This window comes from Dermacentor andersoni, chromosome 6 (genome assembly GCF_023375885.2).
Source record: "Dermacentor andersoni chromosome 6, qqDerAnde1_hic_scaffold, whole genome shotgun sequence".
NCBI lineage: Eukaryota > Metazoa > Arthropoda > Arachnida > Ixodida > Ixodidae > Dermacentor > Dermacentor andersoni.
In genome coordinates this window covers 142,886,838-142,958,926 of record NC_092819.1, presented here as the reverse complement: position 1 = coordinate 142,958,926, position 72,089 = coordinate 142,886,838, and the positions used below count along the sequence as shown (strand labels likewise).

At 45.2% G+C, this 72,089-nt stretch overlaps 1 long non-coding RNA gene across 1 annotated transcript; it reads right to left on the bottom strand.

The window, feature by feature from the left end:
* Nucleotides 1-24,467: 24,467 nt before the first annotated feature.
* Nucleotides 24,468-57,534, bottom strand: LOC129382759 (uncharacterized). Its single transcript, XR_008610817.1, has 4 exons — nucleotides 57,449-57,534; nucleotides 29,971-30,082; nucleotides 26,040-26,107; nucleotides 24,468-24,653 (listed from the first exon to the last, which is right to left on the bottom strand). It is a non-coding gene; the product is annotated as an uncharacterized lncRNA (long non-coding RNA).
* Nucleotides 57,535-72,089: the final 14,555 nt, after the last annotated feature.

Genomic DNA, 72,089 nt, shown 5'->3' with positions numbered 1-72,089 from the left:
AGCAGGATGTTCTCGACGAAAAATTTCGCCACTTCGGCTGCGCTAGCATTTGGCAGAGGCTTAGTTTTCCGCGAAGCGGGTGACGTAGCCCATCGACACGACGATCCAAATATTTCCGAATGTTGACGTTGAAAATGGTCCCAACAAATCCATTCCGATCTGCTGAAAAGGTCGGCAAGGAGGCTTGATCGGCTGTAGTATTCCCGCTGGCATTGTCAGTGGTGTCTTGCGTCGCTGACAGTCTCTGCATATCTTGACATAACGGGCGAACTCCGCGGTGAGGCGTGACAAGTAATACCTTTCCTGTGTCTTCGATAGCGTCCGCGAGAAGCCGAGTAGCACAGGGATCGGGTCTTCATGTAGGGCATGCAGTATTTCTGGACGCAGCTCCGACGGAACAAGGTAGCTAGCGCGGACTGGTGAGAAGTTATTGTTCACGAGTAGGTTATGTTGAATAGTGAAGGAACGCAATCCGCCCTTATGTGACCCAGGGACAACGTCGATATTTCCTTCTAAATATTCGACGAGGCCTTTTAACTCCGGGTCTGCTCGTTTCTAATCAATGAAGTCTTCTGCGCTCACTATTCCAAGGAGAGCGTCGTCATCCTCGTCGTCCTGCGGCGGCGGGCCGATGGGCGCGTGATTGGCAATCGGCATCACCATGTTTTCGTCGGACTTGTAGATTGCAGTACTGTCATATTTTCGCACTCTGAGGCTCTCAGGCGCCAGCCGTCCAGAAGGATCCTTTATTTAGCTAGCAAACACAACGAGGAATGGTCGCTGACGCCTTTGAATGGCCTGCCATATAGGTAAGGGTGCAATTTAGCTGTAGCCGAAATGATGGCGAGGCATTCCTTTTAAGACGTAGAATTATCGCATTCCGTGTTTGACAGAGACGGCCTAGCGTAAGCTATCCCACGTTCAAGTTCGCTTTTCCTCTGTACTAGGACGGCGCTGAGGCGTAGGCTACTGCTGTCAGTGTGGATTTCGCTATCGGCATCCTCGCCGAAGTGCGCAAGTACCGGTGGCAACTGCATGTGTCTTTTAATTTCATGAAATGCGTCAGCCTATGGCGTTTCCAACTTGAACTCAACATCACATTTGGTTAGATGTGTCAACGGCTCAGAGATAACTGAAAAGTCCTTGACAAAGCGCCTGCAGTAGGCACACATGCCAAGGAATCTACGCACTGCCTTCTTGTCGATGGGCTGCGCGAACTTTGCGATGGCAGCTGTTTTCTGCGGGTCGAGGCGGACACCAGATTTGCCGATGACGTCGCCTAGAAACAGAGGCTCATCGTAAGCGAAGCGGGACTTTTCCGGCTACAGAGTGAACCCTGATGACTGCATAGCCTCTGGTACTGTCGCAAGCCGCCTAAGAAGTTCGTCAAAATTTACGGCGAAGACGACGACGTCAAGACAGGTCTGCCACTTCAATCCTGCTAAATCCATTCCCATCACGCGCTGTAACGTTGCAGCTCATAGAGGACGACACACTGGATCGTCTCGGCAACGCTAAATATTTCTCGCCGATTGACGTCAAGTCTGGCTGCTGGCAAATAGAAGCCGACGAGAGAGATCGAGGAGAGACTGCCTTCATCACGACCGACGTCCTGGCGGCGTCTTGCAATGCAGAAAAAAAAACATCTCGCAGTTTCTCGTTGCTGTTCCAGCTGCGAGAAGCCACCTTATCGACGTGGGACCTGTTCCAAAGCGGCTTCCTGCAGACATTCACAAGCGTAGTACGAAGACAGCGAGTCCAAGCGCTACTAAAAAGCCGGGCTCAGCTGGCTAATGAGACTATCGTGATCTTCACTTAGGAGATGAGCCGTTTACTCCACCGCGCCGACCCGGACATGCCTGAGGAGAAGAAAGTCAGCCTGCTCATGCGTGGTGTCAAGGAGGAAGCTTTTGCCGGCATGATACGAAGCCCACAAAAGACCTTCGACGAGTTTCTTCGCAAGGCCACCAGCAATGAGAAGACATTTGAAATGTGGAACCACCAATTCAACAGCCGCACGAACGCAACAAGCGGCGCCGGAGTTCAATCATTTGCCACTGACGACCTGCGCGACACTATCAGAGCGGTCGTGCGGTTGGAGCTTCAGAAGCTGTTCCCTTCAACACAACCTCAAAAGGCTTCGATTGCCAACGTCGTACGAGAAGAGCTCCTTCAATCACTTAGAGTGCCTCAATCGCCTCAGCCTTAGCCAGAAGGGTTGACGTACGCCGCTGCAGCCCACCGTCATGTTACCCCTCCGCGCCTGCGCCAGGGCGCTGTAACAACGGAGTTCCGCCGTCCGCCACTGGCGCCAGCTCGCCCACCCATCGCCCAGCGCAGCCACATGAGGACGAAGGGTATTTGGCTCACCCCCGACCACCGCACACCCGGTTATCACTCCGGGAAAGCCGGACATGTCTACCGCCGAAGCCTATACCGCGGAATGAAACCACAAGGGTTCGCCTTGAACGTTCCGCGCCCGCAGCAAGGTAAACGTCCTCGTGATATCACCGACTACCTCACCGCTACTTAGTGAAGCCCTTGGCGAACGTCCCATTTGCTGTCACTAGGCCACCACCTGTCGTCGAAGCGCCGTCGATACATTGGTCCAGCCCCTGCCCGGTCCGTCAGCCGATGCCCTCCAAACTGACGAAGATCCTTCGCCGGCGAGGAAGGCGCCGAAGAATCTATCTCGACGACATAACAGCGACACGGCGTCATTCCCGAGAAGCCAAGAAGCAAAGGACGCAGCGGCCAAAAAACTGACGACGCTACGTACCAGCCACACGTCAACACGAAGCAACCGCGATCCGACGTCAGGATTTAACTGCAAGGCAAGTCAAAGAACAACTTACCTCGACGTGCTTCTCGATGGCCACGCAGTCACCGCCTTAGTGGACACACGAGCCGACTACACCGACATCAGTGAATTATTCGCCGCCAAGCTGAAAAAAGTCAACACTGGATGGGATGGCCCTGAAATTCGGACTGCTGGAGGGCACCTCATCACGCACGCGGGAATCTGCACGGCAAGATTTACAGTTCATGACAGGACCTACCCTGCACCTCTCGTTGTCATCTAACAGCGTTCGTGAGATGTATTTCTCGGCATGGACTTCCTGAACCAATACGGCGCCATCATCAGCCTGAGGTCGAAGTTGATAACGCTGTCCACAGGACAAGCGATAGCGATGGACGGGCCTTGAAGGTAGCGCGCCTTGAGTGTACTGAGGACCAAGTCAGCATAGCGTCTCGCTCGAGCATTGTCAGTTCCATCGACAGTGAAACACCTGCAGACGTAAAAGGCGTCATGGAGGGCGACCAATGCCAACTACTCGACGGTGAAATTTGCGTCGACTGCAAAGAGGGAAAGCGAAAGTATTGCTAACAAACTTCATCCAAGAGTTCAGTGACATTATCAAGGGCACGACGATCACATACAGCAAGGGAATCTTGGAAAAAGCAATCCGTTTGTCCTCTGGGATTCTGCCGCATCTAATCCGACAGCCACTGTTCTCGAACAATACTTCGACAAAAATCTATGTCTCCCCCTGAGTAAACAGCAACAGCTCAGAAGTCTTCTCCGACGATACGACTGCTTTTCAAGGTCATTGAGGATTCCACAAACACCAGCTACAAAGCATCGCATGATCACTGAAGAGTGCGCTCGACGCCTTCGCCAGAGCCCTTATCGAGTTTCAACGCGAGAACGTGAAACTGTTAAGGAAGAAGTCGACGAAATGCTCCACGGCTACATAATCCAGCCTTCGAAAAGCCCGTGGGCATCTCCTGTAGTGTTGGTGAAGAAAAAGTAGGGAACACTACGTTTCTGCGTCGATAATAGTCGAATAATAGTCACGATGAAGGATGCATACCACTTCCCGCGGATAGACGACGCACTGGATCGTCTCGGCAACGCTAAATACTTCTCGCCGATTCATTTCAAGTCTGGCTGCTGGCAAATAGAAGTCGACGAGAGAGATCGAGAAGAGACTGCCTTGATCACGCCAGACGGCCTCTATGAGCTGCAACGTTACAGTGCGTGATGGGAATGGCTTTAGCAGGATTGAAGTGACAGACCTGTCTTGACGTCGTCGTCTTCGCCGTAAATTTTGACGATCTTCTTAGGCGGCTTTCGACTGTACCAGAGGCTATGCAGTCATCGGGCTCACTCTGTAGCCGGAAAATTCCCGCTTCGCTTACGATGAGCCTCTGTTTCTAGGTGACGTCACCGGCAAATCTGGTGTCCGCCTCGACCCACAGAAGACTGCTGCCATCGCAAAGTTCCCGCAGCCCAACGACAACGAGGCACTTCGTAGATCCATTGGCATGCGTTCCTACTACAGGCGTTTTGTCAAGGATTTTTCAGTTATCTCTGAGCCGTTGACACATCTCACCAAGTGTGACGTCGAGTTCAAGTTGGAAACGCCATAGGCTGACGCATTTCGAGAAATTAAAAGACACGTGCAGTTGCCACTGGTACTTTCGCACTTCGACGAGGATGCCGATACCGAAATTCACACTGACAGCAGTAGCCTAGGCCTCAGCGCCGTCCTAGTACAGAGGAAAAACGAATTTGAACGCAGGATAGCTTACGCTAGGCCGTCTCTGTCAAACACGGAAGGCGATAATTCTACGACTTAAAAGGAATGCCTCGCCATCATTTCGGCTACAGCAAAATTGCACCCTTAGCTATATGGCAGGCCATTCAAAGGCGTCAGCGACCATTCCTCGTTGTGTTTGCTAGCTAAATTAAAGGACCCTTCTGGACGGCTGGCGCGGTAGAGCCTCACAGTGCGAAAATATGACATCACTGTAATCTACAAGTCCGACGAAAACACGGTGATGCCGATTGCCAATCGCGCGCCCATCGGCCCACCGCCGCAGGACGACGAGGATGACGACGCCCTCCTTGGAATAATGAGCGCCGAAGACTTCATTGATTAGAAACGAGCAGACCCGGAGTTAAAAAGCCTCGTCGAATATTTAAAAGGAAATATCGACGTTGTCCCTGGGTCACATAAGGGCGGATTGTGTTCCTTCACTATTCAACATACCCTACTCGTGAACAATAACTTCTCACCAGTCCGCGCTAACTACCTTGTTCCGTCGGAGTTGCGTCCAGAAATACTGCATGCCCTAGATGAAGATCCGATCCCTGTGCTACTCGGCTTCTCGCGGACGCTATCGAAGACACAGGAAAGGTATAATTGTCACGCCTCACCGCCGAGTTCGCCCGTTATGTCAAGATATGCAGAGACTGTCAGTGACGCAAGACACCACTGACAATGCCAGCGGGAATACTACAGCCGATCAAGCCTCCTTGCCAACCTTTTCAGCAGATCGGAATGGATTTGTTGGGACCATTTTCAACGTCAACATTCGGAAATATGTGGATCGTCGTGTCGATGGGCTACGCCACCCGCTTCGCGGAAAACTAAGCCTCTGACAAATGGTAGCGCAGCCGAAGTGGCGAAATTTTTCGTCGAGAACATCCTGCTGCGACATGGCTCCCCAGAAATCCTCATCACCGACAGAGGAACAGCCTTTCCAGCAGAGCTAACCCAAACCATTCTGCAATACAGCCAGAAAAGCCACAGGACGACAACTGCCTACCACCCGCAGACGAATGATCTCACGGAGCGCCTGAACAAAACCCTCGCTGACATGGTAGCAATGTACTTCGACGTCAAGCCCAAGACCTGGGATGCTGTTCTGCCGTACGTAGCCTTCGCTTACAACAGGACGCTGAAAGAAACAACACAGATCACGCCGTTCACGCTGGTTTAAGGCAGAAATCTGACCACGGCTCTCGACGCCGTGCTGCTGCACGGTCCCGACGAAGATAATCGTCACGCCGCCACCTACTTCCAGCACGCCGAAGAAGACCGACCGCTCGCTTGCCTGCGGATCAAGAACCAACACTCTTCACAATCAACACTGTTAACTGTGAACCTGTTAACCTCGTCTATGATATACGGGGTGATGATTTTTCAGTTTTACAAATGTTTAAGCAATGTCCATTAAAATTACAAAATTATATTCCGTGAGTTCGATTGTTTAGAGAGACGAGCATTCAATCGATGCACATTAAAAATATTGAAACAGACTCAGATGATTCACAAAATATTTACTAATTCGTTTCTCAATTAATTACTATATGGCAGATATTGAAATTCGCGGATTGCAGCCGGTGAGTTTGTCAGGCGCACCGACTTGGAATGAATTTCCAGAATGGTACAAGTTTGGGGATATGCGCCATCAAACTCGCAGTAAAAGATGGACCGTTGGTCACCGTAATATATAAAAAACACCATTTCATGTATTGAAGCACAAATTACTGTAATGCCTTGTATTTCGTCCTGCACTCTTCAAAATAGTATCTCGAAGAGGGTCACTATAAAAATTATATTTCAAGTGGATGCGTATTGCAAACTCACTGGCTGCATTTCATAAATTGCAACATGGGCCATAATGTAATGAAACGCGATGTTGATAGGCGAATTTTCGTTAAACACTTGAGCATGCGTTTCGATTTCACGGGCTAGTAATGTGCATCTCGTCGAATAAGCCAGCTACAGAACAAGAATTATGCTGTCTGCTGAAAGAGATTTTTAAAATTGCGTAAAGCCTAAAAATGATCAACCTCTGTGTTCTATGTAGGTCAGACGGCTGTCAGAAGGCATGACTAGAAGAGGATGCAGCTGGACTGTCAACTGAGTTTTTTATTGAAATTCCCGATCTTATTTATTTCCTCGCCATATCTCCTCTCTTATCTATCTGAGGCTGTCTGAAAAAAGTAGCTGCCTTTCTTGTCAAGGCCATTGAGGGGGTGCTTACCCATCGCACTCCTGGTTTACTTATCTCAAATGCCGCAACAATCTGCCGCGTTAGGCAATCGTTGTTCCTTACAGGACTTGCACTTCATAAAATTTGGGAGCGCCCACGCGTACTTGGCTATCCTGTCCCTTCTTGTTCTTTTCGCATAGTTTGCAGACCAGAATACTGCTGGAGGTCTATTAAAGTGATTATGCGTGCTCTCTTGTTGGATAATCAAGACATCTTCCTGTTTGCCCTGTGCATTGTTTTCCACAGGAGAGGGGGATGGTGCACACTACTCCTTTGACGCAATCGCAGTATCGGTTCTGTTGCGCGATCTGGCATTGAAGTTTCTTCTTTTACTTATTCACTCGTGCGCACATGCGTTTTGCCTTCTTTCGCGCTAAGCACACTACTCGGACACCGTGTCTTTTACCAAGCTTGATGAGATTGTGGGTCAGTCCATGCACATATGGAATTCTTGCACAATTATTTTTTTTTGCATTCGCAGCTTCAGGTCCGCTTTCGCTTTCTTGATTCCTTTAACCTTCTCGACGAGGTCTTCAGCTGTGCTGCATAGTATCGACGCGGGGCACCTTGCATTTTTCAGCCTACTTATCTGCCACTGAAAACTTTTTTCAGCTTGATGTTGGCAAAAGAAAAAGAAAAAAATAAATAAGAGCGGGAGTTTTAATGCCTTCACAGAGTCTTTACATTCGCTTCTTTTTCTTTTTCGCTTGCTCGCATACAGTATATATTTATGGGAGTGGTTATGTGCGCATATGCGTTTATATATTTATGTATGCCCATACATGTGTATATATGTATACGTGTACAGATGTTCGTTTTTCTTTGTTTTTCCTTTTTGCTTTGGAGATAGTTATGCTGCCCGCACTGCATTATTCGTCACTGTGTTTTCTGTTGTGAAACCCCAAATACCACTGTTTTACATTTGTATTGTTTCACCCCCACTGTTGTGCTCCTTGAGCGAATATGGGGCTGTATAATAAATAAGTAATAAATAAATAAAGAATAAAATCAGCTGACCGTGCAGCTGCGTCCTCTTCTAGTCGTTCCTTCTGTGTCCTTGTTCCTTAAGTCCTGCTGCTACAATCTTCGAAGAACGAACCACCTAGCCCGATTAAACACCCTTTTGAGGTCAGACGGGACGCAGTGCAGTGAGAAGATGAGGATAGCAGACCACCATTGTAAAAAAAAAGATATCATGACTCTTTGCTGAATTTGCGTGGTGGCACGTGCATCCGCCAGTCGTTTCAGGAATGGTTCTTTATGCCGAGATACACAGATTAACTTATGAAGCCGCATATTGAAGCAACAAATGTGTGGGCATGTCTTCGCTTGCTTTGTCAAGCAGGCATTTAGATTTTCTCAAAGTGATCTAGCGCGTTCACGGAGTCTTTACTTCCCGCGTTAATGTGGTATGCATGCGTGCAAATATGTGTGCCTCTTTCTAATAATGCCTTTAAAGAAGTTAGCTTTCGTGTGTTTCCATCTTCTTGTCATCTCAGTGAATGCGCCTGAGCAATGCTAAGTACACTCCTCAATCGAAAAAAAAAACAAGCAGTTCTGTCCTGCAAAGATGAGATCTTGGAAGTTCTTTCCCCGTTTAGGAAAGTGAGTGTCAGTTTTCAGGACTTGTGCATGCCTTTATACAGCTCTTTTTCCACGCTGCAAAGTAAGGCAGCGCAACTTCAACTCATACATTTGCACGCTGCAGCTTGGACTGTTATGCCTTGAGCAAAGAGTTTAACTCTCTAAACAAGCTTTCTAATAGGATATGACCACATACGGCACTCAATGTGAGATCAAAAGCGGAGCCTACGCCAGTGAAAAAAAGGACGCAGTTCTTTAAATGGCCTTACAGCTTAAACCTATCCACGAATTTGCGTCTGTTTCTCTACATTACGTGTCGTATCACCCAGACGTTCCAGGGAGCCTTCACACAGCGAGCCGTCTGCAGGAAATCTGTGACAGTTGACTGCTAGCTGCATCGAAAAAAAGTGCTCGAGAAATTGACCTTGTGGAAGTTTAGGTCAGTGTACGAACTATCACTTTGTAAGAAGAGCTTCGGGAACAGTTGTCATTGAGTATAATAGGCCTTTTTCTAATTACGGAGAAATATTAGAACAAATGACACCTGTGTTAATTGTGTACGAGGTCGACATTCCGGTGTAACGTGCGAGAAGTGTACATATAGAACTTCGTCGTAATCGTCGTTTACGTTCAGTAGTGTTTCGCTAGCCCACCACCGTATCACTACCGTTAGTCGTTGGTCAGTGGTTTGTTATATACATATATATATATATAGGGAGAGAGAGTGCGTAAAGTGGCTGTGCAATGACCAGAGGCATATATATCTATATATATATATGTATTTATGTATATATATTATTACGATATCAGTGGGCGATGCTCCAGAGACGAGGCGCCGCGAGAACGATGAAGTTGGTCGGTGCCCTCGGCACGAGCGAGTGTCAGCCTGGCTGCCTGGCTCCAGTGTAAATAGCGTGTAAATAGCATCTCTCGTCTGTGTCTTTCCACACGTAACAATATATATAAGAAAAAGAAGAGGCCCCAGAACAGATCCTTGCGGGACGCCTGATGTGACCGCAAGATAATCTGAATTAGTACCATTTAGGACCACACGTTGACGGCGACTTGACAAATCGTTCTAAAAACACTAGAATCTATACTTAACATTCGAAGTTTATGAAGTAGTAAAGAATGGTAAACAGTATCAAATGCTTTGCGGAAGTCCAAAAATATGCAGTCTATTTGTCCACCCAAATCAACTACAGACGCTAGGTCATCATAAAATTCAATCAATTGTGACGCACATGAAAACCCCTCGCGAAATCCGTGTTGTCTGTTTGTAAGCAATGTGTTGTCCGTTAGACGTTCCATGATAGCCTTATATATTATGTGTTCCATGATCTTGCACGAAATCGAAGTAAGTGAGATAGGTCTATAATTAGTAACTTCTATTTTAGAGCCCGCTTTGTGAATAGGGACTACATTTGCAATTTTGCAGTCCTGCGGCATCTGGCCGGTAGTTAATTACTTGTGAAATATTAAATAAAGGTAAAGCGAGATGGCGTGAGAACACTGTTTCAAAATTCTCGGAGAGATACCGTCAGGACCGATAGCCTTACTTTCACCAAGGTTTTTTAGCAGATATTCAATGCCGCTAACACTGAGTTCGATTGGTTTCATCAGAGGAACGTTGCTATTGGATGATTTTGGGCTGCATGCAGATTGAGAAAGAAAGACTGATTGGAAATATCTGTTTAGGCATGTCGCTTTTTCTGCATCGTCAGAAAGAATGCGTTCATTGTAAATAATTTCATTTATTCCAACAGGATCAGACCCACATCCCTTCAAATATTGCCAGAACGGTTTAGGATTTGTTTTCATTTTGTCATTTAATCGTTTAAGGTACTGTTCTTTTGCTTTTTTCGACAGGCCTTTGTATTCGCGTGTTAATTCTTGTAGCCTTTTTAAAGCACGCGTGTGTTTTTGTTCTTTTATATCTTTGAAACACATGCCTTCGTTTTTTTAATTATCCTCAATACACGAAACGTGATCCATGGTTTTTTACGCTTTTGGAGTCTAGCCGATCCAATACTTGGTACGAATTTGTCTGTAAGATCAAACAGCTTTTGTTTATATGTGCGCAATAAAAATTCTACTTCATGTTCCTCCGCAAAACATTCGAAAACAGGAACAAAATCAAGAAGTTTATCAGAAATTGATGAATAATCGCCCTTTTCAAAGAAGAAAACTCTTGTGCTGTGTCTTTCCACACGTAACATTTCTGGTGGAGGTCAGCGATCCTTGTCCTCACCACGGAACTCCGAAGTGGTCGGCACACCGAGCTTGTCACCATGCCTCCCGGTGACGAGCCCGCCTCTGCAATGGCTTCCGCTTGTCCGACTGCTCCAATCGTCACGGTTGCCCCACATCGTGACCCAGGTGTGTTCTCTGGCCTGGAGGGACAGGATGTCGACGACTGGATCAAGCTCTATGAACATGCCAGCGCTTATAACAGGTGGGACCCAACGATTATGCTCGCCAATGTCATGTTTTATCTCGGCGGCCACCCACGCGTGTGGCACCAAACGCATGACGACGAGATAACCAGTTGGGACAGTTTTAAAAAGAAGCTACGGGAACTGTTCGGCGACCCCATTGGGCGCAAGGCTGCCGCGAGAAAGGCTCTTGCGTCTCGTGTTCAGTCATCTACAGAGCCATACGTTTCCTACATCCTCGACGTCTTGGCTCTATGCCGTAAAGCTGACTATCATACATCCAAAGCAGATAAAGTGGCACAAAAGGCATCGCCGATGACGCTTTCAATTCGCTTGTTTTCGGAAACGTCTCGACTATCGACACCATTATAAAGCAATGCCGTCGCCTTGAACAGGCTAACAGCCGCCGTATCTCACACCACATTCCGCGGCTACCCAACACTGCTGCTACGTCGACATGTGAGGGTCGACCGCGTCAGACCACCACCTGTGACGACGTCACCCGTATTGTTCACCGCGAACTCGAGGCCGCCTGTTCGCCAACCTTCTCCACGACGCCTCCCGATCCGCCAGCAACCACCATTGCGATGATTCAGGCCGTCGTCAGACAGGAATTTGCAAAAATGGGTCTGAACATGGTGTGTTCCACGTCTCGACCCTGCGTTCCCCAGTTATCTAGCGGCCCTCCTCGTCCCCGGCAGTCCTTTTCTGCCACATCTCACCGCAACCCGTCCGAATGGCGTACCCCTGATGACAGGCCGATCTGCTTCCACTGCTGCTAACTTTGGATTGGCAAAGCAAATTCTACCGCAAGGTATTTGCCTTGCCACCATTGATTGTCTCGACGACCAATACGTGGCAGCGTTATCGACAGATGGTTCTTGCGAGCTTAGCATGCCCCTCGCACCAGCGTCGGGCGTCGATCCCAACATAAAGAAAATGGTTGCGACGGACCTGTCCTCTACGCAATCTGAAAACCTTTGCGAAGTATTATCGTCCTACCGCGATACTTTCGACTTCGACGATCGCCCTTTAGGCCAGACGCATCGCATTCTTACTGGCGATGCTGCGCCTATTCACCGACGACCGTATCGAGTTTACTGCCTGCTTCGCTCATACCTGCGCAATATGGAGCCGCACAGGCAGGCCGGCATTGATTGTTATTTATGTCCTGAGGAGCAACTTCGAAACCCCCTTACGGGGGAGGAGCTGCTGCGGGGCGTTCCCATGTCGGGACATGCAGGTCATGCCCGACCGCCGCGCCACGGGCACTCTGGACGGCCCATAGATAAGCGGCGAGGTTGGAGCTTTTGAGTGCCTCCTCCCAATCCTCCGTGGTGAGATGATTGTGGTTTCTTAAAGATGGATACCGCCAGAGCATGTGTTCTAAAGCGCAGATGGGATCTTCAAAATCCGGACAATCAGGCTCGAACAAGTCCGCTTACCTGCTGACCCTGACTAGGCTGGGACAGGACCAGATCTGCAAAATGCGAAGGGTGGAAGACTGAGGCTTCGAGAGCTTGGCGTGGGACGGGGGATAGACCCTCCTGCTGAGCTGATCGTGCTTTGTAATCTCATTGAAAGTTTGGAGACAGTCCTTCTGGTGCCCTGCGTCCACGTCCGCGCCCGCGAGTGGCGTTTCCCCAGCGCGGTGGGTCATTTCGCGCGCACAGGCGCCGGCCAGTTCGTTGGCGTTGGGAATGACGGGGGAGACCCGAAGCCCCGTGAGGGGCGGGAACTAAGTGATGACGTCGGGGGGACGCGCCTGCCGCAAAGCAGGGCGGCCGCTTCCCTCGAGACCGAACTAATGGCGAAGGCTCTGACCGCCGACCGAGAGTCCGTGTAGGCCTGCTGTCTGCTCCCCTCCAGGAGTGCGAGTGCCACCGTGACCTGTTCCGCTAGTGTCGAGGACAAGCTCCGCACCGACGCGGCGTTTAGGAGGTTGCCCCTGTGATCTACCCCGGCCGCCACGAACTGGTAGGACAAACCGTACTTGGCGGCGTCAACGAACGCGACCGACCGTGGATCGCCGGTGACGGATCCGAGAAGCGTGGCCGCCCTGGCCCGGCGTCTGCCTACATTGTGTGGCGGGTGCACGTAGCGCGGGAACGCCGAGACCGTCACGGCCTCCCGCGTCCCCGCGTCTAGCGCCCACCGCCTTTCCCTTATGGCAGTGGGGTTGCAATCCAGCGCCTCCAGGATCCGCCTCCCCGCAGGCGAGGAAGAGAGCCTGACAACCTGGGTCGTCTGCTGTGCCTCCAACGCCTTGTCGATGGTGTTGTGGAGATTCAACGTGCTCGCGCCCAGGGGGATGCCGAGCATCTTTATGGTGCTCTTGTACATCAGCGCTTCCAGCTTTGCCATTTCGTATCCGTGCAAGCGATGCACGTCGACAACGTATGTGATGTGACTCATTAGGAAGGCGTAATACAACCTAAGGAGGTTGTCCTCCCCCAGCCCTCCACGACTGTTGGAGACCGGAGTGATAAGCCTGACCATGTTGTTCATTTTGGTGGCGATACGAGCGATTGTTTGTCCGCTACAACCGTTTGCCTGGATCAGCATACCGAGGATGTGGATGACCTCTACCCTGGGAATGACCTGCCCGATGGCCGTGCGAATGCAGATGTCGACTTTGCCGAGAGACCTGCCCTCTGGGAAGGCGCGTCCTCCTTCTCGTTCGAAACAAAGGAAGTTAGGACTTGGACGGGGAGAGCTGGAGCCCTAGGCCCGCCAAGAATTTCTCCGTGCAGCTCAAGGCCGCCTCTAGTGATTCCTCGACTCTGCCTTCACTGCCGCCGTCGCACCACACCATGATGTTGTCGGTGTAGAGAGCGTGATTAACGCCATCCACCTTGGAGAGACGCGCCGAGAGGCTGCGCATGGCGACGTTGAAGAGAAGCGGCGAGATGACCGACCCCTGAGGGGTGCGCCTCGCCCCCAGCTCGAAGGGATCAGACTTTGCCTCACCCACATTGAGAATGGCGCGCCTGCCCCGAAGGAACGAACTGACTAACCCGTGGAACCTAAACTCAAGGCCCATGTCCGAAACTGAATCGAGGACATGCCTATGCGAAATTTTATTGAATGCCTTTTCGAGTTCCAGCGCTAGGGTACCCCTGACGTCTCGGGTGTCCCTATCGATGATGTGGTGTTTGATGAGTTTTATGACGTTCTGAGTTGACACGGAGGGGCGAAATATCACCATGTTGTAGGGAAAGAGTTCGCGGTCCTCGATGTACCAAGATATCCGGTAATGAATGAGATTTTCCGCAACCTTTCCCACGCACGACGTGAGCGAGGTTGGTCGGAGGTTGTTTAGGCTCGGGGTCGGACCTGGCTTTGTAATGAGAACTACCGAAGCGAGCTTCCAATCGTCCGGAACATCACCCGAATCACACATGCGATTGATCTCATCCGTTAACGTCGCGATAGACTCTTCGTCCAGATTGCGAAGTAGCCTCTTCTAAATGCCGTACGGCCTCGGGGCTAATCGGCTCTTAAGGTTAGAAAGGGCTTCCCTTAACTCGTTGTTAGAGAAAGCAGCGTCCAGGTCCGCCCTCTCGAGGCCCCGGTAGCAGTTGTAATCCACGTCACCTGATGGTCCCGTGAGTAGATAAATCTCGGCCAACGACGGTATAATGTCCTCCACCGGGGTGCCCTCCCGTTTGTGTTCCCGCAATACCCTATCCATAGCTAATCTCTGGTAGGACTTGGATATCGGCTCGTCTAGGAGCTGCTTCAGGAGGTTCCGTTTAACTCCAGTGCGCATTTGCCCGTCAACCGAATTAAAATCTCGTCCCACTGTTGCTTATTGATCGCACGACAGTGTTCCTCAATGGTGTGATTGAGTTGACCTATCCTCGTACGGAGTCATGGATTAAGCCGTTGCCCCTTCCACCTGCCCAGGAGAGCAGCCTTGGCCTCGAGGAGGTGGGCGAGACAACTGTCCATCCTTTGCACCTTGAGGTCCGTGGGGACCGTTTTGGTGGACGACTCGACGTCCCTTTTCAATTGCGACAGTCATTCATTAAAGTCTGTGTGATCCGCCGTCTTTCGCTTCCTTATTTTGCGAAAGAGGTCCCAATCCATGACCCTAATTTCGCGGGGGGGGGGGGGGGGGGGGGGCTGTTCGACACGTCAAAGGAAGGTGGCCAGGGTGAAGTGATCGCTACGTAAGTTCACGTCCAGGTTATTTCACGAGGTCGGCCCCACCTACTTGCCGAAGCTGAGATCCAGTGTGAAGTCCTCAGTGATCGAGGTGCCCATTCTGTTGGGGATGGACGGGTCTGTCAAGAGTACGAGCGCGTGACTGGCGGCCGTTTGCAAGATGTCGTGGGGTGTGGAAGTAGCCCTCGACCGCGAGTGGAGAGTGCGCCGCCAGCCCCGCTGCCTTCGTCATAAGGGACGCGAAGCGGGGACTTTGGTCCCTGGGAGAACTGTATATGTTGAGAATAAAGATGTTGGATTTTAGCCAGTCGTTGGCAATTATTTGCATTAGCGAATGCTCGATCTCGCTGTGGTTCATGCGCATGGAGTGTGCGACAAAAGAACACCGTTTGGACGGCAGGAAGCAAATGCCCCTCCTGTCCGCGCCAAAAACTGAATGAGACCTGTAACCTTGCAGCAAAACTGTCTCATTGACAGTTTAGCTGCAAGAGAGTTCACGAGAGCGTTAACTGTAAGTGCAGTTAACGCTCTCGTGAACGAAAGAACTACTGTAGGACCGCCCTTTTTTGGCAAGAACCCGGCGCAATTCCATCGCCAAATTAGGAGTCAGTCGTCCTGACCTGCCATGTTTGGAGCTTTTGATTGCCCTTGCATATGGGGAACCAAGTTTGAAACCCTCCGCCTTTGAGGGTAGACCATTACTAACGGCGCCCAAGGAACTGGGAGTTGACTCGCCGAGACCGACCCTAGTTTCGAGGCTGTTGACCCTACTCGTGAGAGCAGCCACCGCTTCTAATAAGCTCACGACTGAGCCTTGGAGGCTGTGTACTAACTCACTAACCTCCTCTATACAGTTCCTAATCTCGCTTTTAAATCCCTTGACATCCCCTCCTCCCTCACCGGGGGCTATAAGGGCCCGCTTCTTGGCGGAGCGCGCAAGCGCCGGCGCCTCTGCGGGGAGCTCCTTGGGAGCCGGCGCCAGCGGCGCGGACGAAAATGACTCACGAAAGGACTCGAACTCGTCCCTGAGCTGCTGTAACGCGCCTCTGAGCTGCGCGTTCTCTTGCTCTAAGTGAACGGCTCTAGGATTGCTCTGACCTGGCGGCGAACCCTTCGTTAACATTGAAGGCTTCCGCTCGAGGGAGGAGCACAGCAAATAAAAATTAAATTCTCTGCTTTTATGGGCACCAACAACCATACGAATATGAAGCACACCGTAGTGGGGGACTCCGAATCAAAGTGCTTCCAATTCACGCCACGCGGGCGTATCCGCATTTAGCCCCCATCGATATGGCACCGCCGCGACCAGGGTTTGACAGCTGCCCTCCGTCTGCACGCGCAACGCCAAAGCTCCTACGGCACCACGGCGGCTAGGAAATCAGTGAGAACGCTTTAGTGGGCTACGTGCGCGGTAATCTGGTGCCAGTGGCGAAAAGCATAGCGTTGTAGCATTTGCATGCGGTAGCAGTAACATGGGCACTCTTAGAGAATTGGTGCCGTCGTCGCCAACGCGAGGTGCCGTACGAATTCAGGTATATGTATGCTATATGCATTGCCATGATTTGAGACATGCAGGATACGCGTGTTATATTGCCATGCCGTTCTATCACAGAAAGTTGCTCATTCCAAGTCTTCAATTCCTGACAATATTATTCCTCAGAATATTCAGAATGGCAGCCCACAAACAATTGTTATGAAACAAGACTCTAATACTGCATTCGTTTTATCTTAACTTCTCAGGCAGAAACAATAATAGTCTCCGCCCCAGCACCAATTACCTTCGCCCCAATTAACGATGTAGTTCATGCATTCGAATGCCTTGAGATTCGTGATACGTACCTCAGGATTCATCAACTTCGCCCAGCGTCAACCAGCGAAGATGAGACGTGTGGCCCCGGGGTGTATGAGTGGGTTAATCTCGACGGTGCATTAAAGGATGGTTCGTGAGGCAGCCTGATCCTCGGTACGTTGTTCCTTCTTGCGCTCGGCTGCACTAGCCTGTTATTGGGCGCGACCTGCAGCATCGGCACGGCGTAGACGAGCTCGTTCCCGATTCTGCTCGCGGCGTTTCTGATCAAAATCTGCCTGTTCCTCAAGAGTACGTTTTACACGTGATCTATCCATTTCGGAGCCGGTAGAGCTTGCTGCACGCGTCATCGGCTGCAACGGAGAGCAGCGGAGTCACTGCGCGAACGCGCATGTGGAACCGCCAGATGAGTTTTGGGCGTACTTGTGACAGACTGATGGACGGAGAAATCGGCTAGCCGTTTACAACTTCGCTATAAAATTTGACGAATACTGCAAAAAAATTACAGGGTTTCCTAAGTTCCCTGAAGAGGTAAACGCCGAGCTCCTACTTTTTCTCCTCCTATCATTCGCCTGTTTCACTTTTCCTCTTCTCGTTTTCTGCTTTGTTTTCGTCATTGCGGCTCACTACTAAGCATTTTTATTCATTACATGCCGTGATTAGGTATGTTCCTATTATAGGCATTAGTAGTCATGACACATCATTTCAGTCATTATTAGTCATTACTGGTCATTACTAAGCATTTTTGAAAATTAAATTATGGGGTTTTACGTGCCAAAAGCACTTTCTGATTATGAGGCACACCGTAGTGGAGGACTCCGGAAATTTCGACCACCTGGGGTTCTTTAACGTGCACCTAAATTTAAGCACACGGGTGTCCTCGCATTTCCCCCCATCGAAGTGCTGCCGCCGTGGCCGGGATTCGATCCCGCGACCTCGTGCTCAGCAGCCCAACACCATAGCCACTGAGCAACCACGGCGGGTACTAAGCATTTTTAGTAATTTCTAATGAATTGCAGTCGTTACATGTTGTCTTTAGACATATATCTGGGCACGGTGGAACCGTCGACATGCGGTTCACAAATTGCCCGTTCGTCTACATTTTGCTGTTCGTCTTCGGCGTGCTGCTCGACGCTGGCGATGTGCGCCTCGGAACAACCGGGACCGCTGCGACTGCGCTGGACCGGCATGCAAGGAATGACTACGCACCGGCGCTGCCAGCACGGAGCTTCGACTATCAGCTGCATCAGCTTACCGGCACATGCGCCTGCCGATCTGCTGTAGAGTGCTACCCAGAGTCCGCAGAATCCGCGGCTATATATGAGTTCCACAAGGGACCCCCTGTCACTGGGCATGGTGGCACCGTCGACATGCGGTTCACAAATTGTCCGTTCGTGTATATATTGCAGGTGAGCGGGCGGCTAGAACATGCATCCGTTCAAGTGACCGTTTCTTTCTGGTGAAACGGTTACCCCTACTTTGACCTTGAGGAAATAGCCAAACAACTTACCGAAATTGCTTCCGACATTCAGATATAAAAAAAGCGACTAGCGGATATAGATAGCAAGCTTGAAGACATTAGGAAACGAAGCTGAAATCATTGCATGTCATACAGAAATGGCTTGTGTGAATAAGGTGATTGAGAGTCTTGAAGAAAAAGTAGACGACCTAGAAAACCGCAGCAGGAGGTCTAACCTAATTGTGGATGGCCTACCACAAATAGAAGAAGAAACAAGCGAACCGCTAGAAGAGGCCGAAAACGAGGAAATAATCGCAAAAATCCTTGAATTCGAGCCTGTGGCCATTGAGCGCATACATCGCTTAGGAAGAAGAGGACCGAAAAAGACGAGACCAGTCATATTTAAATTACTGGACGCAAGAGATAAAAGTACCATACTAAAAAACGGCTTTAAACTAAAGAACTCAGATTTCTCGATAGGGGAATGTTTTTCGCGAAAACTTAGAGAGACCCGAAATAAGCTCTGTGACAGTGCTAAGCCAAACCACGAAAATAAAGACAAGGTGTCGTTAGCGTACAACAAACTAATTATTAACAACGTGTTTTCATCTGGGATGACGAAAAGAAGGACAGGGTAGAAATAAAGAAGCAGGATAAAATATAGCAAAAACAGAGCGGGAACGTGGAAAAAAGAAAAGAAAACGAAGTAAACCGCCCGGCAACACGCCAATGCGAGCGCAAGAAAATATAACGTTGTTAAACGTAAACGCTCGAAGCATCGTAAATAAAGTACAGCCATTTGAAAAGTTATTGCTCGATTACGAACCAGATATAGTAGCAATCATGAAAACATGGTTATCATCGTCTGTCTCAAGGCATGAAGTCACTCCCCAAAATTACGTACTGGTTCGTAAAGATAGGCAATCACGTGGTGGAGGCGTGGTGTTAGCAATAAAGAAATCAATCCCACTGGTCATTCTTCCAGAAGTAGCTGAAGCTGAGGCAATCTTTTGTAAGATTAACACTAAAGGCACAAGTATAGTTGTTGGCTGCCTATATCGAAGCCCCGTATGTGGACACGAATGCATAATTGCCATACAAGAATATGTGCAGCAACATCTTCAAAATTGTCGTGTTATTCTTATGGGTGATTTTCACTTTCGCGGCTTTAACTGGTCTACCACGCAGAACGCAACAAAGGCTTCAGAAGCTCCTCTCGATATGGTGTTACATTTTAACTTTTGCCAAACTGTGGAATGTCCCACAAGAGTGCAATACGATTTTCGGGGTATACATGACCTGATCTTGCTAAGTAGTAACTTTCCCTTAGAAGAAGTGACGGTAGAAGTAAAAGAAGGAACATCCGATCACAATATTCCGATGTGTAATAACCTCTAGATTACAAAATATCAGCTCAAACCGCAGCGCAAACTATACTTAATTTCGGCAAAGCAGACGACACCTACATACAAACCTATTTAGCTCATGAATTCCAACAGTTTTAGGCATCGGCCTCCGATCCTCTGACTGATGTAAATGTTGTCTGAATGCATTTTAAAGACATAGTGTCGCACTGTGTAACAAATTTTATTCCCGTTATATTGAAAAAAAAAACATTGAAAAATAACCCGTGGATTACTCGGGAAGTTATACATGCAAAACGCCAACTCAAAAGGTTTCGCAAACTTAGCAACGCAATAGGCAATACCCCATCTAAGACCCCTAGAATAGCGCTTGCAGCAAACAATTTTAAACAGAAATCCAATAAGCGAAACACCACTACTTCAACACTGTACTACTCAGCTTTATAAAGAACAACCCACGTAGAAAGGTAATAAAGCTAATAGATATAATCAAATCTTTCGTTCGGTCTTCACAAAAGATAATGGCGTCATGCCGGACTTAGTTCCACAGACTGTTTCCACTATCGACCCACTCGTTATCACAGGCGCTGGTGTTGTTAATCTTCTTGCCCTAGACACTGAAAAAGCATGTGGTCCGGACAAGACACCCAACCAATTTCTTAAAAGGTACGCACAGTGGGGCAGCAGATACCTTAGCCTTATTTTCCGTATATCCCTTTCAACATGAAATCTACCTAAAGATTCGAAAATAGATAAAATTATTCCGATCTACAAATCGGAAGATAAATACGCTTAATCAAATTTCACACGAATATCTTAAAAGAGCACGGCATGCAAACTACTCGAACATATAATTCTAAAATATATAACAATTTTTTTTTGAAACTGAAGGCATCCTGTCCCCTAAACAGCATGGTTTTCGCAGGGGCTTATCGACTATACCTCAATTAACGAAGTAATACACGATCTCGCGCTGGGTATTGACAATAAACCCAAACGGACATTATCCTTCTTGATCTTTCTGAAGCGTTTGATTGTGTTTGTCGCACCAAGCTAACAACTAAACTAAAAAACATTATCGGAGACGGAGAAATTGTTCCTTGGGTTCGCGCGTTTTTGTTTAATAGGTGTCAGTTCGTTATTTTCGAACATACATCACATATAGTACCAGTTACGTCAGGAGTGCCCGAGGGCTCCGTGTTCGGGCCCTTGTTATTTCTCGTGTATAATAATGATATAACCACTAACGTAGACTGTAAAATAGGGTTATTCGCGGATGACTGTATCATTTATAGAGAAATTAAAAATGATGTATATACTCCTTTAACAAATCACTTAGTATTATTACAGAATGGTGCTCGTACTGGCAGATGATAATAAATGCAAAAAAAAGCTGCATGTATGACTATAACGAGGAAAAATACCATCAGACCTTTGCTAAATAGTACAGCTTTGACTAAAGTACAGAAATATAAATATCTATGCTTAACAATAACGTCCGACCTAAGGTGGGACGAGCATATTCACCGCATTACTTCGTCTGTCATGCAAAAGTTATTTTTTCTTCAGAGATCACTTCAGCTGGCACCCTTGTCAACAAAACTCCGAGCATACAAAACATTCGTTAGGCCTATCCTCGAATAGGGAAACACTTTATTGTTTCCTCATACCCAGACCAACATAAAGAAAATAGAAACAGTACAAAGGAAGGCCATTCGATTTATCTATAAAAAATGTAGACGGGAAGACTCTCACTCTAACCTTCTAGCTACTTCTGGGCTTCTTACGCTCGAAGCACGAACGAAACAGGCAAGTTTGAGAGTTCTTTATCAACTCCTGCATAATTATTTCAAAATCTACATTTCAAATTACATTTCTTATTCACAAACACGACCTACCAGGCACAAGCACACAGAAACCTTAGTAGAGTAAAAATGTAATAATGGTGTGTTTAAATATTTCTTTTTTCCGATTTCCATCCGTGAATGGAATATGTTAACGCCTCTCACCCCTAACGCTGAGTCACTGTCTCGGTTTGAATTAAAAACTGAAAAAAATTCCTAGCAGGTTAAAATTGCTAGTGCTATTATTAGATGATGCAAACCAGCATGCACTTGTACCCTGTGTGAGTAGTCGTGTATGCAGCATAGAATGCCTAAATTGCCATTTTATTTTATTCTATTTTTGAAATTAGCATGTACTTGTATTTAGTGCATACATTATGTAGTGTAAATTGTCTATGTATAAAGTGCAAAGCTGATGTCATACATGTATTGTTTGATCCATAACATAACGATCGTTCTTTGTATATTTACATATGTGTAGTGCCCACCTGCTATGGCCTCAGTAGAGACTGGCAGTATTGTAAATAAAAAAAATCATTTCGTAGTCATTACAAGTCATTCTGAACTATTACTAGTCGTTACTGGTCATTATTAAGCATATTGAGTCATCTGTAATCCATTGTGGTCATTATAAGCAGTCGTTAGACATATTGCTCGATTCGCAGTCATTAGTAGTCATTACAAGTCATTAGTAGTAATTTTAGTCATTACTACTCTTTACTAGGAATTTACAGTCATTTATCATCAGTTGTGGTCCTTACAAGCCGTCCTTAGACATAATGGTCATTTGGAGTCATTAGTAGTCATTACAAATCATTATTAGTCGTTATCAACCTCTACCAATCTATATTATAACGTTATAATTCACAAACTGTGACTATCAATCATTTTTCATTCTTTATTCTGTCTTTAATCTGTAATATATGGTTGGATGACGCTTAGACGGACACTCCGGCGGTCAGGTCTGCTGACACAAATTTCACCATGAGCCTAGAAAGCCTTTCGCCTTAAAAATCTATTAGAAAATCGTGAAGGAATAGCAAGAGTGGACGCACTCTTGATACACGAATGACGGCACACACCTCACACATCACACATCTACACTGGAATTCAACTTGCTTCACCAACGCCCGCTTGTACTCTCCCAACCCTTAATTGCGACTTCGCCTGCCGCCTGCATTAGGATCTAGAAAAAGTGTGTCCGAGAGGTTGACAAAAACAATGCGCTGGAGCGATGAAAGCTGGTGTCCAAGCGCTAGTCTATGCCGGTGCATGTGAAAACGTCATTGTATATGCATGAATAAAAAATAAAAAGTAAAAAATACAGAAAATAAAAACGGTGTCAGTGTTTGTTGGCTTCCGACGATATGACTAATAAAAATTGGGCCCATAGGTTAACCCCCTTTCTTCTTGTTTATTACATAAAAACGCTGGCGAATCGGGCAACGTGGATGCCTTGAACTAGCACGTGTTGGATTATTGACCGATTGCCTTCACCCAAAAAGATCACGTTCTCGTGATACTTGCAGCAGAAAGGATGCTCCACATCCGCCGCCAAGGCTTGTGAGTGGTGGCGCTGGCTAGCACTCCCAGGGTTCTACTAAGGAACACAAATACCCACGAAAGAGGAGGGGGAATCGGTGCCGTGGTAGCTCAATTGGTAGAGCATCGCACGCGTAATGCGAAGCATGTGGGATCGTTCCTCACCTGCGGCAAATTGTTTCTTCGTCCACCTTCATTTCCATTAAGTTATCGTTTATTTATTTTCATTTATTAAGCACAAGTAATTTCCCCTATGTTGTTCTTGGTGTCAGTGTTCGTTGGCTTCCTATGATATGACTAATTAAAATCGGGCCCATAGGTTAGCCCCCTTTCTTCGTGTTTATTAAATAAGGAGGCTGAGGTATTCGTTGAGGTACTTATTTGAGAACCCACTTGAAGTAGCTTGTGTCGGCTTATTGACCGGTTGCCTTCACCCAAAAAGATCACGTTCTCTTCAAGCCTACCGTAGACAGAATGCTCCACATCCGCCGCCAAGGCTTGTGAGTGGTGGCGCTGGCTAGCACTCCCAGGGTTCTACTAAGAAACACAAATACCGATGGAAGTTGATGGGAAAACGGTGCCATGGTAGCTCAATTGGTTGAGCATAGCACGCGCAAAGCGAAGGTTCTTCCTCCACCTTCATTTCCATTATTTTATTGTTTCTTTATTTTTCATTTCTTAAGCAGAATTTCCCCTATGATGTCCTCAGTGTCAGTGTCTGTTGGATTCCTATGACTAATAAAAATCGGGCCCATCGGTTAACCCCCTTCCTTCTTGTTTATTTCATAACAAGGGGATTGAATCCGGCAAAGTTGATGCCTACAGGTATAGCATGTGTTGGTTTATTGACCGGTTACCTTCACGCACAACGATCACGTTACCGTGACGCCAGCGGCAGAAAGGATGTTCCACATCCGCCGCCAAGGTTTGTAAGTGGTGTCGCTGTCTAACACTCCCAGAGTTCTACTAGGAAACATAAATACCCCAAAAAGTGCCGGGCAGTTCAATCCTTAGAGCATCGCACGCGGAATGCGAAGGTTTTGGGATCGTATCCCACCTGCGGAAGTTGCTTTTACATCCAACTTCATTTCGAATAATTTATCGTTTGTTTATATTTATTTATTAAGCACAAGTAATTTGCCCTACGTTGTCCTTGGTGTCAGTGTTTTTTGGATTCCTATGATATAATTAATAAAATCGGGCGCCTCCTTTACCCCCTTTCTTCTCGTTTAACACGAAATATTGTAAGGAAGGCTCATTTAGCATGGGACTGTGGAACAGAATGAGAAATATAGGCACAGCAGCGCTTAAAGGCGATTACACTAAACAAAATAAAAAAGAATGTGTACTCTGCACAAAACAGAGTTTGTCTCCAATAATGTGCAGTGGTTTTGCATTCCAGGGTATATTTTGCTTCATTCATTTTATTCAGTTATGAAGCAGGTGTCCTGAATGGAACGCAAGCCAGCCGCACTGTGTCAGGAAGACTGATGCTTCGTCACTCGACGTTGTCTTCTATTCGTCCCTTGGCCTTTTCAATAGTTTCATATACACTGAGTGGAAATGCCCCAGCTTCATTTGGGGCCATAATCAGCGCAGCTGCAAAATGGCAAGTCAAAGATAGTGGTTCGCTTGTATGATCCAAAAGGGGAGGAGAAATAAAGAGCAAATACTGGAATATATATTTCTTGGTGTTTATAGCCATCAATTTTCAACTCTGGCAACTTAACTATATAACAGAGACATTTATTCTCGAATATTAGAAGAAAAGGCACTGATTCAGTGTCAGTTTAATTTCTGTAGTTGTACCAAGACAAGAAAACATCTTGTAAAGGCAAATCCTACAGCTTGTCACTTTTTTCGCGGGTGTCATAGGCTCCGAAAGACAGATACACTGATTGACAAATCGCAGTCAAGAAAGAAGGCGCAAGCGGTTAGTAAAGGGACAACTAAAACATACGTTCTTTTATTCTTATGTGCTGGCGTTCTCTGCCACTTGAGGATTCCGGTGTTGCACGATCGCCAATATGAAGAAATAAAAATGCTGCGCTAAACCGAACGCTGATAGACACAGTCACTAAGTATTGACTGCTCGAACATAACAAATAACTTTTATACATATACGTATAGCGGGGCGCACCTTCGTGGACCCCAAGCGCGTTGGGCTGCCGACCCTCATCGCTGTCGCAGCATTCAGGCCGCACGAGTGAGCGCATACAAGTAAAGACCTGTGTGCCTCAACGAGAATATTACTGTTGCGCAGGTGGCTATGCGCAGCTCGCGATATCTAAGCAAAACAGTCTGCGATCTACGTGTGCCTGATGTGTCCTCCTTGACGCTACTGATGAATACGTAATCAAGAGCGTTAGTGTCTAGGTACAACCTTTGAGTAGCACATAAGTAAGGGTTCATATATGCTATGCGTATTGAATAGCGTATGTTTGATTAGACATTGCATAATGATTACTTATCGTTGTAGCAAACCAATGTAGCCAAAGTTGAATATTTTCACATTACACTAACAACGTCGCTTTACTGAACTGCGAAAAAATGTACATGGAGCAACACTTCGAGCTCTTGCGACTTCATCATGCGAAACATCTAGCGCGAAGGCTATTCCATTGCCAAAAGAACAAATGTGTCTCCATTTCAATAAAAGTGCCACAATAATATTCGCTCAGGTAGTTGTTTGAGAACCCATCAAATGTTCTAAACACATTACATCGGTGACAAATTGCAGTAAAAGACAGTGATGATCTCGCCTGTGCATTGCAATCAAAGCAATATGAAACCGGGAAGCCCTATTCTTCTTGGGAATTTTAGGCGATCCTAAGTTTTCTGCTGTTTGTTCCTATATCAAAGCGAACAGAAAAATAATGAAGCTTTTCTACAACAAATTGCGCAAACGCTTTCGCCATCTCCTTTCCAGTGGGTCCCCACCCCCGTCAAGTTGAAGTAATACCTCCATTGCCTGCGTAATCTTACCGAATGCGGCCGCAACCACCACGAAGACGTATTTCCCAAGCAAGCAGTCCATGTCTTCAACTAGAAAGCTGCACATAAAAAACAACATATATATTCCTAAATATTATTCGTGCAACAGTAATGGAATGATGTCTTTTCACTACATTCATCTACTCCCCTGCTTTCGCATTTGAATTTAGGTCGTAAAATGTATGGGTGAACTGTAATTATTTCGAAGATGCTAATAATTAATCTTGTTGGTATTTGTGCATTTGCAACAGAAAATTGATAACTCTTCACGAAGAGTTCTACATGTTTTACCAAGAAGCTTAATTGAATACAAGAATGCTACGTTTACAATGTGACAACGCTGTGGGAGTGATTCGGCCGCGTATTCGAAGTATCTTCAAAGTGTTCATAGTAATAGAAGAGATATAATTACAATTATAGGTTATCAGGTGAATACATTCCCATAGCTTAACTGAAGTGGATCTCTAACATACAACATGAGCGTTGGGCACTTAGTCCTAAAAGTATCTGCATTATTTGTGCATTTTGCCCCATAGGCTTCTAACGTTTTCAGCGTCTAACTAGAATCGGGCTAAAGAGTTATCTATTGCGTTTCAACTTCTCCTTTGTAGAACGCTAACGCCATTTATCTTTATTAAAGACCAAATCAAATTATCCCATGGTAATATCTTGTAAAGGGTGACCTGTGAAATGATGCGTAGAACACAGTCCTATTTCCGAATGGCAATACAAGGAAAAGGAAGATTCAACGCAGAAACCTGACCAAATCATAACAGTGAAACATGGCGCTCTTTTTTCCCTAGTTTTCTCGCCATGTGAGCTTCAGCCTATTCTAAAAGTAAGTTAAGTTTTTATTATTTCATCTTTTTTGAACATGATTATCATTCTTTTTCATTCATCAAACAGCTGTGCCTGCTTTATCCTAATCATCTTAAGTGCTGTTGCCGAATCTAATACTCAACAGTATTATCTAATCATAGTGCGGGTGCAAAAAAAATACTGTTGTAAATGACAAGTGATTCCGGATATATCTATACTAAAGACATCGTACTCATTTATGGGTAGTGCTTGGTATATAATACTAGTAACTTATTTACGCACGGCACATGTTTTTGCCGAGTTCTGAAGCTTATAGAGACGGGACAAGCATGTACTGGGTTTTTATGGATGCTTCTTCAACGCTAGCCGCGCCGGGCGACGGTGAACCTGCGAAAATACAGCCGCTTGTCCCGCATTTCAGGCGCATGTTGAACTCACCGGCGGATATTCTTCTGAAGTATTGAGGCCGTAACGCTATTTGTTAGTGGTTTCCGTGTTATGGCCTGTTGTCGCTTCATACCCGGTGTTCTGTCGCAGTGCGTGTCAATCAACGAATGAACGGGCGAACCACCCCTTCGTTCTGAAGTAGTTGCTTTTGTGACTCACAGCCTGATTAGTTGCACGAACTACCGACCCCAAAGGGATTTAAGGCGCAGGCAGCCCATTGTTAGTAGAGATAGTTGCTGCCAGCTGCCCCGCAGGTGTGGCGCTCTTTTCAGAACCACTACCTTTATGTCATTTTTTGCTACATCTGTTACATAGTGTAGTGTACTCGTAGCGATAGGTCCCGGTACTGCTCATCGGCGATGTTAGTGACGGTTATACAAAGAGAAAATGTCGTTGGCGGTACTAGTGCCAGCGTCTACACGCTCGTCGACCGGGTAACGAGAAAGGCAATCAGCGCCCTTGTGGGCAAGGCCAGATTTGCAGATGACAAATAACGAATATTACGAGGAGTGTAACACCAAGCGACCAAGCCTTCCTGTAGGATCTTTCAGTGTGTGCAACCAGGAAAGCGCGTGATGGTCCATGACGACTGACGAGGGTGGGCCATATAAGTATGGGTGGAACTTCGCAGCCGCCCAATCTGGGGTTAGACACTCACGCTCTGTGATGGAATAGTTGCGCTCAGCGGATGAGAGGGGCCTTCCGGCGTTAGCGATAACACGGTCGTTGCTGCGCTCGCATTGTGCTAGTACTCAGCCAATTCCGTAGCAACTGGCATCTGTACCGACACGGGTATGCGCAGAGGGATGTAAATTGGCGAGAACGGGTTGAGTTGTGAGAATGTTGATGAGCTGCGAGGACAGGGATGCTTCGTTATCGTCCCTTATTCTTGAAAAGTTTGGTCAGTGGTGGTGCTATTGTCCCGAATATTTTTCATGATGCGGCGGACATAAGAGGAAAGACCGATGAAGCTGAGAACATTCTTGATACATTTCTGAACAGGGAAATGCCTAAATCCATGAATATCGCCTGGGTCCGGTTGTACTCCGTGAGCATCTACGAGATATCCAAGAACGTCCAATTTGACACTTTGATGTGTTGTGTAGCAGACCGGCTTGACGAAAAACGTCCGGGACTGGTGAGAGGCTCTCGAGGTGCGTAGCGAATGTTGGGGAGAATACTATAACGTCGTTCAAGTAGCATAGGCATGTCCACCATTTGTAACCGTTAAGAAGGGACTGTATCTACATAGACCAAACGGCATGTCTCTGAATTGGAAAAGAGCGTCGGGTGTTACAAAGGCAGTCTGCTCACGGTCTAGATCATTCATCACGATCTGCCAGTAGCCGGATCGAAGCTCAACGGATGAGAACTAGGGAGCACGATGGAGGCAGTCAAGGGCGTCACGAATGCGAGTTAGAGGACACACGTCCTTTCTTGTAACCCATTTAAGATGCCGATGATCTGCGCAAAATCGTCCTCAGCCGTCTTTTAGTTTCAGCACTACAAGAGGTGACGTACATGTTCTACACGAGGGTTCAATAATGCTCTTGGCAAGCATGTTGCAAACTTTTGAGAGAAGAACTCAACGCTCAGCCAGCGACACTGAATACGGGCGGAGATGAACAGGAGGGGCATCGTAGGTACTTATGCGATGTTTAACAGCTGTAGTATGAGCTAAAAAACTATCGTTCTAGTCAAATATGTCGCGGTAAGAAAACAGCAGGCGGTAAAGCTGATGGCATGCTTAGACAGCATGGCCGGTTGAATTGTTGTCTATTGAAACAGATGCCACTGAGGGATTCTGCAATGAGAAAAGCTGGGCCAGAGACATTCTGCGTAGCAGCACTTCTGTCATCATGCCAAAGTTGACCACTGGCAGGCAGACGCTATTCGCCGTATCAGATAACACTGTATGAGGTACTGTGGTACCGTGTGTACGGAGGAAGTCGCGCATAGGAGCCGCGATCTTGTGAAAGTCGGGCACCAGTGGGGATTACAAAGCGTCAACGTAAGTCAGTGCCGAATGTGGCTAGCGAACCAAGTCTACGGAACTGAGTGTCTGGGAGTTGGTTCGGCAGGATTGAGAATAAGCAGGTCAGGGCGAAGAGTATTGGCTGAACAGCATATGAGAGCCGTATGTGGGGTGAGGAAGTCCAGGCCGAGGATGTGTGGATACATACGGGCAACAGTGCACCGCAACTGGCCGCTCGACACACTTTGTGCGTATCCGCAGGCATCTTTCATGCTCTTAAAAACCCTTTTACATGGCACGTATTGAGCAACAGAAAGGTGTATGGGGAATTTTTCATGTTGCTCTGCAGTTGTGTTATTAACACTTTGCATATCATTTTAGGAATTGAAAATTTGAGTAAACTTATAATAATTATCCAATTCGGGGGAGCGAAAAAAATAATCTGCGTATTTTGAAGCCACGGCAAGCAACATTACTTTCGTTATGTCTGGCTATGTAGCATTTGCACAGTTTTAAATTTTACCTCAAGTGAAGCGCCCTATAGACTAATAATGCAAGACGGATTAAAATTTCATATTTGTTGAAACAGTGAGCCATATATGGCTATTCTTTAAATATTCTAAAGACTCAGAATATCAAGGCTCAGTCATATAGCAAACTGTATATCTATGCTTCTCTCACCTCTAGGATGGATGCAAAGAAAGGAGATGCGACGAAGACGGCCAGAGTCCTGTGGTGGTCAACGCTTTTACCACCGCTTTATATATCCACTCTCAGACGTCCCGTGCTCAATCTAGTGGCATAATGAAATAAGTATGATGCCCATTTTTTTCCTGGAGAACTGAACCAAAAATAGTTTAATGTTGATTACAATTTAAAGTTGTCATTTCCATAAAGCAATTTCCACGTCCGCTTCAACATTCCTCTAAACGGCTGTCCATTGCACTCATGAGCTGCTTGACAGACACATTTATTAAAAATTCCTTTTCTGATATTGGTCTGACGGATGGCGGCACATTGGTCTGTCAGTGGAATACTGTGACCTCGCCCACTAGCATGCGTGCATACATCAAAGTGTCATATCGCATGCCGCCGTAATCACTTTATTGGCTCGGTATTTTGTTTTCTTGTTCATTACTACCATCTGAACGCTTTTCACGCACATACATATTCAGCTCCAAGTATGCGTAGGTTTAGAGGACTACCTATTTAACAAACAATATATATTTAAATGCGGTGTTATTCCGAGACATTTCTCTACAAAGGGCCACCCAAATGCTATAACGAGTTGGCTATGGGGATGACACTTGAGGAACGTCTTCAATTCTTCACGTAAACGGTTACTTCTGAGTCAGAGTTTGTAAAGAACGCAAAGATCTTGCACCAGAAATACTAATTTTGGGAACTGTCAAGTAAAGTTATCAATAACATGTATTAAAACAAGAAAGCCCATCAAAAATCCAGGAGTGATCAGACGACCATGCCAGTGCTGCCCCCCCTCCCATACATAAATTGTTCCCGCTTATTCAGGTGTGTTGCAATCCAAGAATAAAACAGCGCGTAATGACCAAGTTTTCTTGGCTTTATAATTACTTTTTGCTGCAGGACCTTATCGAATGGTTTGCTAAGTTTTAAAGCATGAAAATCAATTTTAGCATTATTGCCACAAATGAATGAGCGAACCAACGCAAATTCATCATTAAAACAAGCTGAGTACATGTAGAAAACGCCTTTTTGATGCCATGCCGCAAACTCCTTCTAGTCAAGCTCTGCTCAAGGATTTCAGTATTGCCTTTCGAAATTTGTATGCTTAGTCTGTTTATTATATATAAATTTGAAATAAATTGGCGTGTTTCTTTCTCATGACGTCCCATTGTTTCTTTTGAATTTTACCGCGACTCGGCGGCCCTTAAACTGTAAGGCAAATTTGCAGATAAAAGTGAAGCACGAACTATAAATACTGGAAACAGTGCAAGATACCTACCGTATCCCCGTAGAAAGGCATTCAGTCTCTTATAATTCAGAACCAAACGGTGCTTTAGTTGAAGTGTATGGATCATAGGGACAACGCTATTAAAGTTTATTGATCTCCCATCCCAAGCACTACAATCTACAGTGCCTATCCTGCAGGAATGGCAGCGGTAAATAGACTAATAACACAATGTACACATCAATATCTGTTTGATCTGTGATTATGGTTCCGTAAGTTAAAACTTCCTAAACATACCTTCGTTTTTCGCTGAGATAGCCCCTGAACTTGGTCTGGGATGTTTTGGCGAAGTTGGGTGGCACATCTCTGTAAGGTGCCTTGTGGATGTCTCGTGCTGACGATGCCCTCTCGGTGAGCGCATATTTCCCCCCTCATCTTTTAAGAGGTTCAATACATACAAGCATTTGTCTCGCAAACCAGATTTTTTTTCAAGGGAATTTTCCACGTCTCAGTAATTTCTCTCGTCGTATTCGAGTGCTGATTGCCGTGTTATAGTTTGTTAATGAAGCTTTCCCCTCAAGTCTAAATATTTTAAGGCAGTTTGTCGTGTGCGTATCATGGCCACGCACGCTTATATCGCCTTCCGTTTCTCTGCCACGGTTGCGCTTTAAAACCACGACGCTGCAAGTTTGCTTCAGAGACTTTCCTTTCCTTCCCACTTTTCCGCCCTTAAACTGGCTCTCTCAACTACTACACGCAGAGACAAAGCAACAGCGCGCGCATTAGATCCCATAGATGAGATGAATATTTACAATTATTATTAGGGTTATAATTATATTCGAGTGCTGATTGCCGCGCTATCGTTTGCTAACGAAGCTTTCCCTCAAGTCTAAATATTTTAAGGCAGTTTGTCGTGTGCGTATCATGGCCACGCACGCTTATATCGCCTTCCGTTTCTCTACCACGGGATGCGCTTTAAAACCACGGCGCTGTAATTTTGCTTCAGAGACTTTCCTTCCCTCCCTTCTTCTCCGCCCTTAAACTGGCTCTCTTAACTACTACACACAGAACAAAGCAACAGCGCGCGCATTAGATCCCATAGATGAGATGAATATTTACAATTAGTATTAGGGTTATAATTATATTCGAGTGCTGATTGCTGTGCTATCGTTTGTTACCGAAGCTTTCCCTCAAGTCTAAATATTTTAAGGCAGTTTGTCGTGTGCGTATCATGGCTACGCACGCTTATATCGCATTCCGTTTCTCTACCACGGGTGCGCTTTAAAACCACGGCGCTGCAGTTTTTGCTTTTCTTTTCTTTCTTCTTCTCCGCCCTTAAACTGGCTCCCTTAATTATACTACACGCAGAGACAAAGCAACAGCGCACGCATGCGATCCCATAGATGAGATGAATATATATATATATATATATATATATATATATATATATATATATATATATATATATATATATATATATATGTATATATATAGAAAACTATCAGTCATAGCTCTTGTAGTATATATAGCCCTCTGGGCCGTTTCCTTTTTTTTCGAAAGTAGTCCTATTAGGGTTATTATAATCACACGAAGGTATTTCGCCCTCATCAGCAGCAGTCCTTGGTATAGTTATTCTGGCGGCTAGCTTCCCACGCTATGCGTGCCGCCATCGCACCTGGTTAAGCTTTTCCTAGACGCTAGAGTTATGCTTTGTCCGCGCAACCTTGAGCGATCGGAAAGCGCGTTTCCCCCTCTTCGCCGGCGGAGAAGGGAGGCTTCGTTCCGGCCGCGAAGCTCTCCACATCTCTGTAAGGTGCCTTGTGGATGTCTCGTGCTGACGATGCCCTCTCGGTGAGCGCATATTTCCCCCCTCATCTTTTAAGAGGTTCAATACATACAAGCATTTGTCTCGCAAACCAGATTTTTTTTCAAGGGAATTTTCCACGTCTCAGTAATTTCTCTCGTCGTATTTGAGTGCTGATTGCCGTGTTATAGTTTGTTAACGAAGCTTTCCCCTCAAGTCTAAATATTTTAAGGCAGTTTGTCGTGTGCGTATCATGGCCACGCACGCTTATATCGCCTTCCGTTTCTCTACCACGGTTGCGCTTTAAAACCACGACGCTGTAATTTTGCTTCAGAGACTTTCCTTCCCTCCCTTCTTCTCCGCCCTTAAACTGGCTCTCTTAACTACTACACACAGAACAAAGCAACAGCGCGCGCATTAGATCCCATAGATGAGATGAATATTTACAATTATTATTAGGGTTATAATTATATTCGAGTGCTGATTGCCGCGCTATCGTTTGCTAACGAAGCTTTCCCTCAAGTCTAAATATTTTAAGGCAGTTTGTCGTGTGCGTATCATGGCCACGCACGCTTATATCGCGTTCCGTTTCTCTACCACGGGATGCGCTTTAAAACCACGGCGCTGTAATTTTGCTTCAGAGACTTTCCTTCCCTCCCTTCTTCTCCGCCCTTAAACTGGCTCTCTTAACTACTACACACAGAACAAAGCAACAGCGCGCGCATTAGATCCCATAGATGAGATGAATATTTACAATTATTATTAGGGTTATAATTATATTCGAGTGCTGATTGCCGCGCTATCGTTTGCTAACGAAGCTTTCCCTCAAGTCTAAATATTTTAAGGCAGTTTGTCGTGTGCGTATCATGGCCACGCACGCTTATATCGCCTTCCGTTTCTCTACCACGGGATGCGCTTTAAAACCACGGCGCTGTAATTTTGCTTCAGAGACTTTCCTTCCCTCCCTTCTTCTCCGCCCTTAAACTGGCTCTCTTAACTACTACGCACAGAACAAAGCAACTGCACGCGCATTAGATCCCATAGATGAGATGAATATTTACAATTAGTATTAGGGTTATAATTATATTCGAGTGCTGATTGCTGTGCTATCGTTTGTTACCGAAGCTTTCCCTCAAGTCTAAATATTTTAAGGCAGTTTGTCGTGTGCGTATCATGGCTACGCACGCTTATATCGCATTCCGTTTCTCTACCACGGGTGCGCTTTAAAACCACGGCGCTGCAGTTTTTGCTTTTCTTTTCTTTCTTCTTCTCCGCCCTTAAACTGGCTCTCTTAACTATACTACACGCAGAGACAAAGCAACAGCGCACGCATGCGATCCCATAGATGAGATGAATATATATATATATATATAGAAAACTATCAGTCATAGCTCTCGTAGTATAGCCCTCTGGGCCGTTTCCTTTTTTTTCTCGAAAGTAGTCCTATTAGGGTTATTATAATTACACGAAGGTATTTCGCCCTCATCAGCAGCAGTCCTTGGTATAGTTATTCTGGCGGCTAGCTTCCTACGCTATGCGTGCCGCCATCGCACCTGGTTAAGCTTTTCGTAGACGCTAGAGTTATGCTTTGTCCGCGCAACCTTGAGCGATCGGAAAGCGCGTTTTCCCCTCTTGGCCGGCGGAGAAGGGAGGCTTCGTTCCGGCCGCGAAGCTCTCCACATCTCTGTAAGGTGCCTTGTGGGGGTCTCGTGCTGACGATGCCCTCTCGGTGAGCGCATATTTCCCATCTCATCTTTTAAGTGGTTCAATACATACAAGCATTTGTCTCGCAAACCAGATTTTTTTCAAGGGAATTTTCCACGTCTCAGTAATTCTCTCGTCGTATTCGAGTGCTGATTGCCGTGTTATAGTTTGTTAACGAAGCTTTCCCCTCAAGTCTAAATATTTTAAGGCAGTTTGTCGTGTGCGTATCATGGCCACGCACGCTTATATCGCCTTCCGTTTCTCTACCACGGTTGCGCTTTAAAACCACGACGCTGCAAGTTTGCTTCAGAGACTTTCCTTTCCTTCCCACTTCTCCGCCCTTAAACTGGCTCTCTCAACTATTACACGCAGAGACAAAGCAACAGCGCGCGCCTTAGATCCCATAGATGAGATGAATATTTACAATTATTATTAGGGTTATAATTATATTCGAGTGCTGATTGCCGTGCTATCGTTTGCTAACGAAGCTTTCCCTCAAGTCTAAATATTTTAAGGCAGTTTGTCGTGTGCGTATCATGGCCACGCACGCTTATATCGCCTTCCGTTTCTCTACCACGGGATGCGCTTTAAAACCACGGCGCTGTAATTTTGCTCAGAGACTTTCCTTCCCTCCCTTCTTCTCCGCCCTTAAACTGGCTCTCTCAACTACTACACGCAGAGACAAAGCAACAGCGCGCGCATTAGATCCCATAGATGAGATGAATATTTACAATTATTATTAGGGTTATAATTATATTCGAGTGCTGATTGCCGCGCTATCGTTTGCTAACGAAGCTTTCCCTCAAGTCTAAATATTTTAAGGCAGTTTGTCGTGTGCGTATCATGGCCACGCACGCTTATATCGCGTTCCGTTTCTCTACCACGGGATGCGCTTTAAAACCACGGCGCTGTAATTTTGCTTCAGAGACTTTCCTTCCCTCCCTTCTTCTCCGCCCTTAAACTGGCTCTCTTAACTACTACACACAGAACAAAGCAACAGCGCGCGCATTAGATCCCATAGATGAGATGAATATTTACAATTATTATTAGGGTTATAATTATATTCGAGTGCTGATTGCCGCGCTATCGTTTGCTAACGAAGCTTTCCCTCAAGTCTAAATATTTTAAGGCAGTTTGTCGTGTGCGTATCATGGCCACGCACGCTTATATCGCCTTCCGTTTCTCTACCACGGGATGCGCTTTAAAACCACGGCGCTGTAATTTTGCTTCAGAGACTTTCCTTCCCTCCCTTCTTCTCCGCCCTTAAACTGGCTCTCTTAACTACTACGCACAGAACAAAGCAACAGCACGCGCATTAGATCCCATAGATGAGATGAATATTTACAATTAGTATTAGGGTTATAATTATATTCGAGTGCTGATTGCTGTGCTATCGTTTGTTACCGAAGCTTTCCCTCAAGTCTAAATATTTTAAGGCAGTTTGTCGTGTGCGTATCATGGCTACGCACGCTTATATCGCATTCCGTTTCTCTACCACGGGTGCGCTTTAAAACCACGGCGCTGCAGTTTTTGCTTTTCTTTTCTTTCTTCTTCTCCGCCCTTAAACTGGCTCTCTTAACTATACTACACGCACAGACAAAGCAACAGCGCACGCATGCGATCCCATAGATGAGAGGAATATATATATATATATATATATATATATATATATATATATATCTATATATATATATTTATGTATAGAAAACTATCACTCATAGCTCTCGTAGTATAGCCCTCTGGGCCGTTTCCTTTTTTTTCGAAAGTAGTCCTATTAGGGTTATTATAATTACACGAAGGTATTTCGCCCTCATCAGCAGCAGTCCTTGGTATAGTTATTCTGGCGGCTAGCTTCCCACGCTATGCGTGCCGCCATCGCACCTGGTTAAGCTTTTCCTAGACGCTAGAGTTATGCTTTGTCCGCGCAACCTTGAGCGATCGGAAAGCGCGTTTTCCCCTCTTGGCCGGCGGAGAAGGGAGGCTTCGTTCCGGCCGCGAAGCTCTCCACATCTCTGTAAGGTGCCTTGTGGAGGTCTCGTGCTGACGATGGCCTCTCGGTGAGTGCATATTTCCCCCCTCATCTTTTAAGAGGTTCAATACATACAAGCATTTGTCTCGCAAACCAGAATTTTTTCAAGGGAATTTTCCACGTCTCAGTAATTTCTCTCGTCGTATTATAGTTTGTTATAGTTTGTTATAGTTTGTTAACGAAGCTTTCCCTCAAGTCTAAATATTTTAAGGCAGTTTTCCTAGCCTCTAAAGCCGCTCGAGTTCGCTCTTCTCCTCGAGCGGCCATTTTTCCTAGAAAGTATGCCTTCCAACTTCGCGGACAACATGAGTCTTGTCTTCGCGGACAACATGAGTCTGGGGCCTGACGAACCAACCGACTGAGCTATCTTTCCGGGCAACATCGAAGGGTCACGAGTTCGAATCACCTGTTATGTTCCTTTTTTTTCGCCCCTTTTTCTTTCTTTTTTTTTTCTTTCTTTTAATGTCTTTTCCTTTATTTTATCACTGTACGGGAACCCTCCTAAAAAAAATAAAGATATATATCTTCAAATATGTATGGCCTCACACTCACATGTGCAGGTCATAAATACCAGGTTTTCTAGCCGAGTGCCATCCATGCGGTATAACCGAGCTCAGATTGGTCCACCTTGACTGACCAAATAGGGCACCACTGTAGGTTAATTGAGGCGTACAACTCCTGCGGGACCCGCCGTGGTTGCTCAGTGGTTATGGTGTTAGACTGCTGAGCACGAGGTCGCGGGATCGGACCCCGACCACGGCGGCCGCATTTCGATGGGGGCGAAGTGCGAAAACACCCGTGTACTTAGAATTAGGTCCACGTTAAAGAACCCCAGGTGGTCGAAATTTTCGGAGTCCTCCACTACGGCGTGCATAATCAGAAAGTGGTTTTGTCACGTAAAACCCCATAAATTAATTTTTAATTTAACTCCTACGGGGACGGTAGAGTATCCGTCTCCAGTGCAAGAGGACCGTGATTCAAATCCCGGTGCCGCGCTATTCTCCACCGGAAAATACAAAAAAAAACGTGTGCTGAGAAAATTGCACAAACAGGCCTGGAGTGCGGCCTGATCCCGGTGACCAGAACCGGTAACGCACTCTCTCACCAGAGCAGGATTGGCCACCCTGGTGCAGTACTTGGCCACAACCTCCTATATGAATACAACAATCGAACCCCGGCCCTCAGTCCCCAGCAGCCGCGAAGCAACTGACCACGGCGGCGGTCAGATCTGTGACGCTGCAGAGGGTGCTAAGAATACCTGGCTCCGGACAGGCCGCCATTGGAATCTGAACCTGGAAACGTTTAACGTTAGAACGCTATCTAGTGAGGCGAGTCTAGCAGTGTTATTGGAGGAATTAGAGGGTAGTAAATGGGATATAATAGGGCTCAGTGAGGTTAGGAGGACAAAAGAAGCATATACAGTGCTAAAAAGCGGGCATGTACTGTGTTACCGGGGCTTAGCGGAGAGACGAGAACTAGGAGTCGGATTCCTGATTAATAAGGAAATAGCTGGTAACATACAGGAATTCTATAGCATTAACGAGAGGGTGGCATGTCTTGTTGTGAAACTTAATAAGAGGTACAAAATGAAGGTTGTACAGGTCTACGCTCCTACATCTAGTCATGATGACCAGGAAGTCGAAAGCTTTTATGAAGACGTAGAATCGGCGATGGGTAAAGTCAAAACAAAGTACACTATACTGATGGGCGACTTCAATGCCAGGGTAGGCAAGAAGCAGGCTGGAGACAAGTCAGTGGGGGAATATGGCATAGGCTCTAGGAATAGCAGAGGAGAATTATTAGTAGAGTTTGCAGAACAGAATAATATGCGGATAATGAATACCTTTTTCCGTAAGCGGGTTAGCCGAAAGTGGACGTGGAGGAGCCCGAATGGTGAGACTAGAAATGAAATCGACTTCATACTCTGCGCGAACCCTGGCATCATTCAAGATGTAGACGTGCTCGGCAAGGTACGCTGCAGTGACCACAGGATGGTAAGAACTCGAATTAGCCTAGACTTGAGGAGGGAACGAAAGAAACTGGTACACAAGAAGCCAATCAATGAGTTAGCGGTAAGAGGGAAACTAGAGGAATTCCGGATCAAACTACAGAACAGGTATTCGGCTTTAACTCAGGAAGAGGACCTTAGTGTTGAAGCAATGAACGACAATCTCATGGGCATCATTAAGGAGTGCGCAATAGAAGTCGGTGGTAACGCCGTTAGACAGGAAACCAGTAAGCAATCGCAGGAGACGAAAGATCTGATCAAGAAACGCCAATGTATGAAAGCCTCTAATCCTACAACTAGAATAGAACTGGCAGAACTTTCTAAGTTAATCAACAAGCGTAAGACAGCGGACATCGGGAACTATAATATGGATAGAATTGAACAGGCTCTCAGGAAAGGAGGAAGCCTAAAAACAGTGAAGAAGAAACTAGGAATAGGCAAGAATCAGATGTGTGCGTTAAGAGACAAAGCCGGCAATATCGTTACTAATATGGATGAGATAGTTCAAGTGGCTGAGGAGTTCTATAGAGATTTATACAGTACCAGTGGCACCCACGACGATAGTGGAAGAGAGAATAGCTTAGAGGAATTCGAAATCCCACAGGTAACGCCAGAAGAAGTAAAGAAAGCCTTAGGAGCTATGCAAAGGAGGAAGGCAGCTGGGGAGGATCAGGTAACAGCAGATTTGTTGAAGGATGGTGGTCAGATTGTTCTAGAGAAACTGGCCACCCTGTATACGCAATGCCTCATAAACTCGAGCGTACCGGAATCTTGGAAGAACGCTAACATAATCCTAATCCATAAGAAAGGGGACGCCAAAGACTTGAAAAATATAGACCGATCAGCTTACTGTCCGTTGCCTACAAAGTATTTACTAAGGTAATCGCAAATAGAATCAGGAACACCTTAGACTTCTGTCAACCAAAGGACCAGGCAGGATTCCGTAAAGGCTACTCAACAATAGACCATATTCACACTATCAATCAAGTGATAGAGAAATGTGCAGAATATAACCAACCCTTATATATAGCTTTCATTGATTACGAGAAAGCGTTTGATTCAGTCGAAACCTCAGCAGTCATGGAGGCATTACGGAATCAGGGTGTAGATGAGCCATATGTAAAAATACTGGAAGATATCTATAGCGGCTCCACAGCCACCGTAGTCCTCCACAAAGAAAGCAACAAAATCCCTATAAAGAAAGGCGTCAGACAGGGAGATACGATATCTCCAATGCTATTCATAGCATGTTTACAGGAGGTATTCAGAGGCCTGGAGTGGGAAGAATTGGGGATAAAAGTTGATGGAGAATACCTTAGCAACTTGCGATTCGCTGATGATATTGCCTTGCTTAGTAACTCAGGAGACCAATTGCAATGCATGCTCACTGACCTGGAGAGGCAAAGCAGAAGGATGGGTCTGAAAATTAATCTGCAGAAAACTAAAGTACTGTTTAACAGTCTCGGAAGAGAACAGCAGTTTACGATAGGTAGCGAAACACTGGAAGTGGTAAGGGAATACATCTACTTAGGGCAGGTAGTGACCACGGATCCGGATCATGAGACTGAAATAACCAGAAGAATAAGAATGGGTTGGGGTGCGTTTGGCAGGCATTCTCAAATCATGAACAGTAGGTTGCCACTATCCCTCAAAAGGAAAGTGTACAACAGCTGTGTGTTACCAGTACTCACATATGGGGCAGAAACCTGGAGGCTTACGAAAAGGGTTCTGCTGAAATTGAGGACGACGCAACGAGCTATGGAAAGAAGAATTATGGGTGTAACGTTAAGGGATAAGAAAAGAGCAGATTGGGTGAGGCAACAAACGCGGGTAAACGACATCTTAGTTGAAATCAAGAAAAAGAAATGGGCATGGGCCGGACATGTAATGAGGAGGAAAGATAACCGATGGTCACTAAGAGCTACTGACTGGATTCCAAGGAAAGGGAAGCGTAGCAGGGGGCGGCAGAAAGTTAGGTGGGCAGATGACATTAAGACGTTTGCAGGGACAACATGGCCACAATTAGTACATGACCGGGGTAGTTGGAGAAGTATGGGAGAGGCCTTTGCCCTGCAGTGGGCGTAACTAGGCTGATGATGATGATTATGATGATGATGATGATGATGATGATGACTCTAAAGTAAAGTGCTTCGACCGACGAAGGTTGCGCGCAAGGCTGCTTTGTTCTTCGCCTATTACTACAGGCCATGCTTATTTGAGTTTAAATATAGCAATTTTGCGCTTGAGATGAACAATATCCGGGTTCATACAAGGCATATGTTTGCGGAGTTTCTTTTCCTCATAAGATTGATAATTCCCGAGAGCACAACAGCGCAAGTTCTTAAGGTGGTTTCAAAAAGAAAATATACTAATGCCACAAATGTCGCCTGTACAGGGCTCCTGCTACTCAATTATGGAATCGTCATGGACACGCGAATGATATGTAGGACAATTTACCAGGATGTTCGGTATGTGGGCATTGTACGGCCCAATATAAAAGAACACAGAATTTAGCGAATCAAGATTCGAACATTAGCACAAACCGAATAATAAATAAAGGGGGCAAGAATAAACAATATAGCTTGGACAAAACTAGAGCAGCCTTAACCTACTTTAATCTTACAGAGCAACCTTTAGTGTTTGAATATGTTCAGATGGCGATATAATAATATAAATACAATTTGCATCGACGCTTGTTTACTGTGCAGATTGTTTCGTTACAGTGGAGCCTCCGTAATACAATCGTGAAATAAAATCGCTTTACTATTCCCGCGCCGATGCATGTGTGCTTGTAAACTAAATAATTGTGCGACGCATATGGTGGTTTGTACGTCACATATAACACGTCTTTGACCCCGATATGCGCTGTAGAGGAAAAAGCGAGGCTTCGGCGCACCACCTGCCTTTTCGTCGCGCATTTGAAAATGAGCTCTCTATAAATAATAGGGGATTATTAGAGTTCACAAGGCTCTGTGGTATAAAAACAACGGGGTTCCCATCCGGCAAAAGATGCCGCCGATATATACGCCAAGATTGGCATCTATTGCTCGCTTGATACGCATCATCTCGCGAAAGGTTGAAAACGTAATCGTCCTCAGTCTGGTAAATACGACACTCAAGCATTTCATGTGTCAACAGGAGGCCAAACTTTCGTTCCCCGATGTTCGTGCCTTTCCGAAGGCGGCACACCAGGGTTCACTGGTACACAAGAGAGTTTTCTTAATTCAGAGAAAATGTTTTTGAAAGAGAACTCATGTAATAAAGCTGGTTTGGTTAGGAAGATGTGTTATGAAGAAAAAACAACAACGCTCGCTTCATATAAAGACAAAATGGCCAAATAGTTGTTAGAAATCCCGAAAAGAGTTCTCCCCTCTGCATAGCAAAAAAGCAAGATCTACTCGAGCTATCGCGAACACCACACTCAATCTAGAAACTGGCGAGTATTTAATATAAAGAGGTAGGAGTCCGCATGGGAAGCCTGGACTTATCAATTTTAGTTAATTCACTATATATAAGGAGACAGCAAAATCTTAGCGACATGCTGCAAGTTTTACTCAACCACCTTTCTTTGTCGTAAATTCGACTTTCGAATTACACGAACATATTCGTTCTAAATTCCTTTCTTCTTTGATTGCAATTGTTCAGTACATTTCATTTAGAGAAGGCGGAAAAAGGTTGTGGTGGAAGGAGGGAAGGTTTTTTCCAAAATCTGTGAAAATTTTCAAGACATCTTAGTAACAATACGTACGTTATCCTACACTCTAAAAACTAAGGGAGTGCCGGGCAGTCTCTTTGAGGGAGTAGGTGCTTGTCCCATATTTCACTCTCTTTTCGAGAGTAGATCGACCCTCTTATAGAGAGAGTAGGTCAACTCCTCCTGACAGAGTTTTGTTACTCCACCGCGAGGGATTGCTAGTACTCTTCCGCAGAGTGATAATACTCTTCCCACAGGGAGTGCTAGTACTCTTCCGAAGAGTGCTAATACTCTCCCCGCAGGGTTAATAGTACACCGCCAGACCGAGTACTTTTACTCCCCCAAACAGAGTGCTTGTACTACTTCAGAACAGAGTGCTAGTGCTCTTCCCAATACCCTCTTAGCCAAGTCCTGGTCACGCATGCAGGCAGGAAATCAGATCAAATTAGGGCCGCTGATATACTGTTCCCTAGGCGGCTTCTCAGAGACACTGGCCCGATTCCAAGCGGCCTTCAGAATAGGCGTGAGCCAAGTTATGCAGGATTTTAAAGTTATTTTTTCCTGGCTATTTGCTGCCTACCGTGAGGCGTGACTGCTCTGAAGCGGCCTATGCGTATGCGTCACGAACGTCACTGAGGAGAAAAAAAGCGAATTAACACTTAATCTGCAAATATCTTCGCAAATTTCACAATGAGGAGTCACACAATCTAATTAGAACACAATTGTGAAGGGAATCACATGCTTATCAAGAATCACAATGCTCGATACATCATGTGAATTCGAACCCGCGTATACTCGCATTTGTACAATTCAAAACACACATCATAACCATTACACCACAGCGCCGCCCGCCCAGTCGTGTTCTTTTAGAGGTTATATATATACCAAACGTATTTGATGAATCGGCTGTGGTGGGTGTGGTTTCTCTGCAGTGTGCTGTGCTGTTGTGTACTGGAATACGTGTGCGTTTGCATCATTTCCATTCCTTGCTACGACTAACGAAGGAAGACAACGTAGACGACAACGTGAGAACTATTCACGGCTTGTCGTCACCGCAGGAAAATAACAAATGTGCCGTTCAGCTCATGATCGAGTGCTTCTCCAGTCCATGTTCTCCAAAATACGCGGATACAAAGTATTGCGCCAACCATCCACGTATGTGAATTTAATTCGCGCGTATACTGGTGAGCAACTGCGACGCCAGTACCAGGCATTTCGACGTGCCTCACGCTGCCGTGTAGGCGTTCTTTTCAAGTGCATTAGTTTAGAGTTTGGTTCAGTCCGCTGTGAGCTGTTGTCCTGCATTAGCAACGGATCATTAGCGTTTTGAAGCGCATGCATTCCAGCATTTGGAGACTGCTTATGCCGATAGCCGCGTCAAATGCATTGGCACGCATGTTTAAATGACTAATGTGTCCACTTGTTACGCGTGCACTGCTCGTATCCTGTGGCAGTGCTCGTTCTAAAAGCATCGAAGACCATCTACACTCATGCGTGTGTTCAATTTATATATGCACAGGATGGACTTGCCGGCTAGTTGGTTGAGCATTTTAGAAGAAACAGCGCAACACAAGGACGACGCAAAAACATGCCACACCACGAAGCGCTGGTGTGGTTGATGCTTTTTTTCGTCCTTGTGTTTGCGCTGTTTCTTCTTCCACGATACACGCACACCACAGGTACGCGAAAGTTTAGGAGCATAAGTGGTTAACTCTGTTTTCCCCGTTTTCTCTCAGTGTCAATGGCACAGTGCGTTGCCCAGAATTGTGCACGCTTACCTCCATATGCAGAAATGCATCATAACTTGAAGCCCATGCTTTACTTGATCTAAACGACGCAAGTCGTGAACGCACCAAAAGAAAGGCAGTGAGCGTCTTGGGGGACGTTCGCACCAGGCGTCGTTTACATCAAGTCAAGCATGAGCTTTGTATTAAGATACATTTCTGAATACGGGGGCTAGACATCTGCTTCTTCCAGAAAATGTCGAAGAAACGCCCGCCAAAACCAGGCACATTCTTAAACTTAACTAGGCAATACGAAGCTCCATAGAAAAAAAGAAGAGTGGTATTAAAAGCTTTCAGTATTTTTCTTTACTCCAAAATAGTTGCGCTCTCGTGGCTTCACTGTACAGAGATAGTGCAGCGTTAGCTAGAAAGCATGAATTTCCTAACTCCATGCCAAAATAAGTTTGTAAAATTATTTAGGTGCTAGAATCCAGGGTTTGTAGCGATCCTTGAAAATCCTTTATTTCTAAAATGCCATTTTCAAGGCATTGAAAACCCTTGAATTTTTAGAAGTACTGGAAAGTCCTTAAACTTGTACACTTGGCTAGACTTAGCAGACATTGCCAAGTGCTTTTTTTCCCTTCTGTGACACTCTTTCGCATGTCACAGAAAATTGTCTCTGGAGGTAATAGAAGGAAAGCGACATCCTTAAAGTTGAAATTACAAAGAAGCTGCAGATACCAGTTTTATGCACATGGAACCAGCGACAAATGTGCTTGGAGGAGCAGAAGCAGGAAGCTCAACAGTTGAGGCATTCGAAGAGAAGCCGTGAAGAGTAAATTGAGAGCGACAGACACAATAAAAAGAAATTAGAAATGACTATTGCTTATTTGATGGTGAAAAAAGCTGAGGCAACAGATGACATCACATACACTGTCAAACCAAACAGTATTCAAAACCTGCAAATGTTGCAGGTCCAAGTAGTTAATTTGCTATTGCAGAAAAACTTTGAGCGCTTTCTTGAAATGCTTCCTTGTGTGCGTTTAGTGGTGGGCGGTGAAAGGCAAATTAGCAGTCTTTCAAATGTTTGAAATCACTGAAATGCGATTTGTTTTGTTTTCTTTTGTTTGCATTAAAGTTAACGGTGTTCTTGAACAAGTTATTGCCTGTCCAAACTACTACATACATTGCACGAGGTCCTTGAAGTTACTGTGTTGGGGCCTCGAAAGTCCTTGAAAACCATTGAATTTTTTTCTTCAATATTGCAACGAACCCAGTAGAACAACTGTCATGGAGTAAAAACCTTGGCTGAACAGGGGCTTATACGCAGAGCACAGGAAGACTAGAAATGCAGTAGTAGGCATGGAGGGCCCTGAAAAAAATTTACCACATCCGCTCGTCTGCCTTATGTTTCTGCACCGACTGTCGCATTTTTAATAGAAGTGCACTTTCTGTTCTACTCCAATAAACGCAACATTACGAACTCCAGTGTGGGGCAGTCCTTCAGCCAGTGCAGAACTTTTTCTGTACATCCGAGTCAGCTCTGTCATTTTTCCAGCATTGTAGTACAAGATTTGTTAAACTGGTTTAGCAGAATATGAGCAGTATACTCTTAAATTAGCTGTTTATTTGTATGCACAAGTTCAGGTCCTCAGTTTGGTTGCATGACAAATTGCCATACCTCAATAGATACAAGAAACAATTTTATTACAGTTTAATAAAATCCAAACAGTAATAATCACAACAATATAATGACATACATTTCTTTTGGTACGTATACAGCCCATGTCTTGGCAGTGTATAAATTCAACTATACACCGCAAGTACTGTGTCCTGACCACTATTATTCACATGTGTAAAACCATCACAGCAATTCAACAAATATCACAGTAATTAGTGACATACACTTTGTAACTCCTTTACATGAGCATAATGCATACAAATGGTCCCTGTGTACCTACACATGACTAGTGCCACCCGAGTACTATTACTCACAGGTGTAAAACCAACAAAGCAGTTCTTTAAAAAATATCACAGCGCTTAGTGACGTACATGCTGTAACTCCCTTGTAGAAACTTAATACAAACACGTGAGGACACAGAAAGCTAGCAGTGGGCATAGATGGGAATACCACCGCCTCAATACTAATTCACAAGTGTAAAACCAACCAAGCAGTTCTTTAAAGAATATCACAATGCTTAGTGACATACATTTTCTAACTAGCTTATATAAGCTTTATACAAACATGAGAACATACACAAAGCTAGCGGTGCACCCGCATAGAAGTGCGGCCATCTGAACACGATTATTTGCAAGTGTAAGCTCAACAGAACAGTTTGTTATAGTGACGCACATTTTGTTACTGCCTTATACAAGCTTAGTGCAAGCACAAGCATGCAGAAAAATATAAATTAAAAACTTGCTCTATGCATACACAAACAGGTCAACGCAAATGGTAAACGCTGCTTTGAAGACAAATGTGACTGTGGCAAAGCGCAGCGCTGTGCCGGTTGAAATTGCCACCCACAAAAGTATTGAGCAATGCTTAAACCACAGGCAATAAAGTGCTGAAAGACTGCGTCTCTAACGTAACTATTTTAATTCAAATTTCTTGAATATAGGGCTCGCTTGCAGATAAGGCGTCTGATCCAACTGACCTGATTTTACACCTGCTACATGCATACAATGCACTCAGATATAACTGGTAATAATAATTATAAAAGGCATTTAAAAACTTGATAGTATGATGAAGATGCATGACTAGAAAAGTTCTGTCCCCCTCGTACTTGTTAAAAAGGTGTAAGTACGACACATGTTCTTTTTTTCCTCAATTTTTGCATTAATGGACAGCCGGGAACCTCGAACCGACAAAAAAAAAAAGATACTGCTATGTTAATAGTGTTATGAATAATTTTTTGTGAAAGCTTTCTTACAGACAAGTTGCAGTCTCGTTTCTGGAGGTTGAGCTGTATCTTGCAAAATAACTTGAAAAGTGGTCACATGGGAATATGACACTATATCATAATGTTAGTTTCAGTTGACTCTCTTGCCCTACAAGTCGCTGCTCACTGTGGCCAGTGATGCAACAGCAGTGTCTGTGTGATTTTCATCACACTTCTGTCCTATGCCATTCTTACCAGAGTTGGCGGCACATAGATACCCAAATTTCGATAGTGTTGCTTTCTCAGGTGGTTGCTTTTGATTTGCTCAATATCAGTTGGCACTTCAGCTGCATCAAACTTCTTTTTTACCTCTTCAACAACAACATCAACAACAATCTTATGACACCTGTGTTGTCCTTCTAGTTGCGTACAAAGACCAGTCAATCTAGCAACAACACTGACAGTCTCTATCTTGTAATGGGGGAGAGGTGTGTCCCACCATGTGTTCCACATTGTCACTATGTGGGCTGGCTGGGGAGGCAACAACTGTAATATGTTTGCATTTGCATATATTAAAGTGATGCTTGTACTGTGTTATAACACCTAACTTAGTCTTGCACTTGCTGCACAATAACACTGGCTCACAGTCGTGGTGAAAAGCTTTTGTATGTTGAGCAAATGAGTTGTATCCACTACAAAAAAAGTCAGTGATAGCACACATGTTGCTCTACCAGGCCTGGTGTGGTTCCTTCTGACACTGCTGCTGATGCTGACGCGCTGCTGCTTGCCTCGTACACTGTTGCAGCTGCAGTAGACATGGCAGTCTCTGCATCTATTGCTGCCGTGTCATCTGTCATGGTAACTTCCAAGTGGTATCGGGCTCACTTCTGCAACAGAGATGTTGTTTGCCCCTTGAGGGCTCTCATGATCAGGGCCAATAATTTCGTAGGCATTGTCTCCTGCATCGAAGAACCAATAAGAACAGCATGAATTAATAAACATAGCTCTAAAAAGTACGGACCTCAAGACTTAACCACAAGCTTTGCACATAAGTGACCGGGCTTAATGAATAATACTTGCAGGAGGAGTTACACAATTGTTTGTATATTACAGTAAAGCCTCATCAGAAGATATTCAAGAGGCACGGGAAACATGTCTCTCGAAACCAAAAATTTTGAGACACTGAGGAGCCAGACTAGATCACTTTATTATGCATCATCACTAAAGTATGTTTTGATATATCTGAAGGAATAAATGCTCAGGGTGGCTTAAAGGGCCCCTAAACCACTTCTCGACATTTTTTGAACATTTCAAGTAAACACGTGTATCGAAATCAGAATGCTGTAACGATCGACGAAGCCAAATGCCAGAGTGCGTAGCACTGCCGGAGCACCACAATATGAAGAAAATGACCCCGTGCGCCTCTCTGGACCTATCCTGCACCCCCCAGTTTGTCCTGACGTCACCAGGCTGTCTCTGATGATGTCACCAGTTTCCGGTGCTGTCGATTGGTCGAACGAAAGTGTACGACTGCCGGCAAGGCCTGCAAGCAAATACACACACTCCTTCTTCCTCGTCGCGTTGCGCGCGATGCCATTGTGGGCAGCCAATGGGGGCAAAGAACGGAAACGCCAACAGAAGGGTCTCCCTATGAGGCTCTTCAACACGAGTCACCATACAGTTCCGTTGTATTAGCGCCACCCCTCGCAGGACGACGGGCCAGCGCGGCAGCAACAGAGCTCGTTGGTGTTGGCCTGTCCCGTAACATTTGGAGGTGTACTAGGCAAGGAAAAGACGATACTGTCCATATGGCGTGTACCACATGAGAGAGTAAAATGAGTGGGGACTACTTTTCGATAATCAAACACACGTAGCTCCACAATTACTGCACCGCTTCGAAAAATTCTCGTGGCTACCTGTTCATTGCCTTATTGTGTAGAACTGCAACACCGCAACTAAATTTCTACCTCGGTGGTTTAGGGGCCCTTTAAAGAAGACATTCACAGCTTTTTAGTGACTGTAGATTGTGTTAGCTTCCTTCCCAACTTCTGGAATTTAAACACTTCACTTTGCAAGCCTTGTTGCTCGCAGTACCTTTAAAGTGCTCTTAGACGCTCGTCAGCTTCAACTGCCGACACTTTCTGCCCTGCACTGTCCTCGTTGCCCTCCTTTTCTGGTTCATGCTAAAAGAGACATGCACGATTGAGTTGTGTAAGGATTGCGTGATCTTTACGTCCTTCGGAGCACACAAGGTGCACAAAGTGAATGTGTCTGGGTTGTGTCCCTTCGAAGTAGTGAATACTTAAAAAGTCATCCTTAGTAACAAAGGTGTCTCTTGTATACAGTATTGTTAACGTGGCAAACATCGGAAAACCAACCAAACCATTTTCAGATGTCTCTTACAACCAGGTGCATCTTGTAATGAGATTCTACTGTACTGAATATTTTTCAACTATGGATCATCTGCATGTACATATAGTCACAAAGACATGTTGTGTGGAATGGCGAATCGGGAAACAGTTCGTACTCTTACTTTTTGTCCCTAACATAAGCAGCTGATAACAATATGATAAAAAAGCAGGCAATGAGGCTAGCATGGAACATAATCCTTCAGCTCTAAACAGTTTTTTGGGCCCACATCATTCCCTCATATGACATAAGGAAACAACTTGATTGCAGTAATGGCTGCATGTGATCTGAGTTGATTGAAACAAACTATACGTAAGGTTGTCCTGTATGTAATTTTATCAGAGTGCTTTTTAGATGTCCTGCTGGTGATCCTGGCTGCGCGATGCTTCTCATGCTTTTTGGCACGATTCCTTTTTTTCCACTCCACTTTTTTTTTCAGATTTTCTCCCTTTTCCCTTCCCCCTTGTGTAAAATAGCACACTTGAAGTATCAAATCTGTTGAACTAACGTGTGTATCAAACCTGGTAACATGTGTGCTTCTCTGTGGTCTGTGTTGTATTTTTGCGCTGCACAATTCAATTCAAGATGAAAGATGGAACGTCCCTGCCTTTAGTTTAATTGTGTGTGTGTGTGTGTGTGTGTGTGTGTGTGTGTGTGTGTGTGTGTGTGTGTATGTGTGTGTGTGTGTGTGTGTGTGTGTGTGTGTGTGTGTGTGTGTGTGTGTGAGTGTGTGTGTGTGTGTGTGTGTGTGTGTGTGTGTGTGTGTGTGTGTGTGTGTGTGTGTGTGTGTGTGTGTCTCATGTTTTGAAATATATGCACATTCAGGAGTGCCTGCATGCCCTTCTCTCCTGCTCCAGTGACGAAAAGGAGAGCCTGTTTATGTTCCAATTTCCGCAGCACTGCAGTGGTACAACCGAGTTCCACCTGTATAGTGACAAATCCATATGCGTGTTAGCAACTCAGTAGTTGCTGATGGTTTCATAAGCTTTACACTACACAATAAAGTAATCTAGACAACTTTGTTGGAACAAATGCACATAATTAGGACACCACTTAAACACTAACACGATTAATTGCCCCCAATCTCTCACTCACTAAGGGATAATACTACTGAAACATCAGTGGAGAGCTCAGATTAACACAGCCCATAAAGGACAAGCGTTCTTTGAGGAAAACAGCTATAACAGCGGTTAGTTTTCTTGATCATTTTATGTGGTAGCTTTGATTTAAATGTCATGCAGTACTATAAAATACGAAGTGCCGCATTTCTAGCAGCAGAAGGCGTCGTCAGGCTCATGGTACAACAGATTTTTGCACTGTTTGTCAGTGAGCCGATACATACAAAGAAAACTGAATTCACACATACATATACAGTGTCAAGTGCACTTCTCCTTCGGAAAACGCAGCCACCAGTTCCAATGTTGCTGAAAGGAAAGGTTATATAAAGTGCGAGACTGCATGGAACTGCCACTTATGACTGTAAGTGTATGGTCTGCTGATTGCAGAGGTAGTCACATGCTATTTCTAGTCTCTTTTAGAAGCATTACTAAAGAATAAATTAAAATCTATTCATAAGTCACGAATTTCATGCATCCACAGTTTGGCTAAATAACCTGTGAGAAAAAGACATGTTTACCTGGAATAGCAACCTTTTTTCCTGCTGCAAAACTTTCCTTCGAATTAATGAAATAACTTTACAGCGTCATAATGCGTTTCTCGCAACTACTTGCCGGCAGTGGCGAGTTACAGTGTTTACATCCGACTCATTGGGCGACAACACTGCCAAACACAAATGCTTCACGAACACGAGAACACGTCCCTCGCAGAGAATAGCAACCATATATGCCTCTGTGAGACATGATCGCACCTTTGTGGTCAAAATGTACATTAGAACGACATCACCATCTCATTAAAAAAAAAGCCTCCGTACAAGGCAGCCGCCAACTGCATAATGTGAAATTGCAACTGATGTCCACTTACTGCTGGCCTGTGTTTGAGTCACTTTTGGCAGTTGACTGGGTGCTGAGAAATGCACGTCCTGGGTTGTCCCTGCAAAACATACAGGATTATGTCAAATGTTGAAAATATATACATGCCGGCATTTCATCAGTCGCAAAACAAACGAGTAAACTAATAAACAACTGTAATGTAAACAGAGTACACATCATAAGATAGGCTGTCAACTGTTAATGCATTACGCAAAAAACCTAATGCATAGGAAAGACTATATGTATACACACGAAGCTGACACACAATTTAATTCGCTCTAGGTTTTTCCGTGCAGTATATTCAAATTATTATGTCTCGTGGTTAGGGCAAAATTAGTGTAAGTTACGAACTAAATTATCTACCCTGGAAACTTTTCTTCAATATGCACCTGTGCGCGCTTCGAACAAGTAGCGTTGTAAAATTTACGTACATGGCATTTAAGATATTTGCTGAACACGGATTTCCTTTGCCCTGTGTCGTGTACAGCGAGCTACATATATCTGCCCCCCCCCTTATTTGTACTAGCCATACTGCGTGCCACTGCACCTATACGCACGTCAATAAACCTCACGACACAGAAATAAAAAAAGCGCCAATCACCCATGCCTGCATGTTGTAGTGGGCCTAACCTAACCAAGCATGGGCTGTTGCTTTTTATAGTAAACACAGGCACCGTGCTCATTGCAAGTATGTATCATGTCGCTAAGCAAATATGCAATTTCATTGTACCACTATTTTTTATCACATGGATATATCTGTTGAGAGGCAAGACAAAAAGCAGTCACTTCTCAGAACTAATCAGCTTTCTTAAAACACATTTTTACCTTTTCAATGACACTTGCTGCTATGTGTTTGTCTCCAGAGAGCATACTTGATTTGACTTTCCAATCAGAGACATTACATAAATATACCATGTTAAGATGACTGCCTGGAGCACGTGAGAATTTTCATCTTCGTGTAACATACTGTATCTTGATTTTGTTGACATTTGGTCAAATGGTACACCCAATATACCCACATACTAGTTTTCTTGTCCAAATAACATGCCAATGTATTTTGATTTTTTGGCATTGGCTCCTCTGCACTACGTGAAGTCGCGCTGCACTGGCTCTTTCACATCCTCGTGTCCTTGCAGCTGCCTTCTTGCGTTATATAAAGCGGGTGCCTGAAAAATATCGTATGGAAAAGTCAACACAAGGGCATGGTGCAAAACAACATCAAGACAGTCAAGGCCATGGCAATAAAAAAGTCTTAGCTCTTAGTCTTCCTAGTGAAATGCATGCAAAACATCCAAATGACTGCAACAGTCAACTGCTAAACTAGCTTCAATTTTTAAATTTAAGCAAAAAAACAAATAAACTACAGTTCATCCTTGTTTTTCATGAATGTTAGAATACTCCTGCTAATGAATAGAATATTGGTCATTTTCAGACGTCATAGGTCTGTCATGAGTCTGGTGCATCGCAAACACCACTAGTGACACATCCTAAGCACGTGCCCAGTGTGCCCCCCCCCCCCCCCCCCCCCCGCACCATCCCTGGTTGTGCCACTGCTGAAGCCATAATTTGAGGATTATAGCTGCAAACATGATGCTCAGTAGGGATGAAAATATTGTCCTTCAGCTCAATGGATATATGGATGTGCCTATAAAAAAGGGCAACAAGGCTTGTTATGGCAAGCTTACCCACATTTCAATACTAACAAGTTCACTGCGGCATGCATCTAAGCTTACTAAAAGGCATGAACTTATTTTCATGCATGAGGTGCGCAGTGGAGTTCATTTTTGACAGACCCGACTACTGCTGCAGTTTGAAATCTAGCATTTTAGATTCTTGTAGGCATGTAAAAGTTGCAGTTAAACCGCAGTTATTAGTTTATTACACCAACCTATTGTTCTGTGTACGACAGACTGGTAACACGGAATTAAAGCAACATTTTATTTTGATGTTTTATTTCTCTACTAAAAATATTCAAGCGATAAACACATCTTGATCTGCCATGCTATAGCAAAATGCACACATTACGCTTGTAACCCCCAGAGAAAGGCTGATTTAGCTGTTCATATGACATAACTCTTACACGCCAACTCATATTAGCAAATGCACAGGCATGTCCAAAACAATAAGCGTATGCAAAGCGCCCCTGCAATTGTAATTCCACACAGCAGCCGTTATATTCGATGCCGATGCGTAACTAGCTGCTCGACAATTCACCGAGTTCGTAGACATAAGCATCCTTTCAGTTTCGCACCGTGCACGAAAACCGCAACAGGAGACAAAACCAGACCTATAATCACACCATTTCAACATGAGCAAAAACAGTTCAGTCTTAGGGATAAACACTGTGAGAGTGATTTAGTGCGCGACGGCGACGAGCGACGGCTTCGAGCGACAAAACGGGCCGTCGCTTGAACAGATGGCTCGGTTCTTGAAATCTAGAAATCGTCGCTCGTCGCCCAGAAGTGCTATGAGCGACTAGCCAATAGCGCGAAGCCGGAACTGGATGTACATACATCGCTCAAATACTACCGATTGTCGCGCGGAACGAGCAAATGATTCAATTTTTATACGTGCAAGGATAAGAACGTACTGCAAGACCTCCGGAAATATTTTATGCTACTTTTTATAGTAAAATACATCAACGTAAATTACTAAAGCACGCGTCACGCGTGACTGCAGCCCTCATGCCGGCAACACCGGGGAGGCGTCGCTCAAAATCGTCGCTCGCACGGAGTACGACTTGTAGGCGACGAGCGAACGCGACAGCCATCTCCGTCGCGTCGCTTGTAGCTGCCGCGTGCAAGATCGCTTATATGGGGTTTATACTTTTTTCAGCATAAAACATGGATTCCTCATGCGTTTTCAGTAAGTTCAAGATAACGCGCCCAACTGACCTCTTGCAGCATGCAGCTGAATGCCTGCGGCAAAGTTTCTAACTAGCACTGGTGCTGCACGTAACTTCAGTGGTCGCAGATTCCCCCTGCGCGAGACACCGTCAAGCGCGCGGTTTATTTATAAAAAAAAAGCATGCTGCCAGCAAAATGACGCCTTCTGTTATGTGATTCCTTAGTTCAACAGCGTTCCGTACACAGTAGACTGCCAAACTGAATAAATTCAAACACACAAAACTCACGCTAATCACGCTCCGCATAGGCTCGGAATCACGGGCTGGTGAACTAACCATTTTAAGCGTCCTCTCGCCTGGCGTCTTATTGAACATACCATAGTTCTGGCAGCGTTTGCGATTTTTAAAGCTCTTATGGACAACGGCAAAGTGATAAAATCACATGCAGTTATCGCGACGACTGGCTTTTTCGATTGACATCGAGAGACAGCGCGTATGCCTAGTCCTTTGTCAATCCGGTCGGCTAAGCGCAGCGACGACTTCCTGGCGATAGCATGACATATACGGAGAATGTGCACCAAAGTTAGAATTCACTTACCGTGGAGGATTTGTTGTTATATCCAAGGCATGACGAACGACTGTCGTGTTTTCGTGGCGACGCGAGATGGCTGGCCTTTGCTCGCTGGACGGATCACCTTTCTCCGGTGCGGTGTTGTTCCGCGATCTTGAGCGCGCGCGCGCGCGGTGGAGCCACTCCGAGTGAAAAAGTAGAGCGCTCGCTACGCGTTCCTTTGAACTGCGGCGGCCTGTTCTCTTAGAAGCAAAACGATGTGTTCTTTGCTCAGCGTGCATGAATGATACATTGCCATGTTCGGGGCCAGCCACCTACAGTTGAAGCAGAAGATTACGCTACGTTTTGTTTTCTATTGCCGCAAGAGTCTCTCTTTTCTATTGTCGCAAGAGTCTTTTCACTCTCTCTCTCTGAAGGGGAGAGTGAAAAGCCCATTTCACTCTCTCCTTAGTGACAGAGTGAACAATGCATTTCACTCTCCTCGACATTTTGCGAGAGTAAAACGACGCTTTGAAGAGTGAACCGGCAGCTTCACTCCTGCGATACCCTTCCTAGTTTTTAGAGTGTATGCTGCCACTGCACATCTTTATTTCATCTCCATCCAAAGAAGGTGCACCTGATTTTCCAACTCTGTCAACGAGAAAACTTTGTGAACAAAATTGGAGAGTTTGCGTAAGTACAAATGTCCGGTGATACTGTAACAAGTGCATGCACAGACGATATCATCACTGGGCCACGTCACTGTAAATACGATTTGATGCGTAATTATATGAAGCTTCTGGCCAATGACTTGTCGGTTTTGTTGTGCAAGGACAGACCAATAAATTAATTGAACGAAACACGCCGTATAAAATGATATTATACCGCCGTAAAGTAGAAAATATAAATTATTACATACCTAAAATCCTTTAGGAATTAATGATAATTTTCGTAGATTACGAATTGCTTCCTCTTACGCATAAGGACATATACCTAAAAAAATAAGATTCTTGGGCTTTACTTGTGGACCCGCGATGTCCGCTGCTGCTTGCGTTCCTTCTTTTTGAGAATGAGGAGGAATGCATTTCTCGAGAAGCCAATAGTGACTGATCGGCCGACCAAACCACGGTATCGCGGGCGAAGAGAGCCTCGCTAGAGAACATAATAGTCATCATCAAGCTTTGGTGGTTTCAGTCAAATTCCTGGATTCATGAACTTCGGAATCTCTTTAACTCACCGAACCCCAGACCCCGCCAGACTCATCCTCAGCAGGCCAGACCATGAAACTTGCATAGAACGGGGCGCGGATGGTGGCGGTAAAGCATTAAGCATGCACTTTTCTTTGTCATTGTGTTTTTAGGCTTCTTGGACAAACAGCAAATAGTGCTTTGCTCTTTCATCCCCATATTATTAGCAAAATTAAGAACTAGCGATGAAAATTACGTGGGCGTACATTAGTTTAGGGGCTTTGATTGAACGCCTAATGTGTTGTAGTTTATCAAGCAGGGAGACGCTAAATGTCATCTGGGTGTGCATCATCTGGGGTGGTTAGGGTGACACGTGCAGGCTTTATTCAAAAGCCAGTTCTTGAAAAAGTGGGTTCACAACGAAGGGAGATAAACCGTTACCTAAAGCAAAGGTGGAAAGACGAGATTACGAAACTGGTGCTGACGTCCAACTAAGGTGTGGTAAAAATCATCAAATTTGAACACAAGCGCATAACCAATTTCTGATAAAACGTAATCTTGATGAAACAAGTAGATCATAAAACAGATGAAGTGGCCAAAACAACCACACGAGAACCCTTCTCCAATGTACAAATGTTCGCTGGGTTAATGTGTTGCAAACTAACGCTTCAGAAATTTGCGTGAACATGAAGAAAAACATCCACAAGCGCTGACCAACAAGCTTATAGAAGGTGCGTGATCAAAACATAAAAGGCATTAGCAAACCATTGACACAACATTCTAAAAGAGTAAGCATACTATTTCTCGCTGCTTTTCCTTTGGACACAATGTAAATTTATAACCGGCTTTTGCATCTCATATGTTGCATTGTGAGTGAGCGCGTGTGCATTTTTTGCTAGTATTTTTCAGGCGGTTGTTCAGCGGAATCAGGATTGTTTCTACAGCGCAGCGTTTTGTCGCCGTTCCTGTGGCGAGCGTAGGCGTTGTCCCTCGTCACCGAGAGAACAAAGGAAGTGCAGCAAATTCCCGCGAAATGAGCCAGCGTTGTTACCAGCCTCCATTTCAACCGCAAAAGCCAAACAATGAGGCTCGTGCCGCATGCAAGAGTCCCTCATCGTCATTCCGGTGTCGCCAGTCCCGTTCGCCACCAGCTCGTCGCCCACAGTCACCGATGCAGCCCCGAGGCCCGATTACGGAAAACTATAGGCCATGCAGCTCCCGGGGTTGACGGTGCATTAGACTTAAAAATGTTGTAACAGCGCAAACACATGCAACCACAAAGTAACAAGGACGAGACAAAAGCGCATTAATAAACACAATAACAAACACAATAGACGCAGTATTAAACAGACAATCTGACATGGCGGAATCTCCTAAGGTTCAACTGTTCGACTCAAATAGTTACCAGAGGCATGTCTTTACATCTTGCCTGTCGACGATCCCAAGATATCGGCTCTCGACGCCGAAATTCAATCGGCCTCTCCAGTACCCTCTGATTCACAACAGACTGTAGTCAGCGACGAACCTAGCATGATAATTGAACCTGACCTTCTGGCACAAGCTGCTGATCTCCACCGTCCTTTCCCAAATTCATAGGTTATTTTTTACTCTTGCGGCCGACCTTTATCATAAGCATCTGTCATCCACGATTGTATTTACACAGGAGACGATAAGTATATATATATATATATATATATATATAATTCAAGAAATGCTTCTGTAGGTCTGGTACATTAGTAGAAGAAACGAAGGGACACACGAAAAATTCCTTGCTAAATGGCTCAACATTTCCGCCGTCCGATTTATATTGAATCGATGGAGGCGAACGGATTCCGCAAACGAAATGCTGCAACTTTCGGCTGTGCTGTGCTGTGTCGTTTCGGCCGTGGCACGGCGAAACGGTCAACCTTAAAACAAGCAATTTTTTTAAGTGTCCACCTTCGTTACTTCACGTGTGTGTATATGTGTATGTATATATACATATATATATATATATATATATATATATATATATATATATATATATATATATGCGTGTGTGTGTGTGTGTGTGTGTGTGAGTGTGTGTTTGTGGTGTGTGCGTAGATATATTGTAAAGATTAAGTGAATGTGACCTTTAATTTGAACACGGTAGAGAATAGAACGGCCGGCCCAGGAATGAGTGTTGTCTATCTTCTCTCATTTACAATGGCGCAGTCTACAACGAGCGTGCCTTGAGGCATTTCATCCTTAAGTGTGCCGTCAGGACACTTCGGTGTGCCGGTCACTCCTGCCTAGGAACGCCGTCCACGCTTTCTCAACTATGGAGTCCGCCACCCTACCACCACCGCAAGAAGCCACCGTGCCGTCCGGGAACAGCGTCCAAGCGTCCTGCGCGGCTGTAGGTCAGGACGGTACCGGTACACTCGTCCAAGCCATCGCCCAGCTTACAAAACAGCTCCAAGTTATGACGAGCGCCTTCGCATCCGTCAGCGGTCGCGCCCTACTTCGACCTCCTACTGAGACAGCGCTTCGGCCCCTTCCTTCTTGAACCCGTCATGCCTGGGAACGTCGTCCACGCTTCCCGTTGGCCAGGACATCCTTCCAGGTGTTACTTCCAAGCCACCAAGCTATGCCGTCGATGCTTCCTTCGTGGCATAAACGGCTGCCACGAATACCGCAACGACCGCGCTGCCCGTGGGCACCGCTCCTGGTTCGTCGGGCAGCTGGACAGGCAGCATGGCCAAGATGAGATCCTGTGACTTCCAGCCGCCGGCGTTGGCGAAAATACCAGTTTCACGGCATTCAAGATGATGTAATCCTTCGGGCTCAAGCTATGAATAGCTTGGGTGATCATCATGATTCGCCATAAAAAAGATATAGCTGCTAACAGCAAAACAAGTTTGTGGTGCCACCAAGGCGTGGGAGAACTACGAAGGCATCAATGAGCTGGCCTGTCCTGAATGGAGTTTAGGGCCGATAGCTCCTTTGGGCTGGCTTTCTTATACCTGCGGCGCACCCAAAAAGCACAATTTAGCGACCGGAGCTCGTCAGATACCCAACCTTCACAAAACGCGGTGCCCAGCAACACCTCAACAGAGTGACCACGGTAACAACAACACATGCGGCCTTACAAGTAGGCGCTGCAGCTTGGCTACTGCCCCAACTACCATCATGCTCACCCATTCAGTAAAGGAAAAATTTCTCTCGGCGGGTGGCAGGAGGCAGCTGGCGTATGCAATTATGCGCTCTGCGTTGCGTTGCTATTCAACAAGCAGAGACCCAATTCCATGGCCATGGCATCAGTGTGAAGTGCGGTAGCGGCAGGTGGATCATAATGAGCCAGTAATCGGGGAGCCGTAAACGAGCGTACGAGGGTGGAGAAGGTTTTGTTCGAGAAAGTCCCCATCTGCAAGCTACGTGCTTCATGAACAAGTCAGTGAGTGGGCGAGCGGTGTTGGCTAAATTCTCGATGAAATGACGGAAGTTCGAGCGTAGTCCAACAAAGCTTTTTTCGTCTGCAGTGGAAGACGGAACAAAAAAGTTCAAGGCAGCGCGTATCTTGCCACTGTCGGGTTAAACGCCAGCGGCACGGACGAGATGGACAAGCACGATAACTTGACGATGGTCAAAGTGGCACTTGAATGAGTTCAATGACAGGCCTGCGCGCCAGAAGAGAGCAAGAATGGCCGACAGAAGTGTTGGATGATTCGCGAAAGTTGGTGAAAATATAAAACAGACACATAGACCACAGATAGCCGCGAAATAATAAGTCCATCATTTTTGCGATGGTTTGCGGGTTATTACAAAGACCGAATGGCATTACCTTTATTGATCTACTGAGATTTCAAAATAGCGTGATCTAAGCTCAATATATGAGAAGTACTTGGCTCTGTGCAAGCAGTCCAAAGCATCATCAATACGCGGCAAGGGTAGACATCCTTGCAGGTGCTTTTATAGAGGGGCCTTGTGATTGACAACCTGAAATGGTCCACGATCTGCCTACACCTTTTCGTGTGTCGAACTGAGCAATTCGGTGACGCGTCGCACTAAGACTGCTGCCGCGACGAAAGCATAATGCGACGCGGGTGACGTCTGCACCCGCCCAGTGTCGTTCCTGCCCACGGTGGATGACCAAGAGTATTTAATGCGAAACCGGCTTATTATAAGAAGAGAGAGTCACTAGCAGCAGCCAAATTGGACTGACGCACAATTCGGCACCGCTTCCTGTACGCTATTACCTGCTGTATCTATGCATTGTATATGAAGCTCTTCGTCTCCTCTCCGTCTGCCGCAAGAGTCCGTCCCGCGTGCTCGACCCAACGTCGCAATACCCGTGAGGGCTCGTAAGTTCATCTGAACCCATTGGTGATTGTTGTGTTTTAAATACATAATGTGTTTTCTCAATTGTCACCGTTTCCAATGCTTGCCACTAAAGTTACCGATGTGGTCGGCATGGCATTGTACGATTCATGTCTACGGAATATACTGCTCCGGCCTGCTCACGTAGTGTCTAGCATCAAACTGATAGATTAGAGGAACAAAAATGATGCCGAATACCAGTCTACATGAACAGCTGCTGCAATGTAATAAAGTGCCAAGTTCGCGACAAGGCAGCTAATTTCCAGGCGTTTCAGTCGATAGCGGTTTGTACTCTGTATATCCTCCTAAAGAAAACATGAGTGCTTTCCGCGCACCACAGCAGCGTCGAACGCTGTTCTCACAGGTGGATTGCACATAGATTTTCGCGTTCTATCTCGTGGAAGTGGCTCGGCGGCCATTGGCGTTGGTGCGCCTACTGCTGGCATTTGCGTTTGAAGAAACACATTTTACCTATTCAAACCGCAAGCTACAAAGAGAAAATGTTTGCTTTCTGACTGCCCGAATAGCCTCGAAAACAGGAAACAACGCCACACGAAGTATTCTGGAATATTTCTAAACGTACTATCAATCTCAGAGATTAACTGCAGGAGTTAAGGATGATAAAGAAGTATTTAGGCTTAAAGTTATATCCACATCAGGAAAAGTACTTCCCGTAGACGTGTGTCAGAAAACGGCTGGAGAGGTTGGACATCACTGTCGAGGTCTAGTACAAGAAAGAGAAACGGTCTTACATTGGATTAAAGTAAGCAAAGTGGCATTTGCTGTAACAAAAGAACCACAAGGATATTAATTTTGTCACCTCCGTTTCTTTTTTCAAAAACTCCACGGCAGCAATCCGAAGGAGGCAGGATTCTCTATGTAAACAAGCAGTGCACGAGTCCGTAACAGCTCACGCCTCCTTTTTAAACAGTATTCCTCACTATTTCTGGAAACCCTAGGTCTATTTCGGCATGGCGTTCATGCACGTAAATAAAAGGAATAAGTCCATGATCAATTAAAGCCAATCATCCATACTTTCAAATCATCTTACTTTCGAGCGTGTCATTTGGATTGAGCACAATCAGGAAAGCACATGATGGTTCCTGAGGACTGAAAAGGGTCAGCCATATAAGTTCGGGCGGAATTTCGCTGCCGCCAAAACTAGGGTCAGGCACTCACTCTCAGTGATGTAAAAGTTGCGCTCAGAGAACGAGAGGAGGCTGCTGGCGTACGCGACAACACGGTCGTGGCCGCGCTGGCGTTGTGCGAGTATTGAGGCGATGCCGTGGCCGCTGGCATCATAACTGACTTCGGTAGGCACAGAATGATTGTGTTTGGCGAGAACGGGCGTCGTTGTGGGATATTCGATTAGATGCGAGAACGCAGAGGCCTCGTTATCACCTTATTATATTCAAAAGCTCAGTTAGTTGTCGTGCAATGGCCCCGAAATTTTTCATGAAGCGGCGAAAGTAAGAGCAAAAACCGATGAAGCTGTGCACAACCTTGACACACTTCGCAGCAGGGACGTGCGTAACAGCATGACTTTTGCGTTGGTCCGGTTGCACTCAGTTAACGTGAACTAGATGTCCAAATACGGTCATCTATTGACGTCCAAATTGACGCTTGATGCATTGAGTTCCAGAGACGCTCCACGAAAAACGTCGAGGACTGCTGATAGGCGCTCTAGGTGCTTAAATAATGTTGGGGAAAATACTATAAAGTCGTCCGAGTAGCTCACGCATGTGGACTGCTTGAAACCATAAAGAAGGAATGCCATCATGCGTTCAAAGGTGGCAGGAGCGTCACATAGACCGAAGAGCATCCCTTCGCATTAAAAAAGATCGTCGATTGTTACAAGGGCAGTCTTCTCGCGGTCTGGACCGTCCATGTCACTCTCCCAGTAGCCGGAGCGATAGTCAATTGGTAAGAAAGTACCAGCACCAAGGAGGCAGTCAAGAGCCTCATCAATGCGAGGTAGGACATACACGTCCTTTTTTGTAATCCTGCTAAGGTGCAGATAATCCAGGCAAACTCGTCATGAGCCATCTTTCTTTCTCAGCAGTGCAACAGGTGACGCCCATGGACTACACGACGGTTCAATAATGTTTTGGCAAGCATTTTGCGAACTTCTGCGTCAATACCTTGGTAGTCAGACGCTGATAGTCGATACGCGCGGCGTTGAACAGGAGTTGCATGGCTGGTATTTATGCGAAGTTGAGCAGCTGTAGTTTGGACCAAACGACGATCGTGAAAGTCAGATATATCGTTCTAGGAAAGCAGAACGCGGTAGAGCTCACGGGCATGGTCGGACACCATGTCGGGCGTAATCATTCTTTGTAAGTAGACGATGGTATAAAGTGTGGACTGCGATGGAAGAGGTGAGTCAGTTGAATTCTTGTCTACTGCAATAGAGGCTACTGGTTGACCTTCGAATGAGCAAAGCTGGGCCAGAGATATCCCGCTTGGCAGCATTTCTGAGGTAAAAAAATTGACCACTGGCAGGCAGACGCAATCCACCATAACAGATAAAACTTTATGAGGCATGGTGATAGCGCGTGTAGGGATGACGTCTTCCATGGGAACCGCGATTTAGTGACTGTCGGGCACAGGTGGGGATGTCACAAAGTCAATGTAAGTCAGGGCTGAAGGTGGCAAGCGAACGAAGTCTACGGAACTGATTGTCTGGGCGTTGCTTCAGTGGGATCGAGAATAGGGAGGTCAAGGCGAAGTGTATTGACTGAACAGCATATAAGAGCAGAATGCGCGGTGAGGAAGTCCAGGTCTAGGATGTGTGGATACATACAGGCAAAATTTCCACGCGACTGGCCCCTTGACACACTTTGCGCGTATTTGCAATTATCTTTCGCGCACGTAAATACGCTTTTTTATGGCACGTATTGAGCAACAGAAAGCTGTATGGGTAGTTTCTCATATTGCTGTGCAATTGTGCGATTAACACCTTTCACATATTATTAAGAATCGAGAACCTGAGTATATGTAATATTTATTATCTAATTAGGCGGAGTGCAAAAAAGTATTCTGAGTATTTCGAAGCTACGGGAAACAACATTACCTTGGTTATGTTTGACTATGCAGCATTTGCATATCTTTAGGTTTACTTCAAGTGAAACGCCCTATAGACCAATAATGCCAGTCGGATTAAAATTTGATGTTTGTTGAAACAGTGAGCCATATATGGCTCTTCTTTAAATACACTGAACACTGAGGACATCTAGGCTCAGTGATGTATGCTTCTCTCAACTCTAGGATGGATGTAAAGAAAGGAGATACGACGAAGACGCTGTGAGTCCTGTAGTGGTCAACGCTTTTACATCGCTTAATATATCCGCTCAGACGCCACGTGCTCAATCTACTGGCCTAAAGAAATAAGCATGATGCACATTTTTTCCCTGGAGAACTGAACCAAAAATACTTTCATGTTGATTACAGCATAAACTTGTCATTTCTAAAAGCAATTTCCACGTCCGCTTCAACGTTCTTCTAAACGGATGTCGATTGCACTCATGATCTGCTTGACAGACATATTACCAATTTTTTTCTGAGATTGGTCTTTAGTGTACATGAGCTAGTGCAGTACCTTGACAGGCCTGCCATATTTTGACATACTTTGACATGCGCTCATACATCATAGTTTAATATCGCATACCGCCGTAATCGCTTTGTTGGCTCGGTATTTTGCTTTCTTGTTCATTACTACCATCTGAATGCTTTTCACGCACATACATATCCAGCTCCAAGTGTGCGTAGGTTTAGAGGACCACCTATTTAACAAACAATATATATTCAAATGCGGTGTTAGTCCGAGACATTTCTCTTCGAAGAGCCAGCCAAGTGCTATCACGAGTTGAATATGTGGATGACACTTGAGGGACGTCTTCAACTCTTCGCGTAAATGGTTACTTCTGAGCCAGAGATTGTAACAAAACACAAAAATCTTCCACCAGAAATATGAAATTTGGGAATTGTCGAGTAAAGTTATCAATAACATATATTAAAACAAGCAAGCCCATCAAAAATTCAGGAGTGATCAGACGACCATGCCAGTGCTGCCCCCCATAAATAAATTGTTCGCGCTTATTCAGGCGTGTTGCAATCTAAGAATAAAACGGCACGTAATGACTAAGTTTTCTTAGCTCTATTATTACGTTTTTCTCAAGGACTTTATCGGATGGTTTGCTAAATTTCAAAGCATGAAAACCCATTTTATAATTTTTGCCACAAATGAACAAGCGAACCAACGCAAACTGATAATCAAAACAAGCTGAGTACATGTGGAAAACGCCTTTCTGATGCTATACCGCAAGCTCCTTGTAGTCAAGCTCTGCTCAAGGAATTCAGTATTGCATTTGGAAATTTATGTGCTTAGGCGGTTTATTAAGTTTAAATGTGAAATAAATTGGCGTGTCTCTTCCTAATGACATCGCATTGTTCTATAAGCACGAACTATAAATACTGGAAACAGTGCAAGATAGCGCATCCCCGTAAAAAGGCATTCCGTCTCTTATAAGAACCAAAAGGTGTTTTAGTTTAAGTGTATGTATCATACAGACAACGCTATGAAAGTTTATAAATGTCCCATCAAAAGCATAACACTCTACGGCCTCTATCTTGCAGGAATGGCAGCTAAAAATAGACTAATAGCACAATGTAGAAAGCAATATCTGATTGATTTCGGATTATGGTACCGTAAGTTAAATCTTCCTAAACCTACCTTCGTTTTTCGCTGAGTTAGCCTCAGAACTTAGTCGGGGATGTTTTGGCGAAGTCGTGTAGCGTTATTCTCAAGTAAAGTGCTTTGACCGACGAAAGTTTGCCCGCAAAGATGCTTTGTACTTCCGGTATTACTACAGGTCATGCTTATTTTAGTGTAAATCTAGCGATTTTGCACTTGAGAAGAACCGTATCCGGAATCATACAAGGCATACGGTTGCGGTTACTCCGTCGAGGTGTAACTGGGCACCGCTGTTTTGGGAAGGTGGTGTATTTGTCGAGCTGCAGTCGCTAAGCAATGGTGGTAGGGTACGCCGCAGCTATAAGAAAGCCGCCCGAAATGAGCTATCGGCACTGCACTCCATTCAGGCCAGGCAAGCTGATTGATGCCTTCCTAGTTCTCCCAAGCCGTTACGGCACTTCAAACTGCACAAAGCGTGGCCGCAAAGGTGAAGAAATGACATGGAAAGTTGCGAAGGGACGGCGGAGATGAGCGGCTTGTGCCAGAAGTCCAATTATCTTGCTAAGTTCTACGCTGACTACAGTCGGTTGTGAATGAGAGGGTACTGCAGAGGGCTATGCAATTTCGGTGTCAAGAGCCGATATCTTGGAATCGTCGACAAGCAAGACGCAAAGATATGCCTCTGGTAAGAATTTGAGTGCAGCACTTAAGACTAAGGAGATGCAGTGATGTAGGATTGTCTGTAACAGGGAGAACGGTATGAGAAACGGTGAAATTCCTTACAACCTGTATTTCAGCTGTGGGACGTAGAAGGAAATGGGAAACACTAAAGGGACGTGCGTCCCGGCATGAGGTGACAGGCCGATCTCTTCGCGAAAGCGTAAGCCTGGTTGTGTGACTTTGGTTATTTTTTAATTATTTATTTACAGAATACTGCAGGCCAACTTGTGGCCCAGGCAGGAGGGAATACGTTCATACAGTAATGTAATTAAATACGTTCTAAGAAAAGAAGTGCATATGAATTAGGAAATACATGGAATCATATGAGGTACTTTGAAGGATGATATAAATACATAAAAAACACATTCTACAAGCGTACAATGCAAGGGATTGAATTGAAAGGAGAGAAATACTTACAGTACCAGTTTACACAGGTTGATATTTGTTTTCATGCTAACACGCATGAAAGCATTCATGTGGTCACACGTTTATTTGAAATGCAGTTTTTCAATTGCATGTAATATGGTATTGGACAGGAATACCTCGGTCGGCAGAGAGTTCCAATCATTTAATGTTCTAGGAAAGAAGGAATACTTAAAGCAATTTGTACGCGCGAAAATAGGGGTTATTTTTAGGGGTGATAATTTCTGGTAGCTCTAGCCGGTAGCGGCTGGAGACAGGGTGAATTACCAAGTTGTAGTTCACTTTTCCAAAGGCCGAAAAGCAATGTTAGGCGTGCTACCTTCCTTCGGGATTCTAGGGTGGCAATATTATTTTCATTAATCAATTGAGAGGGAGAGTCATAATGTCCATAACAATTATATATGTAGCGGACGGCAAGCCTGTTTATGTTTTCCAGTTTTTTAATATCTTTTTTCGTGAATGGGTCCCAGACGACGCAAGCATATTCTAATCGCGACCTTACGAGTGTGTTGAATACCAATTGTTTTACGGATGGAGGAGAATGTTTAAGCTTGTGTCTCAGTAGGCCGAGTTTACGTCGAGCAGACGCACAAACATTATCAATGTGTTGCGACCAGGTTAGACGATTGTTGATGGTTACACCCAAATATTTAAGAGTCCGTTTCAGAGACCGCAGATTGATTAATAGTGTATTGATATGTTAGAGGGTGTTTTTGTTGGTAATGCGCCTAAAAACCGTTTTTTCTTCATTAAGTTTCATTTCCCAGGTGTCGCACCAGTCAGAAATCGCAGCAAGACTTTATTTATTGGTGGACTGGTGGACTGTAGCGGCCATGGGACCCTTCAAGCCTAATGAGAGCAAACATGCAGTCGAAGAGAGCTGAATCGGACGATATAGAAAATAAGCCTGGTGTAACGTTGCAATGAAAATATTCCAAAATCGCAAACGAAACAGTGTTTAGGCGCCGCGCGATGTCAATGCGAGCAGTGCAGTCTATGAAGCATTTTAGGCGTTCTTTCATCGGTGACGCACACAGTGCATTATGTGGCGTATGTAAGAACTTTGTACAGGCGTCAGGGCCATCGAGCAGTCATCACGGATATCGGCGCGCCAGCGTCAATGCGTGCTGGGACATTGATGCCACCGATAACAGCGTACATCAGGTTATGTTCGGTCACCGAATTGATCAGAGTGTTTTGTGGTCGAGTCACAAATGCACCGTCTACCCCGGGAACTGCATCACCTATAGTATTCCGGAAACGGGCCTCGGGGTTGCATCGCGGACTGTGAGCGACGAACCGGTGGCGAACGTGATGGCGACATCACAATGAAGACGAGGGACTGTTCCAAGAGGCGCGAGCATCATGGTTTGGCTCTTGCGGTTCAAGTGCAGGCTTGTAAAAAGGCTGGCTCGTTTCGCAGGATGTCTCCTCACCTTTTCGTTCTCACAGTGACGAAAGACAACGCCTACGCTCGCCACAGGAACGGCGCCTAAAAGCTGCGCTGTAAAAAAAAATCATGATTCCGCTGAACAACCGCCTGAAAAATACTAGCAAACGATGCACGTGCGCTGACCCACCATGTGATATATGACATGCAACAGCCGGTTACAAATTTACGTTGCGTCCAAAGGAGAAGCCGCGAGAAATAGAGGGTAATCTGGTTTCTCTTTTTGGAATGTTGTGTCAATGGTTCGCTTAAGCTTTTTATGTTTTGATCATGCCTCTTCTATAAGCTTGTTGGTGAGTGCTTGTGGATTTCTTTCTTCATGTTCACGCAAATTTGTCAAGCTTAGGTGTTGCAACACATTAACCTAACGCACATTTCTACATTGCAGAATGAATCCCATGTGGTTGTTTCGGCCACTTCATCTGTTATATAAACAACTTGTTTCATCAAGAATAACTTTTACGAGATATTGGTTATGCGCTTGTGTTTAAATGTCATGTTTTTTACCACACCTTTGCTGGACATCTGCACCAGTCCCGTAATCTCGTCTTGCCACTGTTGCTTTATGTAGCGGTTTATTTTTCTTATTCCTTTTCAAGAACTTGTTTTTGAATAAAGCCTGATCGTGCCACCGCAACCACCCAATATAATGCGCACCCATACGACATTTAAAGTCTCCCTGCTTGGTAAACTACGACACATAAACCCCACAGAAAGCCCCTAAACCAATGCACGCCCACCTAATGTTCATCGCTAGCTCTTAATTTTGCTAGTAATATTGTGATGAACGAGCAAAGCACTCTTTACTGTTTGTACAAGAAGCCTAAAAACAGAATGACAAAAGAAAAGTGCATGCTTAATTCTTCACCGCCACTACCGCGCACCGTTCTATGCAAGTTTCATTGTCTGGTCTGCTGAGGATGAGTGTGATGGAGTCTAGGGTTGGGTGAGTCAATGAGAGTCCGAAGTTCGTGAATCCGGGTATTCGACTGAAACCACGAAAGCTTGATGCTGTCTGTTATTTTCTCTACAACGCTCTCATCGCCTGCGATAACGTGTTTTGCTCGGCTGATCAGTCGCTATTGGGTTCTGGAAAAATACATTCCTCCTCACTCTCGAAAAGAAGGAGCGCAACGGGCAGTGGGCATAGCGCGTCCACAAGTAAAGCCCAAGAATTTTCTGATTTTTCCAGGTATATGTCTTTAGCCGTATGCGGAAGCAATTTGTAATCTACTAAAATGATGGTTTTTTGCTACAGAATTGCAAGTAGGTGATAATATAAATTGTGGACTTTATGGCCCTTAATTATCATTTGATGCCGGGCGTTTCGTTCAACTAATTTATCGGTCGGTTCTTGCACAGCCAAATCGACAATATAATGGCCAGCAGTTTCATGTAATTACGCATCAAATCATATTTAGGATAACGTGGCGCAGTCCAGATAGTGTCTGTGCATGAGCTTCTTACATTATCACTGAGGTTTTCTACTTACCCAAACTCTCGAGTATTGTTCGCAAAGTTTTCTCCTTAATAGAGACCGAAAATCAGGTGCACCTTGTTTGGATAGAGATGAAATAAGGATGTGAAGTGCCAGCATAAGATAACGCACGTATTTTTACTACGATGTTTTGAAAATTTGGACAGTTTTTCCAAGAAACCTTCGCTCCTTGCACGCCAACCATTTTTGCACCTTTTCTAATTGAAGCTAATCAAATCATTGCAATCAAAACAGAAGGCAATTTAGAACGAAAATGTTCGTCTCATTCGAAAGTCGAATTTACGACAAAAAACAGTGGTTCAATAAACCCTGTAGCATGTCGCTTCGATTTCGCAGTCTCTTTATATTTCGTAAATTAACTCAAATTGATAAGTCCAGTCTTTCCAGCGGACTCCTCCCTCTTTTTGTTCAATGCTCGCCAGTTTCTAGTTTGAGTGTGTTGTTCGTGATAGCTCGAGTAGATCTTGCTTTCTTGGTATGTAGAGTGGGGAACCCTTTTCGATATTTATAACAACCATTTGGCCATATCATGTTGATATGAAGCGAGGGTTCTTTTACTTCATAACACCTTTTCCTAGACAAACCAGCTTTATTGCATGAGTTCTCGAGTTCTCATTCAAGAACACTTTCTCTCAATTCAGAAAACTCTCTTCTGTACCTGTCAGCCCTGGTATCCGCCTTCGGAAAGGCCTACAAATCGGGGAACGAAAGTTTGACTTCCTGCTACCACATGAAATGCTTGAGTATCGTATTTACCAGAATCAGGAAGATTAGGTTTTCAACCTTTCGCGAGATGAGGCGTATCAAGCGAGCAATAGAGGCCTATCTCGGCGTATGTACGGGCGGCATCCTGTGCCGGAAGGGAACCCTGTTATTTTTATACCACCAAGCCTTGTGCACTCTAATAATCCCCTATTATTTAAAGAAAGCTCATTGTAGAATGTGCTACGAAAAAGCAGATGCTGCGCCGAAGCCTCGCTTTTTACTCTATAACGCATATCGGTGTGAAAGGCGTGTTATATGTGACGTACAAACCGCCTCATGTGTCGTAATATTATTTAGTTTGCAAGCACACATGCATCCGCGCGCGAATAATAAAGCCATTTTATTTCACGATTGTATTACCGAGGCTCCACTGCAACGAAAACAATCTGCACAATACACAAGCGTCCATGAAAATTATATTTATAAAATTATATTGGGGGGGGGGGGGGGGGCATTTGATCATATTCAATTAGTAACGGTCGCTCTGTAACGTTAAAGTAGGTTAAGGCTGCTCTATTTTTGTCCAAGCTATAGTGCTTATTCTTTCCACCTTTATTTAATATTCGATTTTTGGTTATGTTCGAATCTTGATTCGCTGAATTGTGTTTTCTTTTCTATCGGGCCGTACAATGCCCACATACCGAACATCCTGGTAAATTGTCCAACATATCATTCGCGTGTCCATGACTATTTCATATATCAGTGCGAGGAGCCCTCTACCGGCGACATTTGTGGCATTAGTATATTTTCTATTTGAAACCACCTTAGGAACTCGCGCTGTTGTGCTTTCAGGAATTCATTTCGTAGTCATTACAAGTCATTTTGAACCATTACTAGTCGTTCTTGGTCATTACTAAGCATATTGAGTCATCTGTAATCCATTGTGGTCATTATAAGCAGTCGTTAGACATATTGGTCTATTCGCAGTCATTAGTAGTCATTACAAGTCATTAGTAGTAATTTTAGTCATTACTACTCTTTACTAGGCATTTACAGTCATTTATCATCAGTTGTGGTCCTTACAAGCCGTCCTTAGACATAATGGTCATTTGGAGTCATTAGTAGTCATTACAAATCATTATTAGTCATTATTAACCTCTACCAATCTATATTATAACGTTATAATGCACAAACTGTGACTATCAATCATTTTTCATTCTTTATTCTGTCTTTATTCTGTAATATATGGTTGGATGACGCTTCGACGGACACTCCGGCGGTCAGGTCTGCTGACACAAATTTCACCATGAGCCTAGAAAGCCTTTTGCCTTAAAAATCTATTAGAAAAGTGGTGAAGGAATAGCAAGAGTGGACGCAGTCTTGATACACGAAAGACCGCTCACACCTCACACATCACACATCTACACCTCACACCTCACACATCTACACTGGAATTCAACTTGCTTCACCAACGCCCGCTTGTACTCTCCCAACCCTTAATTGCGACTTCGCCTGCCGCCTGCATTAGGATCTAGAAAAAGTGTGTCCGAGAGGTTGACAAAAACAATGTGCTGGAGCGATGAAAGCTGGTGTCCAAGCGCTTGTCTATGACGGTGCATGTGAAAACGTCATTGTATATGCATGAATAAAAAATAAAAAGTAGAAAAATACAGAAAATAAAAACGGTGTCAGTGTTTGTTGGCTTCCGACGATGTGACTAATAAAAATCGGGCCCATAGGTTAACCCCTTTCTTCTTGTTTATTACATAACGAGGCTCTCGAATCGGGCAACGTGGATGCCTTGAACTAGCACGTGTTGGATTGTTGACCGATTGCCTTCACCCAAAAAGATCACGTACTCGTGATGCTTGCAGCAGAAAGGATGCTCCACATCCGCCGCCAAGGCTTGTGCGTGGTGGCGCTGGCTAGCACTCCCAGGTTTCTACTAAGGAACACAAATACCCACGAAAGAGGAGGGGGAATCGGTGCCGTGGTAGCTCAATTGGTAGAGCATCGCACGCGTATTGCGAAGCATGTGGGATCGTTCCTCACCTGCGGCAAATTGTTTCTTCGTCCACCTTCATTTCCATTAATTTATCGTTTATTTATTTTCATTTATTAAGCACAAGTAATTTCCCCTATGTTGTTCTTGGTGTCAGTGTTCGTTGGCTTCCTATGATATGACTAATAAAAATCGGGCCCATAGGTTAGCCCCC